Source organism: Thalassophryne amazonica, chromosome 6, assembly GCF_902500255.1.
Source record: "Thalassophryne amazonica chromosome 6, fThaAma1.1, whole genome shotgun sequence".
Classification (NCBI taxonomy): Eukaryota; Metazoa; Chordata; class Actinopteri; order Batrachoidiformes; family Batrachoididae; genus Thalassophryne; species Thalassophryne amazonica.
The window spans coordinates 65,967,719-66,039,807 of NC_047108.1; the positions used below are offsets into that span (position 1 = coordinate 65,967,719).

General features: G+C 42.9%; 1 protein-coding gene across 1 annotated transcript; it reads right to left on the reverse strand.

Annotated features, from left to right (window-relative positions):
- Nucleotides 1–22,145: 22,145 nt before the first annotated feature.
- idh3g (isocitrate dehydrogenase (NAD(+)) 3 non-catalytic subunit gamma) lies at nt 22,146–49,023 on the reverse strand. Its single transcript, XM_034172360.1, has 14 exons — nt 48,867–49,023; nt 48,613–48,660; nt 40,706–40,717; nt 33,891–33,988; nt 33,682–33,797; nt 33,542–33,602; nt 33,299–33,431; nt 30,400–30,533; nt 30,213–30,315; nt 29,974–30,120; nt 29,785–29,879; nt 23,312–23,372; nt 22,726–22,936; nt 22,146–22,654 (listed from the first exon to the last, which is right to left on the reverse strand). The coding sequence occupies exons 1-13, from the start codon at nt 48,945–48,947 to the stop codon at nt 22,835–22,837; spliced, it is 1,191 nt and encodes a 396-aa protein (XP_034028251.1). The 5' UTR covers nt 48,948–49,023; the 3' UTR covers nt 22,146–22,654; nt 22,726–22,834.
- Between the last annotated feature and the right edge of the window lie 23,066 nt (nt 49,024–72,089).

Below are 72,089 nucleotides of genomic sequence, written 5' to 3' on the forward strand. Positions count from 1 at the left end.
CACAGAATCTGACTGTTTTATTGACGGTGGGAGATCATTCCACAGAACAGGGGCACAATAAGAGAAAGCTCTGTGACCCGCAGAGTTCTTATTCAACTTAGGGACACAAAGTAGTCCTACACCCTGAGAACGTAAAGCCTGGGCCGGTACATTAGGTTTAATTAGGTCAGCTAGGTAGGAGGGTGCCAGTCCATGAATAATTTTATAGGTTAGTAGCAGAACCTTAAAATCTGATCTCACTGGGACAGGAAGCCAGTGAAGGGATGCCAAAATGGGTGTAATGTGGTCAAACTTTCTGCTTCATGTCAAAAGTCAAAGTCAAAATCTGGCCAATTTTCTTAAATCCTCCAAACCGTGACTATCCAGGGTTGGGACCAGGAAGCAGAGTTGTAGTCTTACACACCTCTCTGCAGCTTCTCTCTCGCGCCTCTCCCTGCCATCCCCTCATTACCCTATCCCCGTAGAGACGGTGCCTGCTCCCAGACTACCAATAACCAGCAAAAATCTATTTAAGCATAAAAATTCAAAAAGAAAAAATAATATAGCACCTTCAACTGCACCACAGACTAAAACAGTTAAATGTGGTCTATTAAACATTAGGTCTCTCTCTTCTAAGTCCCTGTTAGTAAATGATATAATAATTGATCAACATATTGATTTATTCTGCCTTACAGAAACCTGGTTACAGCAGGATGATTATGTTAGTTTAAATGAGTCAACACCCCCGAGTCACACTAACTGCCAGAACGCCCGTAGCACGGGCCGAGGCAGAGGATTAGCAGCAATCTTCCATTCCAGCTTATTAATTAATCAAAAACCCAGACAGAGCTTTAATTCATTTGAAAGCTTGACTCTTAGTCTTGTCCATCCAAATTGGAAGTCCCAAAAACCAGTTTTATTTGTTGTTATCTATCGACCTCCTGGTCGTTACTGTGGTTTCTCTGTGAATTTTCAGAACTTTTGTCTGACTTAGTGCTTAGCTCAGATAAGATAATTATAGTGGGCGATTTTAACATCCACACAGATGCTGAGAATGACAGCCTCAACACTGCATTTAATCTATTATTAGACTCAATTGGCTTTGCTCAAATTGTAAATGAGTCCACCCACCACTTTAATCATATCTTAGATCTTGTTCTGACTTATGGTATGGAAATTGAAGACTTAACAGTATTCCCTGAAAACTCCCTTCTGTCTGATCATTTCTTAATAACATTTACATTTACTCTGATGGACTACCCAGCAGTGGGGAATAAGTTTCATTACACTAGAAGTCTTTCAGAAAGCGCTGTAACTAGGTTTAAGGATATGTTTCCTTCTTTATGTTCCCTAATGCCATATACCAACACAGTGCAGAGTAGCTACCTAAACTCTGTAAGTGAGATAGAGTATCTCGTCAATAGTTTTACATCCTCATTGAAGACAACTTTGGATGCTGTAGCTCCTCTGAAAAAGAGAGCTTTAAAGTCAGAAGTGCCTGACTCCATGGTATAACTCACAACTCGCAGCTTAAAGCAGATAATCCGTAAGTTGGAGAGGAAATGGCGTCTCACTAATTAGAAGATCTTCACTTAGCCTGGAAAAAAGAGTCTGTTGCTCTATAAAAAAAGCCCTCCGTAAAGCTAGGACATCTTACTACTCATCACTAATTGAAGAAAATAAGAACAACCCCAGGTTTCTTTTCAGCACTGGTAGCCAGGCTGACAAAGAGTCAGAGCTCTATTGAGCCGAGTATTCCTTTAACTTTAACTAGTAATGACTTCATGACTTTCTTTGCTAATAAAATTTAACTATTAGAGAAAAAATTACTCATAACCATCCCAAAGACGTATCGTTATCTTTGACTGCTTTCAGTGATGCCGATATTTGGTTAGACTCTTTCTCTCAGATTGTTGTGTCTAGAGTTATTTTTCATTAGTGACTTCATCCAAACCATCAACATGTCTATTAGACCCATTCCTACCAGGCTGCTCAAGGATGCCCTACCATTATTTAATGCTTCGATCTTAAATATGATCAATCTATCTTTATTAGTTGGCTATGTACCACAGGCTTTTAAGATGGCAGTAATTAAACCATTACTTAAAAAGCCATCACTTGACCCAGCTATCTTAGCTAATTATAGGCCAATCTCCAACCTTCCTTTTCTCTCAAAAATTCTTGAAAGGGTAGTTGTTAAACAGCTAACTGATCATCTGCAGAGGAATGGTCTATTTGAAGAGTTTCAGTCAGGTTTTAGAATTCATCATAGTACAGAAACAGCATTAGTGAAGGTTACAAATGATCTTCTTATGGCCTCAGACAGTGGACTCATCTCTGTGCTTGTTCTGTTAGACCTCAGTGCTGCTTTTGATACTATTGACCATAAAATTTTATTACAGAGATTAGAGCATGCCATAGGTATTAAAGGCACTGCGCTGCGGTGGTTTGAATCATATTTATCTAATAGATTACAATTTGTTCATAAATGGGGAATCTTCTTCACAGACTAAGGTTAATTATGGAGTTCCACAAGGTTCTGTGCTAGGACCAATTTTTTCACTTTATACATGCTTCCCTTAGGCAGTATTATTAGACGGCATTGCTTAAATTTTCATTGTTACGCAGATGATACCCAGCTTTATCTATCCATGAAGCCAGAGGACACACACCAATTAGCTAAACTGCAGGATTGTCTTACAGACATAAGGACATGGATGACCTGTAATTTCCTGCTTTTAAACTCAGATAAAACTGAAGTTATTGTACTTGGCCCCACAAATCTTAGAAACATGGTGTCTAACCAGATCCTTACTCTGGATGGCATTACCCTGACCTCCAGTAATACTGTGAGAAATCTTGGAGTCATTTTTGATCAGGATATGTCATTCAAAGCGCATATTAAACAAATATGTAAGACTGCTTTTTTGCATTACGCAATATCTCTAAAATTAGAAAGGTCTTGTCTCAGAGTGATGCTGAAAAACTAATTCATGCATTTATTTCCTCTAGGCTGGATTATTGTAATTCATTATTATCAGGTTGTCCTAAAAGTTCCCTGAAAAGCCTTCAGTTAATTCAAAATGCTGCAGCTAGAGTACTGACGGAGACTAGGAGAGAGCATATCTCACCCATATTGGCCTCTCTTCATTGGCTTCCTGTTAATTCTAGAATAGAATTTAAAATTCTTCTTCTTACTTATAAGGTTTTGAATAGTCAGGTCCCTTCTTATCTTAGGGACCTCATAGTACCATATCACCCCAATAGAGTGCTTCGCTCTCAGACTGCAGGCTTACTTGTAGTTCCTAGGGTTTGTAAGAGTAGAATGGGAGGCAGAGCCTTCAGCTTTCAGGCTCCTCTCCTGTGGAACCAGCTCCCAATTCGGATCAGGGAGACAGACACCCTCTCTACTTTTAAGATTAGGCTTAAAACTTTCCTTTTTGCTAAAGCTTATAGTTAGGGCTGGATCGGGTGACCCTGAACCATCCCTTAGTTATGCTGCTATAGACTTAGACTGCTGGGGGGTTCCCATAATGCATTGAGTGTTTCTTTCTCTTTTTGCTCTGTATGCACCACTCTGCATTTAATCATTAGTGATTGATCTCTGCTCCCCTCCACAGCATGTCTTTTTCCCGGTTCTCTCCCTCAGCCCCAACCAGTCCCAGCAGAAGACTGCCCCTCCCTGAGCCTGGTTCTGCTGGAGGTTTCTTTCTGTTAAAAGGGAGTTTTTCCTTCCCACTGTTGCCAAGTGCTTGCTCACAGGGGGTCGTTTTGACCGTTGGGGTTTTTCCGTAATTATTGTATGGCTTTGCCTTACAATATAAAGCGCCTTGGGGCAACTGTTTGTTGTGATTTGGCGCTATATAAATAAAATTGATTTGATTTGATTTGAAAAGTCTGGCTGCAGCATTTTGAACCAATTGGAGACCCCTAATGCTAGACTGCGGTAAACCAGAAAATAGAACATTGCAGTAGTCCAATCCAGAAGAGATAAATGCATGGATCAGGGTCTGAGCATCAGCCATAGACAGGATGGGACGAATCTTCGCTATATTTCGCAGGTGGAAGAAAGCAGTCCTAGTAATATTTCTAATGTGGAGGCCAAAGGACAATGAAATTACCCCAAGGTTCCTCAATTTGTCAGTGTGATGTATGACACACGAGCCGAGGCTGAGCATTAACTGGTCAAATTGATGCCGATGTCTCACTGGACCAAGAACCATCATTTCAGTCTTATCAGAGTTTAAAAGTAGGAAGTTTCTAGACATCCAACTTCTCACTGTTGCAAGGCAATCTTCTAGGGATTCTATGTGAATGAGATTACCAGCAGTTATTGGCATGTATAACTGAGTATCATCTGCATAGCAGTGAAAGGTAATCCCAAAATGCCGCAATATGTGCCCAAGGGGTGCTATATAAAGGGAGAAAAGCAGGGGGCCTAAGACAGACCCCTGTGGAACCCCAAATTTCATGTCACTAAGGTTAGAGGTAGTGTTACTGTACAAAACACACTGAGAACGACTGGTCAAGTATGACGTCAGCCATGCAAGGGCACTCCCAGTAATCCCTAAATGATTTTCCAGCCTATCAAGTAGAATATGATGATCCACTGTATCAAATGTAGCACTGAGATCTAACAGCAACAGAACCGTAGTGGTGTCCGAATCCATTGTAAGCAGAAGATCATTCACCACTTTAGTGAGAGCCGTCTCTGCGGAATGATATTTTCTAAAAGCAGACTGAAGTGGCTCAAAGAGATTATTCTCAGTAAGATAGTCTACGAGCTGCCGTGACACCACTTTTTCCAGAATTTTAGAGAAAAATGATAGATTTGATATCGGCTGATAGTTTGTCAATACACGAGGGTCAAGATTAGGTTTCTTAAGTAATAGTTTAATCACTGCAGATTTGAAACATTTAGGAACAGATCCAGAAGTTAAGGAAAGATTAATAATTTCCAACATAGTCGGCCCAAGAGTGGGCCACAGGTCCTTAAACAGTTTTGTTGGTATAGGATCAAATAAACAGGTTGTGCTTTTTGTTGACATTACGAGCTTTGTCAGCATGTCTAGTGAGATACTGTCAAATTCTGTAAATCTAGGTAATATCTCAGTAGTGGCGCCCACATCATTAGCAGGGTGTAGTGGCTGGATTAAGGCATGTTTAACCTGATGTCTTCTATTTTCTTCCCAAAGTAATCCAGGAAATCTTGTGCTGTAAAAGGAGAGCGAACTACAGGTGGTTGTCCATGCAAAAGTGTTGCCACCATGTTGAACAAGAACTTTGAGTTATGCTTGTTTTTGTTGATCAAATCAGAGTAGTAAGTCCGCTTTGTAGCCAATAATGCATGCTTATAGTCTAAGATAGCATCATGCCACGCAAGGTGAAATACTTCTAATTTTGAACGACACCATTTCCGTTCTAGACCTCTTGCTTTATGCTTGAGGTCACGCAGATAATAACTGAACCAAGGTGACTGTGATTTGGGGGAGCGCGGTTTTAACACAGGTGGTGCAATCATGTCGAGTGTAGTTTTGAGCACTGAGTTTAAACTATCCACAAGTCTGTCTACTGACTGCGTATTTGTCAAATGTGAAGCTAAGACATCAGGCAGTCTGGCTTCGAGTTCAGTCTTAGTTGAGGAGTTGATGCATCGCCGTAAAGATATATAAGGTTGTTGTTCCACTAAACACGGCAGCGAAACTGTAAACTTAATAAGTGAGTGATCAGACACCACTGATGTAAGAGGCATGATGTCAATATTTGTGACAGCAATACCACGTGCGAGAACCAGATCCAGGGTATTTCCACTAATGTGCGTCAAATCCCGAATGCATTGCCGAAATCCTAATGCATCCACAATTTCCATAAATGATTTGCAGAGGGGATCAGAAGGCTTATTTATATGAATGTTAAAGTCACCAATGATCAGAATGTTATCTACACTAGTTGACAAGTTAGAGATGAATGCACCAAATTCATCTAAGAATTCAGAATATGGGCCAGGATGCCTATATACAGTGACAAAGTAATACGACTGATTTTTATTCTTCTGACATTGGCAATGTGTAATATCCTGAGCAGAGCGGAGAATCAGATGCTCAAATGAGTGATATTTGTAACCCCCAACAGCTAATAAGCTAAACCTAGATTTATAAATAAGAGCAACACCCCCGCCTTGCTTCACATCACGAGGGACATGACTAAATGTATATGCTGGTGGGCAGGCCTCGTTTAAGGGGAGGACAGCTGTAGGTTTAAGCCAGGTTTCACATAGCCCAATCATATCTAAGTGATGATCAATAATTAGATCACTGATCAACAATGATTTTGAGGACAGTGATCTTATGTTAATGAGGCCCAGTCTAAGGACCTCAGTGGGGTTGACAGCTGAACTGTTTGGGTTTAGGGGTGGTTCCAGAGTAGCATATATAAGATGCCTAGAAGTAGGTTTGGGTTTAAGACATTCCACGCGCGTTCCACGAAATCTTTGCTATTGCTGGAACAACCACTGGGCCATCCTCAATTTCAACATCATCCAATATAGTAATGGGTATTAAGTTTGGAAAGCATATCCCTCTATGATTTTTGGACACGACTACGGAAGCAGGCCACAGTCTCAACTTGTTGAAATTCCCTCCCTGGCAAATAAACTGCACTATCACCATAGTGGATTTTCTGCACTAATTTCCCGCTAAGCTAATGGACTCCACACCCACATTTGTCATAAGCCTTGCAGGGTCTCTAATCACCTGCTCCGTGGCCTGCTGTAGATTCCTAATGTTACCCTCCCTGTAGAGCTCTATCTATGTTCACAGACAAGATGGCGGCGCCTTCCCAGTAGGGTGGAGGCCGTCCGGCATCAGCAAGCCACGGTGGCCCCAGAACGAAGGCCAGTTATCAATAAAGCTAAAGCCTTGCTGTCTACAAAACTGCGCCAGCCACCTATTTAATGATGTCAGCCTGCTAAACGCCTCATCAGTACCCTGGGAGGGGAGGGGACCAGAGACAATTAATCGATGCCGACACATCTTTCTGGCAAGGTCACAAGTCCTCTCTATGTCTATTTTTGTGACCTCTGAGTGCTTCATCCTGATATCATTGGTGCCAACGTGAATAACTATGTGACTATATCTCATGTCATGTTCCTTCGTCTGTCTTCCCTTCTGCAGCGTCAGCACCCTAAGATGAGATGCAGTGTCGGGAGCTCTGGCCCCAGGAATACATTTAATGTCAGCCGGCGTCTGTAACCTGACGTTGCGGGTGATAGAATCCCCTATCACTAAAGTCCGGTGTTTCGGCCTGGAGACAGGAGTGGAAGTCATTCGTGGGCTCAGAGAATTCACATCTGGCAAATCCAAGGGGGAGAACCGATTCGCAGTTCGCACTGGCGAGTGTGATCGGGGTGCCACAACCAGGCACCAAGCCCTATGGGGCCTCCTCCGCCTAGCCACAGTCGGAAAGCCGTCCTCCACAGCTGGCGTTTCTAAGCTGATGCTAATGGGCTCACTAGCCGGCCCAACACTAACCTCATCTGGAGTGCCCGTAACATCTAACTCCACTGCGCTAAGAAGCTGCTCTAACTTACAGACATGGCTCTCTAAGAGAGCCACCGTATCTTCCAACATCACGCAGGATTTACGGAGGGTGTAAAGTATAATAAGTAGTGTACTTTGTGCACCAAGAAATTCAAAAATGTAGCCAAGCAAACAAGTTAACAATAATGGATAAGCTAACCACTCCTAAGGCTCACACAGATGCAGATAAATGAATTAAAATTCACAGCAGTTACACTGAAAAACTAACAGAAGTAAAACAGGTAAAAAAGCAGCAGCTATAAAATACACTAAACAGTTAATTAACTAACAGGAGTGTAAAAAATAAAATGAAAAAATGATGAGAAGGGTCAGAAATAGCTAACGCAAGCTAACCGCTAGCGAAAATGCTAGCCGCTCCTAAGATTTTACACAGGAGTAAAAATTACTTAAAATTCACAGCAGTTCAACTGAAAAACGAACAGAAGTATTAAACGGGTAGAAAAGAAACAGCTATAAAAAGTAACAACGGAGAGGGGAGGTGTCGACCTAGCTAAAGAAAGCTAACCGCTAGCGAAAGCTAACCACTAGTGAATTCTAACCGCTAGCGAATGCTAACTGCTAGCGACTCACAACAGGACTGTTGTTAAATAACGTTCAGAGTAGATACAATTAATAACCAGAAGAGTGCTAAACAGAAATAAAAGAAGCATATACAACCGTGTGAAGTTCAGAGTGGCGTAACAGCAACAAACAATCCATCAGAAGCAAGTTGCCAGATCTGAGGTAACCCATGTAACTTAAAGACCTGAGACAACATGACCTCCGCCGTCTCCTTAGCTGACCGGGAGGCATAGCAGAGGAATGAAATGAACCATTTTAGACAAACGATCGACTACCGTTAATATGACAGTGTTACCCTTAGAGGACGGAAGACAAGTAACGAAATCTACTGTAATGTGCAACCACAGACGTATTGGAACTGGGAGAGGAAATAAGGTACACGCAGGTGGATGATTAGATGATTTCTGTGTAGCGCAAATTTGACATGCATTAACATACTCTGCTATGTCCGTAGAAAGACCCATCCACCAGAACCACTGTTTAACTACTGAAATAGTTTTCTTGATTCCTGGATGGCAGAACAGGCGGCTATCATGGCACCATCATATCACCTCACCCCTGAGCATCTTGGGAACGTATAGGCGGTCCGGTGGACAATCGGCGGGGGCAGGTTCCTTACTCAAGGCCGATTTGACCTTCGACTCTATATCCCAAGTAATAGTGGACACCAAACAGGATGCAGGCAGAATAGTGCCAGGGTCGGAGGGCATGTCACCTGGGTCCCCCTGTCGGGACAAGGCATCGGGTTTACCGTTTTTCGAGCCCGGTTGATAGGACAATGCAAAATTTAACCGACTAAAGAAAATTGCCCACCTAGCTTGGCGGGAATTGAAGCGTTTAGCTGAACACAAATATTCCAGATTTTTGTGGTCGGTATAAACTACGAATGGTATCTGTGCCCCCTCCAACCAGTGCCGCCACTCCTCCAAGGCCACCTTTACCGCTAACAGTTTGTGGTCGTCAATGCTGTAGTTCCGTTCTGCAAAAGACAATTTCTTGGACAGGAAGGCGCATGGGTGCAGCCTACCATCAGACAGACTTCTCTGGGAAAGAACTGCTCCCACCCCAACATTGGAGGCATCGACTTCAACCACGAACTGCCGAGCTGGGTCAGGAAGGAGTCCAAATGAATGGCCGGAGGGATGAGGTGACCACGTGCAATAGCGCCGCCACAGCACTGAAGTTTCGGATAAACTTAAGGTAAAAGTTGGCAAATCCTAAGAACCGTTGGACTTCCTTACAAGATACAGGTGTGGGCCAATCCCGCACTGCCGCCACATTCACTGGATCCATTTTTATTTCCCCCTTAGAAATAACAAAGCCTAAAAAGGAAACGTGGATTTATGAAATTCACACTTTTCTGCTTTCACATAAAGTTCATTTTGCCGGAGGGTCTGTAAAACTGAATGGACATGACACTTGTGTGTAGCCAAATCTGGAGAAAATATGAGGATGTCATCCAAATACACGAAGACAAATTTGTTAAGGTATTCCCATAGCACATCGTTGACTAAATTTTAGAAGACAGCCGGCGCATTAGTGAGGCCAAAAGGCATAACCAAATATTCATAATGACCGGATGGAGTGTTGAAAGCTGTTTTCCACTCGTCTCCTTGTCTGATTCTAACCAGATGATATGCATTATGCAAGTCGAGTTTTGTAAAGACCATGGCTCCCTCCAATCATTCAAATGCAGATGATATCAGTGGCAGTGGATAACGGTTTTTCACAGTGACGTCATTAAGACCATGATAATCAATACAAGGACATAGCGTCTTATCTTTCTTTTCGACAAAGAAAAATCCTGCCCCAGCTGGTGAAGATGATGGACGAATTAACCCTGCTTCCAGGGACTCCCGTATGTATTCAGTCATCGTGAGGCGTTCACATGCTGACAGAGAAAAGAGTTTTCCTCAGGGGGGACTAGCCCCAGCTCAATGGCACAATCATAACTGCAGTGAGGAGGTAACGATTTAGCTTTTGTTTTACTAAATACGACAGCTAGGTCGTGATAGCAATCAGGAACTCCGGCGAGATCCAGATTCAAACCCGGCGGTGGAGGCTCGGGTCGTGATAAACATGAATAGTTACACGTTGGGTTCCATAACGTGATTTCACCTTTAACCCAGTCAAAATTCAGGCCATGTCATTGTAGCCAGGGATGCCCCAAGATTAGCGAGTGAGTCATATTATCCAAAACATGGAAACTGATTGATTCTGAGTGTGTGAGAGAAATTAATAATCTGACAGACTGTGTGCAATGTGTGATCTGTCCCAGGACGTGACCGTCCACCGCACGTACCACCAGAGGGCGCGAGATCTTAAACATTTTCAGGTGGAGGTACCTGGCAAGAGAGGACAGGATCAGGTTGGCATCTGAACCAGAATCAATAAAAGCTGAAACAGTAATGGCTGGGATAATTTTCTGTGTAGAAACAGGGACAATAGAATTTTGACTCACCCGCAAATCCGCTCTTGACCGCACGGTGGCACCCCTGGCCTGACAATCTGCTATCTGATGTCCAGCATGTCCACAATAGAAGCAGAGGCCGTCCACTCAACGGCGCTGTCGCTCGGCTGGGTTTAGGCGCATGCGCCCGAGCTGCATTGGTTCCTCGGTGCTCGGTTGGGATGGCTTGGGTCGGGCATGGGTGGAGGAGGCGGAGCGGCCAGGAGGCGTGTGGGACCGGTAGTCCGGATGACGGTTTCCACAGCGAGGTCGGTCTTGTAGATGCTGGTCCATGCGGATGGCGAGTGCGATGAGGCCGTCAAGTTCTTCGGGCAGATCTACGGCCACCAAATGGTCCTGAATCTCTGCTGACAGCCCCTGGAAAACACATCGAGGAGTGCCGCCGGGTTCCATTTGCTTTTTGCAGCCAGGATGCGGAAATCAATCGCGTAATCTGTGACCCGGCAGCTGCCTTGCTTCAATTTCAGTAGGGTCCGAGCTGCTTCACGTCCCGGGGCCGTGTGTTGGAGTACTTGTTCAAGTGCTTTTGTGAATGCCGGGAGTGAAGCGCAGGCGGGTGATTGTTGTCCCCACTCAGCAGTAGCCCAGGCAGCTGCTCGACCAGACAGGTGAGTGATGATATATGCAATCTTGGTTCTGTCTGACAGGAACATGGGTGCCATAAGCTCAAAGTGTAGTTTGCACTGGGTAATGAAAGGTCTGATGTCTCCGGAGTCTCCTGAAAAGTGTTCGGGACATGACATCTGGTTGCAGATGACTGGGGCTGGTGTGGAAGCCGGTGTGGGTGCTGGCAGCCCCGGTGGTATGCTTGGGAGTGCTGTAGCTGCGTCTGACTTAGCCAGAAAATTGAGCCTGGACATCAGTTGACTCATCTGATCGCTGATAGAAGTCATAAAAGTTTCTTGACAGGTGGCGAGTTCGTTGAAACCGGAGGTTAGCGTGTCGAGCTTATCCTCATGCTGCACCAGCTGCAGACTGTGGTGGCATACAGCCAGGTGGAACAGGTCTGAGCCTGCTGCCTCCATCTTTGGTCAGTTTGTTCTGACAGGAAGGTGAGGTTGGAGACAAGTGCAAGGCTCAAAGTCCGGGCTGAGGTTGCAAACAGGCTTTAATGTGAGGGCAAGCAATGGTCGGTACACAGAAAGGCAGTCCAGTAAACACAGCAGAGGTACCAGGATCATCAGGCTAGTCAGAGTCAGTAGAAACAGGCAGGAGGTCGAGTTCACACAGAAGCAGGCAAAACTGGAACATACGAGAACGAGAGCTGGGATGATGGCACAAGGCGCAACAAACTGGCAAACCTGCAACACAATCTGTGAGCTAATAAAGCCCCAGGTGGCAATCAGCAGATCACAGACAGGTGTGCAAAACAAGACCCAGAAGTGGGGCATGGCCAGAGAGAGAGAGAGCGAGAGAGACACAGACAGACCCCCGCACCAACATCCCACACGAGCAGAAAAAGAATACAAAAGCAATCAGAGAATAAAAACAAACCAAAAATCCCGCAACCGACTAGACAAACCGTCAGGCCCTGACAAAAAATTAATTTACTACATTTTGGAATAAGGCTGTAACATAAAATGTGGAAAAAGTGAAGCAGTGTGAATACTTTCCAGATGCACCGTACACACAATTACCTGGTCAGTGTCCCAGAGACCGCAGACCCGAACAAGCAGATATAATTCCCAGGTTAGGATGATGAATCAAAATTGACTGGTCAACAAATAGTCTTGACAAATTAATATGGTGAAAGCTAAGTAGTAAAACTACAAATTAACTTAAAAACAACTGCATCTTTTTTCAGTTCAAAACACTGCTGGTATTTGACTTCTCAGTGATTGCTTCCTTATTATTCACTGACAGGGTCATTTCTGAAAAGTGATGCCTGATTCCTCATACCTGTCCGACAACGTCTCATCCCGTTTCCTGGAAACTGAAATTTCCCATTATTCTCTGCGATGCATTCATTTGGTAGTGGAGTTTTCCTGTTTCTTGGACATAATGGTATTGTTCAAATCAGGGGGCACTGTAAATCAACCACAGTGAAAGTTTTTACACCGATCAGACATATTGTGTGATGTGTTAATTGAATAATACTGATTACTCCGTGGACAGCACAGTGGCTTAATGTTTAGCACTGTTGCCTCACAGCGAAAAGGTCATGGGTTCGATTCCCACCTATGGCCTTTCTGTGTGGCATTTACATGTTCTCCCCTGTTTGCGTGTGTTCCATCCGGGTTCTCTGGCTTCCTCCCACATCCAAAGACATGCAGGTTAGCTGAACTGGAAACTTTATCTGTAGGTGTGCGTGCGGGTGTGAATGTGTTTGTTTGTATATGTGTGACCCTGCGACAGACTGGTATCCTGTTCAGGGTGTAACCTGCCTCATGCTCTATGACTGCAACATTTTGGCTGCAACAACATTTTGGCTGATCTGTGTATAGATTAATTTGAAAAATACATGACTTCATCATTTACAGTAGTGTTCAGAATAATAGTAGTGCTATGTGACTAAAAACATTAATCCAGGTTTTGAGAATATTTCTTATTGTTACATGGGAAACAAGGTACCAGTAGATTCAGTAGATTCTCACAAATCCAACAAGACCAAGCATTCATGATATGCACACTCTTAAGGCTATGAAATTGAGCTATTAGTAAAAAAAAAGTAGAAAAGGGGGTGTTCACAATAATAGTAGCATCTGGTGTTGACACTACAAACTCAAAACTATTATGTTCAAACTGCTTTTTTAGGAATCCTGTGAATCACTAAACTAGTATTTAGTTGTGTAACCAGTTTTTCATGATTTCTTCACATCTGCGAGGCATTAATTTTGTTGGTTTGGAACCAAGATTTTGCTCATTTATTGATTTGCTTGGGGTCATTGTCTTGTTGAAACACCCATTTCAAGGGCATGTCCTCTTCAGCATAAGGCAACATGACCTCTTCGAGTATTTTGACCTATCCAAACTGATCCATGATACCTGGTATGCGATATATAGGTCCAACACCATAGTAGGAGAAACATGCCCATATCATGATGCTTGCACCACCATGCTTCACTGTCTTCACTGTGAACTGTGGCTTGAATTCAGAGTTTGAGGGTCGTCTCACAAACTGTCTGTGGCCCTTGGACCCAAACAGAACAATTTTACTCTCAATTCAATTCAATTCAATTCAAATTTATTTATATAGCACATTTAAAACACAGCTGCAGCTGACCAAAGTGCTTCACAATAATAGCAATACAAAAGTGTAAATATTAACAAAGGAAAGAAAAAAATAAAAAATCTAAAAATACAGAGCAAAGCATATACCACTTAGCCAGTGTTGAAAGCCAGGGAGAAGATGGGTTTTCAGTCTGGATTTAAACTGTCCCACAGACTCTGAGGGACAGTCAGCGGAAGATCATTCCACAGTCGTGGTGCTGCGACAGAAAAGGCTCTATCACCTCTAGATTTAAGCCTGGCTTTAGGAACAGCCAGGAGAAGCTGGTCAGCTGACCTCAGAGCCCTACGTGGAGTGTATGGCTGCAAGAGCTCACTCAGATACATTGGGCCTATATAGTGCAGACACTTAAAAACAATCAGCAAAACTTTATATTTAACACGAAAGCCGACAGGGAGCCAGTGTAAGGTGCAGAGCACAGGGTGATGTGCTCATGCTTCTTTGTTTTAGTCAAAAGGCGGGCTGCAGCATTCTGTACACTCTGCAGGCGCTGTAGGGAGCGCTGGTCCAGCCCAACGTAGAGAGCATTACAGTAATCCAGACGTGATGTTATAAATGCATGGATAGCTCTTTCAAAATCAACTCCAGCAAAATAAGATTTAATCTTGGAAAGAGTCATCAGCTGAAAGAAGCTGGCCCTGATGACAGAGCTGATGTGTTTATCAAATCTGAACAATGGGTCAACTATCACCCCTAGATTTTTTACAAAAGGGTGGCAAAAAGTGGACAGAGGACCAATCCTTGTAGAGGGTTACTTTGCCCGAACACTAAAATCTTTTTTCGTTTTATTTTTATTAAGATTCAGAAAATTAGCTCTCATCCAGACTTGTACATCATTCAGACAGTCCTGTAGTATTTTTACAGCAGCCTGGGTATCACAGGAAATTACAGGAAGGTAAATCTGAATGTCTGCAAAACAATGAAAGCAGACGTTGTGCTTTTTAAAAACAGACCCAAGAGGGATCATGTACAAAGCAAAGAGAAGTGATGCTAAAATTGAGCCCTGGGGCACGCCATATTTAAGAGGAGACACAGAGGAAGAGTACTGTCCTACATTAACCGAAAAACTTCTGTTGGAAAGACAGGACCGAAACCAATTTAGCGCTGAACCCTTAATACCTATGTGCATCTCGAGGCGAGTCACAAGGACACTGTGGTCCACTGTGTCAAAGGCTGCAGATAAATCTAAAAGCAGAAGAAAAGCAGAATTCCCTGTATCAACAGTTAAAAGAAGGTCATTAAAAACTTTTAAAAGGGCTGTTTCAGTGCTGTGTCTTAATTTAAAAACAGATTGAAACTTCTCCCCTATTTCATTAAGATCCAGCCTGCAATTGGTCATAGACAGCTTTCGCTAAGACTTTACACAAATGGCAATTTAGAGATCGGTCTATAGTTGGACAACACATTTGGGTCAAGATTGTTCTTTTTGATGAGCGGCTGGACTACAGCATGTTTAAGAGATGACGGAAAACAGCCACTTGATAGAGAAGCGTTCACAAGTTCAGCAATGTATGGACCAATACACTGAAAAACATCTTTAAACAAATGACCTGGAACAATGTCCAAAGTGCAGGAAGAAGACGTAAGATGATTAACAATTTTAGTCAGCTCACAAATAGATACAGGATTAAAACAATCAAAAACAGCATGACACACGGATGGATCTGCTGACTCCACCTCAGATACAGGAGATGATCTAAGATCAGAGATTTTATCTCTGAAATAAGAGAGAAAATCTTCACAAAGGCTGGCCGAGGGCACAGCGATATCGCTCGCACGAGGATTAATGAGCGAATTTAGAGTGTTAAAAAGCACCTGAGGTTTATGAGTTTGAGGACACAAGATCTGACATGAATCTAGTTTTAGCAGCTTTAGCTGCTCTCTGATACTCAGAAAGTCTGTCCCTCAGTATTTGCAAGGAAACGTGAAGATTATCTTTTTTCCATTGTCGCTCAGCACACCTACAAGAGTGCCTGAGTTCACGAGTGTGCTCATTTAACCAAGGCTGTGCCATGGGCTTTAAGTGCTTCAGTTGCAAAGGAGCCACAGAGTCCAAAGCCTTTGTGCACGCACCATTAAAATAAGACAGGAGTTCATTGGGAGTTGCGTTATCTGAGTCGTTTCTATACGTTTCATGAAAAGCATCAGAAAACAGGGCGGCTGACTCAGTATTGAATGTGCGCACCCGGCGCGCCATGGCGCACGGACTGACCACGCTCCGAGACAATGTTACAGAGAATAAAACAGCAAAGTGATCAGAGAAGTGGGTTTCACAAATCTCAATTACATTGGGATTAAGACTGAAAGAGAGCACAATGTCCAAAATATGCCCCTTCTCATGTGTACAACTTGACACAGACTGAGTCAAATTAAAAGAGTCAGTCAAATCCAAGAAGTCTTTAACCATCGGTTAAAGACTTTAAGCTTTAGCTTAGCCACTCTCATCAGTCCACAAAATACTCCTCCATTTCTCTTTAGGCCAGTTTGTGTTCTTTGGCAAATTGTAACCTCTTCTGCACGTCTTTATTTAACAGAGGGACTTTGCGGGGATTCTTGCAAATAAATTACACTCAACAAAAATAAACGCAACACTTTTGGTTTTGCTCCCATTTTGTATGAGATGATCTCAAAGATCTAAAACTTTTTCCACATACACAATATCACCATTTCCCTCAAATATTGTTCACAAACCAGTCTAAATCTGTGATAGTGAGCACTTCTCCTTTGCTGAGATAATCCATCCCACCTCACAGGTGTGCCATATCAAGATGCTGATTAGACACCATGATTAGTGCACAGGTGTGCCTTAGACTGCCCACAATAAAAGGCCACTCTGAAAGGTGCAGTTTTGTTTTTTGGGGGGGGATACCAGTCAGTATCTGGTGTGACCACCATTTGCCTCATGCAGTGCAACACATCTCTTTCGCATAGAGTTGATCAGGTTGTCAATTTGTGGCCTGTGGAATGTTGGTCCACTCCTCTTCAATGGCTGTGCAAAGTTGCTGGATATTGGCAGGAACTGGTACACGCTGTCGTATACGCCGGTCCAGAGCATCCCAAACATGCTCAGTGGGTGACATGTCCGGTGAGTATGCCGGCCATGCAAGAACTGGGACATTTTCAGCTTCCAAGAATTGTGTACAGATCCTTGCAACATGGGGCCGTGCATTATCCTGCTGCAACATGAGGTGATGTGCTTGGATGTATGGCACAACAATGGGCCTCAGGATCTCGTCACGGTATCTCTGTGCATTCAAATGGCATCAATAAAATGCACCTGTGTTCTTCGTCCATAACAGACGCCTACCCATACCATAACCCCACCGCCACCATGGGCCACTCGATCCACAACATTGACATCAGAAAACCGCTCACCCACACAACGCCACACATGCTGTCTGCCATCTGCCCTGAACAGTGTGAACCGGGATTCATCCGTGAAGAGAACACCTCTCCAACATGCCAAATGCCAGCGAATGTGAGCATTTGCCCACTCAAGTCGGTTACGATGACGAACTGGAGTCAGGTCGAGACCCCGATGAGGACAAGCATGCAGATGAGCTTCCCTGAGATGGTTTCTGACAGTTTGTGCAGAAATTCTTTGGTTATGCAAACCGATTGTTTCAGCAGCTGTCCGAGTGGCTGGTCTCAGACGATCTTGGAGGTGAACATGCTGGATGTGGAGGTCCTGGGCTGGTGTGGTTACACGTGGTCTGCGGTTGTGAGGCTGGTTGGATGTACTGCCAAATTCTCTGAAACGCCTTTGGAGACGGCTTACGGTAGAGAAATGAACATTCAATACACGAGCAACAGCTCTGGTTGACATTCCTGCTGTCAGCATGCCAATTGCACACTCCCTCAAATCTTGCAACATCTGTGGCATTGTGCTGTGTGATAAAACTGCACCTTTCAGAGTGGCCTTTTATTGTGGGCAGTCTAAGGCACACCTGTGCACTAATCATGGTGTCTAATCAGCATCTTGATATGGCACACCTGTGAGGTGGGATGGATTATCTCAGCAAAGGAGAAGTGCTCACTATCACAGATTTAGACTGGTTTGTGAACAATATTTGAGGGAAATGGTGATATTGTGTATGTGGAAAAAGTTTTAGATCTTTGAGTTCATCTCATACAAAATGGGAGCAAAACCAAAAGTGTTGCATTTATATTTTTGTTGAGTGTAGCTTCATACAGGCGTCTTCTGTCACAGCACTTACAGGTAACTTCAAGACTGTCTTTGATCATCCTGGAGCTGGATCAATGGGTAGCCTTTGCCATTCTGGTGATCTTCGATCCATTTGATGGTTGTTTGCTGTTTTCTTCCAACACGTCTTTTTTTTTTTGTCCATTTTAAAGCATTGGAGATCGTTGTAGATGAACAGCCTATAATTTTTTGCACACTGCGTATAAGTTTTTCAACTTTTTAATCAAACTACGCTGTTCTTCTGACAATGTCTTGAACGTCCCATTTTTCCTCAGGCTTTCAAGAGAAAAGCATGTTCACAGGTGCTGGCTTCATCCTTAAATAGGGGGACACCTGATTCCACCTGTTTGTTCCACAAAATTGACAAACTCACTGACTGAATGCCACACTACTATTATTGTGAACACCCCCTTTCTACTTTTTTTTTTACTAATAGCCCAATTTCATAGCCTTAAGAGTGTGCATATCATGAATGCTTGGTCTTGTTGGTTTTGTGAGAATCTATTAATCTACTGGTACCTTGTTTCCCATGTAACAATAAGAAATATACTCAAAACCTGGATTAATCTTTTTAGTCACATAACACTACTACTATTCTGAACACTACTGTATAGTACACTATTTTTGATCATGGTTTACCTTTAAAATGTAGGAAAACCATGCCACCTAAATTAACAGACAATGTGAGTACTATGAGGCCATTATTGCAGCAAAAGTATTGCTCCACAAATGTGTAAAAAAACGTGTGTGTACTGGCTGTGTTCTTACATGTGACTTTCTACACTCCTGCCGCGTTACATCTGTAAATGTGTGCAGCGATTTGTGTGTGTATAGACTTGTCTGTGCCGCCGTGGCTACACACCATCACACCACCAGGGGGCGCAAGCACCAATGATATCGGTCACCCCTTCCTTTGAACTTTTCCACCCCTTCAAATTGGATGTAATGTATTCTGGGTAAAATGTCCTGATAAATAAATGTGTCACTCTGCAGATTGCAGTGCTTTATGCTGTGGTGAACATGTTGAAGTTTCTCAGATTTTGTTAAAATTATGTCTGTAGTAGGGTGTCCCAAAAAATGCCAACTTTAAAAAATTTCAAGTCTCCCCACCAAAAAGTTTCCTTTTGGTGAGTCATTCTCACATGTAAATTGTTTGCCAATCAGAATTATTTAGAGGTGGCTCAAGGTCACCAAACATTGAAAATCTAACTGCGACAATCGATATCGGTGCAATAATTGGAATGTCATATCTTTGCCACTTTTAGAACTATTAGATCACTACTTTTCAGATGTGTACAGTTTATTTTGGTAATTTAGAAATTATAGCAGCAGATTGGGTGCTAGATGTTTACTGCAGTGACTATACAGGTCCAAACTTGGCTACAAACCCAATTTGTGCAGAAGCTGGACTTCATAGTCAGCCTATGATATTGGTCAGTTAGACAATTTATTTACATGTATATTTACAATACTGTGTTACTTACTTTTTATTTTGCCTTTATGGCTTTAATATTTTTTGGTACTTTGCTGATAACTGTCTGTATTCTGCAAGTGCTTACAGATTAATCATAAATGTTGAAAAAAAAAAACTCTGTTAGGGCCATTTTTATCATTTCTGTATAATTAGTGCAATGAAAATACTTATATGAACACTGAAAATCAGCTGCTGGTTAAAGGTATGTAATATGTTACTGTGATGCTTTCATATGGAATATATCAATGTTTCTAGTGTTTCGAGAGACCAAAACTGGTGAGTGTCCATACAGTGCTATAGTTTTCTTTCACTTCCCAGTTTTCCAGGTTTCAGATCTGCAAAAAACTGGCAAAACCAGCCAACTTTGGAACTGTATATTCACTGCAGTAAACATCAGGCACCAAATCTGCTTACCAAAGGAAATTGTACACAAATGAAAAGTAGTGATCTAATAGTTCTAACAGTGGCAGTGATATGACATTTCAAATATTGCACCAATGGCGATTGTCGCAGGTAGATTTTCAATGTTTGTTGACCTTGAGCCACCTCTAAATAATTTCTGATTGGCAAACAATTTTACATGTGAGAATGACTTACCAAAAGGAAACTTTTTGGTGGGTGAAACTCAAAATTTTTTTAAGTTGGCATTTTTTGGGACACCCTAGTCTGTAGGTGCTTTTAATGTCTAAATTATGAAACATGACACCATAAGTGAGTGGTTGGAACAATCCCAGAAATTTATTCTGCTTGTTCACAAAAAGCAGACAATTTAACACTTAAGACTTTTTTTCTGGAGTCTGACTTGTGTGTTTCAATCTTTAAACTTATGTATCACTCCATAAAAAAAAACAACTTTTTTAGGGAGTGATATGTTAATTTAAATAACTTTAAGATAATATATCAATCCATAAAAGAAATTAAAACTTTTTATGGAGTGATATGTTAGTTTGAAGATTGAAATGAACAAGTCAGACTCGAGAAAAAATTCAGTTCTTAAATGTCTGCTTTTTTGTTAACAAGCATGAGAAATTCCTGGGATTATTACAACATTCTGCATTTTAAAGCCCATAATACAACCCAACCACTCACTTATGGTGTCAGTTGTTTCATAATTTAGACATCAAAAATACCCACAAACTTGATTTAACAAGATCTAAGAACTTAAATGTTTCACCATAGCAGTAGCATAAAGCACTGCAATCTGCAGAATGACACATTTATTTATCAGCACATTTTACCCAGAATGGATTATGTCCAAGTTGAAGTAGTGGCCAGGCTTAAAATGGGAGGGGTTACCGATATCATTGGAGCTTGCACCCCTTGGTGCAGTAAAGGTGTGTAGCCACGGTGGCACAGACAAGTCTCCACACACACACAAATCGCTGCACGCATTTACAGATCTAACGCTGCAGGAGTGTAGCAAAAGTCAAGTTGCGTAAGAACACAGCCAATACACACACAGACTTTTTTTTTTACACATTTGTGGATCTGGTTACACATGCACAGGCTGAAATACACATTTGCAAATACATTTGCTACAATAATGACCCCATAAGTACTAGCTTGTCCTTATAAACTGTTACAAGCAGGACCACAGGTCACTGCTGAACAAAGCACTGGAACTTTTAACTGCTGCTGCTTAGGAGTTTCTTACCCAACTCATACAAATGTGGTCAGAATATAATGAACCAAATGCATTGGTTTAATGAAGAGAGCACATGTTCAGCAAATCTTCACCTTCCTCTTACAAACAGGCAGTCTGAGGCCAAGAGCCTGGAAAAAAAAAGTGGCGCCATCTGATAGTCAGATATATGAACATCCTCAGCAGATTTCCACGCTATGTTTCCTGCAGAGGTGTCAGTCACACAGAGAACACCATTGTTGATTGTTTTTCTCAAAGACAATACATGTAGGTGCAGGAATCCCAACAGGTGTACGGTTTAGTGCAGAAGCACAGAGCTCAGAGTTGGCTGTGGGTGGGCTGCTTTTTGAACTGTTGTTGCCACCTATTGAGGAAATGCAAAACAGCATCTCATTTTCTAAAGACTTCATATTCAAGAAGACACTGATTATATGTCATGTTTCTAATTCTAACAGAAGGATCAGACACTGAACATATTTAGAGGCTGTTGGGCCTCTGTGCAGGATAACAAAACCTTTAAATTCACACAAAAACAAACTGATCTCAAGTCAGTTTTACAAGCGTTTTCAAATTATCATCTTCTTTCCCTTCAGCTGTTACAATGTCTGCGTTATTGTAGTCAGGTCCATAAATATTTGGACACTGGCTTTTTTTTTTTTTTTTTTTTTTCTTTCTTTCTTCTTCTTCTTCTTTATGTTGTATAGCAACATAATGGAGTTGAAATTAAACAGTAAATATGTGATTATATTATAGACTCCCAGCTTTAATTCAAGCAATTTAAGAAAAATATCACCACATTGCTGCCTTTCTCCAAGTTTTTAACATTAATCCGTCCACGTACTTTTGATCCAAGTTCACACCTTACTCAAGTTCACACCCTGCTACTTTACCTCAATAAAAACTCACTGCCAAAGCTTGGATTTTTTTTATAAGCAGGGTAATACATAATGATGATAAGATTATAATATCAAATGCTGACAAAAGCCAATTTAAGGTACATTTCTTTATGATAATATTTATGTTTTACAGTATATATGCCCGCAGACAGGATGAAACCAGCCTTTTCATAAGGGTTTAAAGCTCTTCCCTTGCCACCTTTTTAATTAAGCCAAAAATAGACGAGTCATTTATCCACAGTACACCACAAAACCATTTTTAAAGGACAGTTGATCTTTGTGAAGACACAGGACAGTAGCATAAATAGCAAGTAGTTAGTCACAGTGTGGGCAAATAAGTAAAATAAAGCACAAAATTGGAGGCCATACCATAGCTCATTGTGATTCATTATACTGCCAGAGAACAACTGCAACTCCGAAGACTCAGAAATGGTAAAAAATACTACAACATCAAACAGTGTGTCTGACATTTTGATTTTACTGCAAAAGTGACCTTAAACACAGGAAAAACACATTGTTATTGTACTTGGAGCCATTACCCCCCCAAAAAATGTTTACAACAGTCCACTGCAGGTTATTATTACTGTCAGCATGAAACACATAAGTGTGGATAAAAGGTGCTTTGCACAATGTATGTGCTTCACACAAGAAAAGGAACCATTCTGGATGTCAGTGATACAAACCAGGGCTGTGGACTTGGTCCATCATACTGTAACATCTGCTCTAGATACAGAAAGCTGCATCGGATAGCAACAGGTCTGGTCAGTGTGAGTCCAGCAGTTTATAGACCAGTAGTGAGTTGCCCCTTACTCTGGATGATGCTCATAACAGACTGAACCACCTCTGATGTTGTGCCTTCCCCTCCAATATCAGGCGTGTGCAACTGTAAAGACGAGGGCAATTCGTTTATAAATTCCATTTAATGTTACACACAGACTAACTTCCATAAATTCCATGTAATGTTAGATTTAGAGACATCTGCCAAGCTATGGTCTGATTAAACCTACTGTCCCTCTGCATAAATAAAATCCTGTCAAATCAGTAACTCGCCTGCAGCTGATAAGCTAAACGGATCAGATTTATAAATTAATGTCATGCAACAATGTAAAATCTGATACAGTTCAGTGTATCACAGCGCTGCACACTCTGAGTGCATTGTGAAGCCCACAAGGAAACATGCCAGACCTGCCAACAGAACATCTCAGCTCCTGTCACACAACAATAACCTGGGGCAGGAGAGGGGTGAAAGAAGACTCACCCTGGTTTCATTCATGGTGGTTAAGACTGCATTCCGGATCAAACTTGCATAATCATAAAGCCTGCAGACAGATAAAAGAAACAAATAAGTAGCATACATCTACGTATGCTACTTCATTCATTCATTCTTGGCCAGACCTTCTATGCTGGTAACGAGGACAACAGCATGAAGCACACCTCTACTTCATAAAATGCCATTAAAAAGAAGTCAGCAGGGCACAGAGCTTTTTCTCATCATACACCTCTGTGGAACAGTCTCCCTGCTGATATATATAATGCATCAAATTTTTTAAAGCTAACTTGATCACACCTTGATTTGACATCAGTGACTTAGTTGATAAATAAAGACCATTTTTAACATATTTTGGATTTGCACACCTGTGGACTTTTTTGCACGGTTTAAACAACAGCACCAAATGAGAATTTTTTTTTTTTTAATAGTGCCAAAGAAAAATAACAGCATCAGCACATCCACAACACACTGAGTTTAAGTTAAGTACTTTTCTTTTTTTCCTTTTCACCCTGTCTGCATATATAGTGATGGTAAATGCCAAACTGGCAAAACCAGTATATACATATATACATACTATGCAATTTGTTGTTGCAAGACAGATAGCATGTAGTGGGAGTGAACGTGGTGTGCATGTGTGACTGTCACCTGCCCTTCCTGATCAGCCTATAACAACTTTTTTAAAGCTAACAAATAACTTCTATCAGGAAGGGCCGACCACCAAAACAACATGAAGACAGACAAGAACGAAAGACAAGTGAGAACAGTAATAACTGTGAGGTGATGAAAAATGTGCTTTTCTTACAAAAGCAACTTGCTTTAATAATGTCGATATGAAGATTTTCTTTTGTGTGTGTGTGTATGTAAATTAGCTGAAACACTGGTTAAACCTGGGTCCCACCGAATAATGAAGGATGAATAATGAGCCACGCAGCATGTTTTCTTTGCTACAAGAGGGTTTCTTCAACTATCGTGGGAGAATGGTAGCTCTGAGTGGCTCTTAGAGGCATTATCTTCAGTTAACAAGGCTCCTCTCTGAGCGTGGCGTTAATTTCAAGACGTTCAAAATTTAGCAACACCGTGGAGCAGTTTGTGTACGAGTTACTATGACAACTTAGAGGCATGTGCGTGGTGCTTACGAGGCTGCTAAAAGCCCATTATCCGTGCGCCTGGCAGCTACGCAGGACCTGAGAGTCTATTTTTGGAGCGACTGCCCTCTTGCGCACAGAATCCCACCTGCTCTGTGCGCTGGACACTGTATATAAAATAATTATTTTGTAGCGGATTAATCATTTTCTGCCAAACCTTGGATGCTGAAACACCTCTAATTGCTTCTGGAATCACAGAGGACTGTTTCATCTGGATGCTTTTTTCCTCTATTTCCTGCTCCATGTGGAATGTATTTTGAACAGCTTAAGGTAACTATTTTTAATGGTTTTATAGCTTTATAAAACAGTTGCTAGCTGTAAAAGTATGTCTATAATTGATTTAATATCTTCTTAATGGATCATGAGTTCTGCTGTGTGTGCACACTGAAGCAGTGACTCATTTAAGTCACTGCTTTTAAGCATTTAAGCAGAAGCCAGGTCACAAAAGAGTGATTTTTTTAGTCAATAATGGACGAACACAAAGTTAAAATTCGGATGAGTGTGTGAAGTGTCTGTGTGTTAAAGCCACGGAAGAAATAGCTCCTGTGAAGCTGCTAAAAGCAGAGCAGAAGCTGTGCAGCAACCAGAAGGAGAGCATACAAAGACTTTGAAGACATAACACAAAGTTAAAAGTTGTATCAAGATGACTTGTAAGGTGCGGAATATATATATATATATATATATTATATATATAAATTTTTTTTTTTTTTCAAGTGATCCACGGCCACCTCATTGTGTATGCAGAATGGCACCGTGCGCAAAAGAGCGATTTTGCAGAAATAAATGGATGAACACAAAGTTAAAAGTGGGATCACGGTGTGAAAATGACTGTTTAATGCCAGAAAAAAATAAAGCCAGCAAGCCACGGATGGAAAGGAAGCCAGTGAGAAGGAGCACAGAGGCAGCTCTCCATGAATGGAGAACAGCAGTGCATGCAAAAGAGCAATTTGCAGAAATAAAGGACGAACATAAGTTAAAAGTGGGATCACGGTGTGTGTGTTTAAAGCAGAAGAAATTAAGCCAGCGAGCCGCGGAGCCAGCGAGCCGCGGAGCCAGCGAGCCGCGGAGCCAGCGAGGAGCACAGAGGCGGCTGTCCAGGAACCCTTGGTTTGGTTCTAGCTGGTCTGGTGCATTACAAGTGGACAGCAGCCTGGCGCACAGCGCACAACCGCTGGTCTGTACTGGAGCGTCTATTTTTGGACTGCATTTACAAAATGTGACATCTTTAAACGCTGCTGTGAATCTGTGAATTGAAAACACACACTTTAAAGGGACCAGGTGTGGGAGGGCTAGAGGTTTGGACCAAACTCATGCTAAACATGCACCAACATTGCGTTATCTTGGCGCTATCATGGCGTTATGTGGCTTAGCATGGCTGATGCGAGCCATTCGAGGCTCTAATGACAGGTCGGCCATGGCTCACTAGAGGCTGCTACGTGGCACATTCAGGGTACAGAGAAGCACATAGTGGCACCTTCATAGCGCATACGTGATAGATGAAAACATGGGTCATTCTTTGAATAATCGCTGACACACCCATGCACGGCTCTTTATTCATGGCTTATTACTCAGTGGGACCCAGGCTTTAGGCGATGTTCTAATTTTACCTAATTTCAGGAAAAGTACCCCCTCCCCCCCCACCAACACACAAACACTTTCTCAGTGGTCCAGGATTAATGCTAAAATCAGGAAAAAACTTGTGCAAAGTGAAAATTGCTACATCACACCCACACTCACACACACAAAATAAAACATCATTTGTGTCAGGAGTGATATTTTGTGTGACAGAGCAGGCGTTATCAATTTGATCCCTCCTCACCATTAATCTATAAGCAGTGGCTTCATCTTCCGGCAGTTCCCGTTAAGGGTCGCCACAGCAGATCAATTGCTTCCATCTCACCCTGTCCTCTGTATCTTCCTCTGTCACACACTGCTTCATCTTCCGGCAGTTCCCGTTAAGGGTCACCACAGCAGATCAATTGCTTCCATCTCACCCTGTCCTCTGTATCTTCCTCTGTCACACCAGCCGCTTGCATGTCCTCCCTCAGCACATCCAAAAACCTCCTCTTTGGCCTCCCTCTTCTTCTCCTGCCTGGTGGCTCCATCCTCAGCATCCTTCTCTCTATATACCCTGGATCCCTCCTGCACGTCAAAATCATCTCAATCTCACCTCTCTGACTTTGTCTCCAAACTGTCCCACCTGAGTTGTCCCTCTGACCACCTGTATTCTTTATTACCATAACCTGCTGTACATCCTTTCCAGCTCGGTCCCTTTGTCTGGCCAATCGGTAGAAGTCCTTTTCTCCTTTTTTACTGTTCAACCTCTTGTACAGCTCGTAATATACCTTTTCCTCAGCTTTTGCCACTTCTCTTTCATCTTACACTGCATCTCCTTGTAGTCCTAACTACTTTCTTCATCTCTCCAACTATTCATACTATACCAATTTTTTTTGCCAACTTCTTTCTGCTTATATTTTCCCGAACATCCTTGTTCCACCACCAAGTATCCTTGTCTTCCTTCCAGATGTCACACTTAGGACCCTTCTGGTTGTCTCCCTTACTACAGCTGCAGTACTTTCCCAGTCATCCAAAATTGCTTCCCCTCCATCCAGTGCCTCTCTCACCTGCTCACTGAATTTCACACAACAGTCTTCTTCCTTCAGTTTCCACCATCTGGTGTTTTGTTTTAGCCCTGACTCTCTTCCTCTTCTTCACCTCTAAAGTCATCCTACAAACCACCATCCAGTGTTGTTTAGCTACACTCACCCCTATCACCACCTTACAGTCTCCCATTTCTTTTAGCTTGCATCTCCTACAAGAATGTAGTCCACCTGTGTGCACCTTCCTCCACTCTTATTTGTCACCCTGTACTCCTCCCTTTTCTTAAAGTAGGTATTTACCACAGCCATTTCCACCCTTTTTGCAAACTGAACTACCATCTGCCCTTCCACTTGCCTGTCCTTGATACCATGTCTACCCATTACTTCTGTTCCCTTCACCAACATGCCCATTGAAGTCCGCTCCAATCACCACTCTTTCATGCTTGGGCACATTCTCCACCACCTCATCTAACTCACTCCAGAAATCTTCTTTCCCCTTCGGCTCACAACCTACCTGTGTGGCATATGCACTGCTGATATTTATCATCACCCTTTCAATTTCCAACTTCACACTCAACATCCTGCTGAACACTCACTTAACCTCCAACACACTCTTAACATACTCTTCCTTTAAAATGACCCTAAGACCATTTCTCTTCCTGTCCGCATCATGATACAATAACTTGAACCCACCGCCTATGCTCCTAGCCTTACTTCCCTTCCACTTGGTCTCTTGCACACACAATATGTCTACCTTTCTCCTCTCCATCATGTCAGCCAGCTCTCTCCATTTACCAGTCATACTGCCAGCATTTAAAGTCCCGGCTGTACTACCAACATTCAAATTTCCGACTCTCCCTTCCACCCATGTAGTTTTCCTCTTCTTCTGCTGTCTCTGGACACGCTTCCCTCCTCTTCTTCTTCTTCACTCAGCATTAGCACAATTTCCACCGGTACCCTGTTGGGCAACAGCATCAGTGGCGGCCTTTGTTATCCCAGGCCTCAACCGATCTGGTATGAAAACTCAATTTGTACGCTGTACGGTTATGTTGGATTATTTTATGACGGATACCCTTCCCGACGCAAACCCTACTCATTTATCGGGCTTTGGACTGACACTCAGAGTGTACTGGCTGTACACCTCATGTGGCTGAGATTTGACCAACTTTAAGGTTACACCCTGCCTCCTTCTGCCCTCCTCATTTATCCGGGCCTGGGACCATCACTCAGAATTACTGACTGCACATCCAACCATTATAATGTAGGTATATATTTGAAATGCATTTCAAAATTCAAACTCATTTTAATAATGAAGAGAACATATTTCCCTGGGGGGAATTCGATAATGAATATTTTTATTTTCCTTTCTACGCTGTCTGCAGGAGTTAGTGCGTGTGTGCATCCATGAGCTTTTGAAATGACCAGAAGTTACCTTTGACCTCGGCTGATGCATGAGCATGTAGTGTGCATGCTGACATCACTTCAGAGGTATTAACTGGCTTCAAAAAGAGCATTTTCCGATTTAGAAGCATTTATTTCTCACTAACATTTACGTAATATATTGAAACATATTAGATTTATACTGAAATTTGAAGTGTTTTCCACCATCTTGGATTTTTTGTTCAAGCAAACAACCAAATGACATTGCCTTGACTTTCTGATTGGCTGTCTATGTGTATTTCCCAGCATCCCTTGTGCAAGTCGGGGGAAGCCACCACGTGATCTATGACGTCGCTATAATAGACGGTATGGATCACTACCATAGTTCAAGGTTGTATGTTCTTTTGTAATTTTCCCCTTCAGAGTAACTATTTATTAATTTTTCTAGAGAATGCGAATTTTGATCACATCTAATAAATACAATTATTGCAGTGCAAAAGAAAACAATTTTATGACTTAAATCTTAAAAAGCTCAGTGGTAGTGTGCTTTAGGTGATAAAATTTTTTTTGAAAATACATTTGCAGTGCAGCAATAAATCATGATCAGTATGTTCATGCACCATTTTTGCAAAGTTCATAGACTGGACTGTTTATTTTAAACATTCAAATTTTCAGTAATTGTTTTGAATAAAAGTGAATTTTTTTGCTCACTGTTTTGCATTTCTGAGAGCCTAAATTTTACACTGTATATGCCTTGCAATTTTAAGGGCAATGTTTCCATGAAAAAAAATATATATGTGATTTAGATTAATTCATCACAAAGATTGTAAATTAGATTAAAAAAATTATTGCTTGACAGCACTAATATTATGGATATTATAGACACACACATGTATACCCTATTTATACATAGAATTAAAGTGTCTCAAGAGTTATGGCGATGACAAGGTTTTGACTGTGACCTTAGGGTCACAGAACACTCACGTGTGAAACTGACGAAAACACGTGTATCCATGGTGTCAAATTAATTTTTGACCGTGACCTACCCTTAGCTTGTCATAGAGGTGACAAGAGTCACAAAGCTATGCTATTTTGTCCAAGATTGTGGTCCAGAGAACATGTGTATCTGATATGATAGCAATATCTGAAAGCATTGATGAGTTATTGTGATGACAAGCGACGTGACAGACGTGCCCAGACACAACCCATTTTAATGTCGCCACTTCCAGAGGTCAGCGGAAAAGAAATACTTACATAATTGGTACGATAATCACAATGACATTGGAAAAAGAATTGTAGTGGGCTATGAGCTAGCATTTTGGCTGGGAGAACTTACTCAAGGTGATCCAGCATCATACAGCTGGCAAGCAACATGGCAGTGGGATTAGCAATGTTCCGGCCTGCTATGCTCTTTCCTGTGTTCCTTGTGGCCTGAGAAATCCAAAAAAACAAGTTAGATATAAATTAAAATGACACAAACAAGATTCAACAGTAGTAAACTAATCATAAGTCACCAAATGCCCACCGTTTCAAAAACAGCATAGTCACGGCCATAATTGGCCCCAGGTACAAGGCCAGGCCCTCCTACCAGGCCAGCACACACGTTGCTCACCACGTTCCCATACAGATTGGGCATCACCATCACGTCAAACTGCTGAGGCTTAGACACCAACTAAAATACCCAAACAAACAGTGTTGTTAATTTAAAACATTTTTGAGCATTTCCTGCCCACCTATAAGACACTGTGATCTAACCAGAATCACCTGCATAGTGGTGTTGTCCACTATCATGTTGTCATAAGTGATATCTGGATAACCGGAAGCCACTTCTTTGCAGCACTGCAGGAACAAGCCATCCCCAAGCTTCCTGTTGCAAGGGAGTTACAATGTCATAAATGATTCAAGATACCAAATGACTCCATCAGCATTTATCCGATACAATGTGTCTCACATGATATTAGCCTTGTGCACAGCAGTAACCCTACGGCGACCTTTCTCCCGAGCCAATTTAAAAGCATATTCAGCAATCCTTAAGGAGTTGTTCCGGGTGATGATCTTGAGACTCTCTACTACCCCAGATGCACTCTAAACAGGAGGAAAAACAAACAAACAGAAATATAAATGAAAGACAATGAAAGTGTAAAATAATGAGCACAAGAGATGAAACTACAGTAGAGATGCACAAGGAACCAGAGCGTCAATGACGCAGAGCTCATCCAGATTTATTGTCCAAATTATTTCCCCACAATATGCAGTAGAAGAAAACGATGACATTCTGTATATACAATCTTTACCAATACCAATAAACTTTCTAAGAGTCATTTTAGCATTTACACTATTGTGTAAATACACTTGTGAAAGAACCTTGAAGTACCAGGTGAAATGTTTCTGCAGTCTGTAAGGTGCCTTGGAGGACAGAAATTTACACACTGCCATTAATATATTTGCTGTTATGTATCTTCCAATATCTTTATGATGATGTGTACATTTTCTTGAATGGTTTCTTATTTTGGTGATTCTGCAAGAAACAACTGTGAATAATGTTTATATAAGCAAACAAAACCACTGGAATCAAAATCCATCAAGAACTGAGGGAGAAGAAGCACTTTCTATGAATTCTGGACGGACTACAGACATTTCGCCATGACATTACCTTGTCAGACCATTAGTGTGACCTCCAAATATTTGATACATCTAGAAATATTTTGTACTCTACTCTGTTACCAGCAACTTGTTGCATGCCTTTAAGATGTTCTAAAACATATAGTAATTACAAGTCATTTCTGACTACAGACTGCCTGGACATATAGATGGATTTGATACATTGGAAAAAGTCAGAATACATTATTTCCAGAAGTTATTGTACTATTGTACATGTCCTCTCACTGGCGAGCTGTTCATAAGGAGTGGACATGGATGTAGACATGTCCTCTCACTGGCGATCTGTCCATGAGGAGTTAGTGAACGTGGAACCTTGGCTGGCCTGCCTCTTTTTTTTCTGTGGTTTTGAAACTTTACTACCAGCAAAGTCCAGGGGGATGAATAAAATCTAGCAATGCAGGTTTGTACTGATAAAAAAACCAAAAAGGATTTTTCTCCCTGGCGTAGGGTTGTGTACAATTGCGCAGGCATGGTATACAGTAGCACAGTGTGGTGTAGATTTACATACAGTAGCGGAGTGTTGTGTAGGCATGCATGGAACACTGCGTCTGTGCACTACACTGAAAGTCTGCGAAAAAATTTAAAATATTTGATTTTTGGCGTCCATTTCACGGACCCCACGTAGTCAGTACACCGCATTATGCAACTCTACGTTGGCCCAGTGTGAGAGGTGCTGAAGGCCTACAACTTTTATAGGGTGTCTCAAAAAAATGTACCCAAAAGTACTCTGAAATATGAACACCAGGAAATGGTTTTACTGGGAAATAATGGTGTTTTTCTCATTTTAGGTTTGTTCTGCAAGACATTAAAGTCCAGGAAAAATGGCGCACTTGACCCTAATTCAGAGACCAAAAACTGGCGAGTTCTGTGCAATGCATCCTAACGGCTGACTTGCATCTCTTTCCATACAAAATTCAGTCTCAGAGCGAACTAACTCCCCAGCAAATGGCAAGGAGACTTGAATTTTCTAGGTGGTTTTCCGGAAAACTGGAGACGGATGATTTGTTTCTTAGGAAACTTCAGACGCAGAGGTTACATTGATCATGTGGTGTAAAAGATAAAGGGTTAAAACATCAAAACAGAAAGACTGAACTAAAAACTGTGCACTGGGGAGAAAAATTATATGCTTTGGCCCCATGGTCATGCAGAAAATGTCTGATAATATTGACTGGTTTTTCTGTGCTGTCAAAATGTTTTTGGGGACATCATTCACCCTATAAATGGTAAATGGACTGCATTTATATAGCGCTTTTCCATCTGCATCAGATGCTCAAAGCGCTTTACAAATAATGCCTCACATTCACCCCGATGTGAAGGTTCTGCCATACAAGGCACTCACTACACACTGGGAGCAATAGCGGATTAAAGACCTTGCCCAAGGGCCCTTAGTGATTTTCCAGTCAGGCTGGGATTTGAACCGAGGATCTTCTGGTCTCAAGCCCAATGCCTTAACCACTAGACCATCACCTCCCCTATAAATGCTATATAAATTAACAGCTTAATATACACATTAATATCAGTAGTCCACCTGTCTGAAGTGTCACATAAAAGCTATGGGAACATTTCCTATTTCAAGTATTAGACATGCAAAAGGAATGACTGCATCCAACCAATGGTTACTGAAAAATCCATTAATTTGTGAACTCAATACATGTACAACACATACTGTGATGATGTGGCAACAATACTCTCAGTATGTCATGTGACTACTATAAGTTTCTACAATAGTCCAAACACATGATGTTATCCACAAATGAAACACCAGCTCACAATTTTTACTCAACTGAGAACATTCCCACCACTAGGGCCCATGGAATTTCCATGGGCAGCACACCTACTCATCATAGGGGTGTCAAAAAGTTTAAATTGCAAAATGCATTTAAAACAAAACTGCTGTTATCTTAACACTCATTCACACCAGATGAATTTGGTAACCTCTGGCTCAACCTGACCTGTTTAATAGCCATGGTCAGCACAATAAAATCCAGTATATCTGATCAGAGCATCACAAATTCTACACCATTTCCCCCACTTGTACAATAAAATGCTGTGTTTTAAATCATATGGAGAATTATCACTATCCCATATCAAAGCAGGTTTATGGTTGAGAAGAAATAACCATGCCTTTTAAGGATGAGTAGCGTGTTTGAGCAAACCAGCAAATTGATTTCATTTGTCTTTTGTCTGACCTCATGCTCCAGACTGCTATATTCGCCCTCTGTGTTCTCCCTGATGATCATGATGTCAATGTTCTTGTGGCGAGTCTTGACTCCAGGGAGGGACTGGCAGTGCATCACGTTGGCATATAGGTCTAAGCTAGTTCTGTTCACATACACACATTGGGAAACAAGGCACCAAATTACTGAAGAAATAGCCCATCTGACAAAAAGTGTCCTATTAAGGGAAGTGAACATCGTAGCGTTAAGTCTTACCGAAGAAGACTATTTCTGGATTTGACAGACGGTGGCAAACTGTGTTTGGTTTCTATGTTACCTATCAGGAGAGATAAGCAACACCCCAGTTAATCTAGTGTCGACAGTGGTTTTTACTTAAATAAATAGTGTTTGCATACCTTTGAGGGCTATTCCATTACGGCGGATGGCAGTGATCACATTTATCATGTCATCCTCATTCTCCAATGACGAGTTCACATGTACCACCTCAAAGTCCACTGGCACGCAACTGAACCTATGACACCATTATGAAACACAAGATCAGGAATTTTCACCTCTATCCTATCTGTAAATCTACTGGACCAAATTTCACTGAAATATGACCAACCTGAAAACTTCTCTGACGTGAGTGAGGAGTTCTGGACCAATTCCATCTCCAGGTATGAGGGTCACAGTGTGTCTTCCTCCATACTTTGCGGGAGGGGGCTAAAACATTGTAATTTTATGTGCTGTTAGTTCCAATGAATTTACCAAGATATACTGTAAATGTTATTTTAATTATTTTCATTGTTTATGTCAATAGTGTAAGAAACGTCCTTTCCATGGACCACAGATATTCTTAAGATCATTTCAATCAAACTGACATTTTTGTTGTTGTAGTTCTTCAATCACAAAATCACATCAAAGAAATGCTTTGGAGCTTTTGAATCAGAAGTAGGTTTAATCCCACTTAAGTTTTGCCAAACAAGGAATTTCCTTTGGTCTGATGACATGTAACAACTACAAACACAGTGCAAGATAATTTAGATAACACAAACAGTACAGAGAAAAACACTGTGCAAGGAAACAATAAATACAAATACAGTAACATAATAAGACATGATAATTAGGGGGGTTAAGGATAGGAAAAGTGTTACAATACAGAAGCGTATGACTGATGTCAGTGGGGATTCCCAATGTTATTGATAAGCCAACTGCAGTAGGGAAGATGCTGTTTTATGACGTGAGCTCATGGTTCTGATAGACCACAGCTTCCTGCCACAGGGGAACAGTTCAAAACACATTGTGACCCCGGTGGGAGAGGTCAGCCACGATATTGCAGTTGCCCTTTCTCACACGCCTGTAACACATGAGATTGTGGCAGGGATGTTCTCCCACTCCAGAAATACTCTGTGTGGTTTTTACACGGGGTGGCACCAGGATTGAGTATGTAGGCCGCAGGACATGATGCAAAAAGACGTTGTGGAGCTCTCGCTTTCACTTTGTTGAATTTGCCTGATAATTTTTTCATCATTCTTCACTAAAGCCTCCTTTACACAGTACGGTAGCAGTTGTGAGTCTGTTGTACGGCTGAGAAAGTGCACGTAGAGGTGACATGAAAACACCTTTCTATGTAACTGATTCAGCCGTCCTTGTGTGAGTTTGTGAGCTACAGATGACATCACATTTACACAGAGATCCGCCACTTTTTTGACATATGAGCTGGATTTTGAGCGGTTTGCTGTCATATTTCCTTACTGTGTGTGCTCACCGAGAGAGAGAGAGAGAAAGAGAGAGAAAGAGAGATAGAGCAGACAAAAAGAGCTAAATATTAAATGGTTAATTTTTCACACTTGTCAGTTTGGATTTATTTTGTGTGGGTGCGCGCGTGTATTTCCCAGGTCATTCATGGGCAGCGTCAGCTGAATCTGCAGACAAATTACATCACTGGACTTTCTATGGCTGGAAGTAAAGCTGACGGTCATGAAAAATAAAACTTTTTTTTTAAACTGACTTTTAACTGAAAAAAAGTAACAAGAGTTGTCCTGTTCAGAAAACTCACTTTTTTGTCTTCTTTTGATGGGAGCTCCACACAGAGCTCTATGAGTCAAACTCTGGATTATACAATTAATGGAAAAAAGGACAAACTGTGGTGATTCCACAATGAACTTAATGTATCTTCTTATATATTATAACGTTCCACGTGAGGTGATTCAGGCAGGTGCTGTCAGGGGCACAGCAGTGGGGGGATAAAACAAACAGGGATGCATAATCCAAACAATGTGCACGTATGTAAATGTGGAAAAAAGATTAATTTAATATTTAACTAATGTTCCATAGTGACAGTTTTTTTAGTTGGTTAGTGCTACAAGTTGTCATTGTGACAGAAATCAGGGTACAGATTATTTGTCTGCCACGTCTGACATAAAGTGCACTTTCGATGAGAGCCGAGCTGCATGTCTGCTTGTGTTAAATTGACACCAGAGCTTTCAGAAGCCCAGAATGAACCATCGGCTACAGGAAAAGCAGAAGACAAAGCCCTCTGTCTGATCTCGGCTCAGATTTGAACACACACAAAAGTTTCTGAACTCCGCAGACATCAACTGACAAGGAACTCATTTTGCGCTTTATAAAATGAACTTTTGTCATAAAAATCACAGCACACAGCCCTGATCATTGTGCACCCGCTGGCTTTGATGTTGAAATGATATTGGTCTTTTTTTCTGGGTTCATGTCTAAACACATCACTCTGGTCATGTGTCAGTGGATGATCTACTGTCGCTGCAGTGAAAGCGCCCCGGCCATTGCGCGCACATTGGACGGTCATGGGGTGCTTCATGAGGTGTTTTTGCATGGCCTGTGTGATATTTATGCATCTTCCGGGATTGGCGACTCTCCTGCGGAAATCAGGTGCAGATTCATACTTCACAGCGACCATTGCAATCATGGTGGTTTGTGAGAGGATACAGATTGGACCTTGTGAGGTCCTGGCAGCAGCTGAGCATGTCGTTGGTGTCATGAGGTGTTCCATCTGATTTCATGACCAGACAAGGACTGCTGAACAGACCCCATCCCTGTGTAAAGGGGGTTTAATTAAAGCTCCTGAATTTGATGGTCTCTCCAGCGAGACATTTTCATTGAGGTCTTCTTGTATACTGCCCTCCTTCTTTACCTTTAAATGTTTACATTGTACTAGTTTGAACCAGTTAATTGATAGAAACATCAACATGGCCACTTGCTTACTGTGAATCTTCCAGACAATGACCTGCACTGCTTACACATGGGCACAATCATATGTTACACAAATGTATTACTCATGAACTGTGCAAATTGAAGTCCACTTAATATTAGGTCCAACTGTCTGGAGCATTTGCTTTCTCACAGAGGGTTCCTTTAGATAATGTCTACATACACTGAACAAAAATACAAACGCAACACATTTGTTTTTGCTCCCATTTTTCATGAGCTGAACTCAAAGATCTAAAACGCTTTCTATGTACACAAAGGACATATTTCTCTCAAATACTGTTCACAAATCTGTCTAAATCTGTGTTAGTGAGTACTTCTCCTTTGCTGAGATAATCCATCCCACCTCACAGGTGTGGCATATCAGGAAGCTGATTCGACTGTTATATGGCTGGGGGGGCCTGGCTGCCGGTTTGTTTGTCTTTTTGTTTTCCTCCCAGGTGGCGTGCATTTGGGACTGAGTGGCTGTGTTGCTGAGGCTGTCAGGACCTCACCCTGATCACCTGCGACTCGTCAGGACTCACAGCTGAGGTGCATCTGGATGGATTGGAGCATGTTGGCATTTAAGACTGGAGTGCACAGTGTGTATTTGCCAGAGACTCGACCTTGTGACCAGACGGGTGAGATCGTCGTCTCGGGAGCCATCTCATCAGCAGCGGATGCTGAGAAACGTCCAGGTTTGATGCACAGTCTGTGAAAGAGGAGGGGGTGAGGTCTCACGCTCGTCAGCACACTTCCTGAGGTACGTTAGATTTTGTGACTAACAGTTATACAGTCAGTAAATGTGGTGTCCCTCACACCTTATTGTATTGAGCTGTTTGTTAGTCATGTATCAGCTTCCACTGCGGTGGAGTTTTGTGAACTGGATGTTCCATGCCTGCAGGTTGGAAGCTGATCAGCAATCAAGCCAGGAAGTGTTTGCTGTTTGTACACCTTTAAGTGTTCTGTGTGTAGAGTGTGGACTCACATAATGGTTCCTTCTTTCACAGACTCGGTTGTTGCGGCCACCTGGGGGGTGTCGGCGGGGTCCTTGGGTCCGAAACAGCTTCTGGCTCCGGACCATTAGCGCTGCTGGGAGCGCACCACGCCAGACCGCACCTTTCTGTTATTACATTTTCACTGTTATGTATTAAATTCAGTTAGCCTTTGTACCGTGCTCTGCTTATTTCATACTGGGTCCTTCAAACGCTGGTCGGTTCTCCGAGCTGCGTCCGACACATAACATCGACAGCATGATTATTGTACAGGTGTGCCTTAGGCTAGCCACAATAAAAGGCCACACTGAAATGTGCAGTTTTATTACACAGCACAATGCCACAGATGTCACAAGTTTTGAGGGAGTGTGCAGTTGACATGCTGACTGCAGGAATGCCGTGTCTAATGTCTTTAGACAGACTGAACAATATTTGAGATAAATAGGTCTTTTGTGTATGTAGAAAATGATATAGATCTTTGAGTTCAGCTCATGAAAAATGGGAGCAAAAAATAAAATAAAGTGTTGCATTTACATTTTTGTTCCGTCTAAGTTCAGGGACCCAGAGCATGCGTGAAAGAGGCTTTAGTTTGTCATGCATTTGGGGATGCTCTAACATCTTGAATATGACATGAAAGAACAAAAATGCTGTGTCAAAATTTATCCTACGGCATCAGGAAATGAAACCTGCAAGAAAAGCAAATAAGAGCATCCTGAAAAGGATATTGTGAATTTGCTATTGATTAAGATTAAAGGAAAGCTCTGCACACACCAGTTCCATTTTCCAAAAGCAGAGAAATCTGGCACCTGGAATATCAAATTCCATCTGTGCACACACTGTGCTTTGGGACTCTGACATTCAGCTCACTGGTCCGCATTAATGCGTTATCTTTCAATTGCACTGAATGCACTGTGTTCGTTTCGGCTAACAACTTTTGTTGTATGTTCCCGCCTGCTTCAATCTTGTTTTGTGGATTTTTCTACTCTGTCTCAATAGAACGGTCACAGCAGACGCCCACCTCACTGAGTCTGGTCAGCTTGATGCTTTTCCTTGGTAAAAGGGAATTTGAAAGGAAATTTGTCCTCAACATCATCACCGATGTGTTTCCCTGTGGGGTGGGTAAAGTCGACATCTATTTGTGTATAATGGTTTGAGGTTACTTCTGTTGTGATCTGGCACTACATGAATCAAATTAATGTTCCTGGTGCTGTTGTTTATTACTGTATATAGTCTCCATTGCATTCATCCTCTGACGGGGAAATAAAAACAATAAAGTGGTGCTGCAGGTGAAGGTGTTTGCGAGAGATATAAATAAAATGAACCACATGAAACTGTGGATGTGACATATGCCACAGTGTTCAAAGGAGGCTTTTGTCTATGATCTTAGCAATGTTTACGAGAGAGAACTCCTTTGACAGGCTGCACAACAACAATATGGGGGGGGGGGTCCTGCCTCACTAGATTTCCAGAGTAATGTGGATGTATCATTTCTGTTTATAAATGCATGTGGTAATGGGACACTTAGGGATCATTCCTTCACCGAGCAGTATTGCATTGTTTAGGTGCATATGTAAAAGTATGTTATTAGAGTAGATGGATATTTTCTTCAAAATAAATAAATGAATAAAGAGCTGTGAGCAAGCTCATACAAAGATGCTCCCTTCTCTTCCCAAAAAATTGATTGCATGCGTTATATTTAGACGGCAGTAAATCTTTTGTGATAAAATACCGAAATGATCAACCTCTGTACTTGTAACTTATGAAAAATTATGTGTTTAAAAGATGTGTTCAACAAGAGTCGAGTAATGTTGAAATCATCAGACCAGAATTATTTTCTTTCATGCACATCAGAGTATCCACTGATTGTGGATACAGTGCATCTGCATGTGTTGAAAGTGTTAATCTTGTAGAGACATTCACGCATCTTTGCAGTAACATACATGTCTCTGGGTCCTCGGTTTTTGACACTGAGCGGCACCTGGAAAGACCTTATGGACTCATGAGGTCGCTGGACAGAGGTGTTTGGCAACGCCAATATTTTTGCAGGAGAACTAAGGTCCAACTCTTTAGGGTCCTGTGCTGCCAGTCTTGCTGTATGGTTATGAGACTTGGGTGATAACCAGTGACCGAAGGCAATGACTAGATGTCTTTGGTACTACGTATCTTCAGAGGATCCTTGGGTACCACCAGAATGATGTGTCAAACAAGCGGTTACTATGAGAGACAAAGTTGAGGACTATCACTTGCATTGTGAGGGCATCTCAGCTTCAATATTTTAGCCATGTGTCCCATTTCTTTGTCATGATCCAACAAGCAGGCAGATATTTAGTTATTTTAGAGATGTGGGAATGGACTGGTAGTTAACCTGGGAGGTTGCCATCCAGGATGCAAAGCGGATCCGTGGTGTTGTGGATGCTGCAAAGTGCAGTACCACTGCATGCTCCCAGACTTGACTTGACACACATCTGCACATGGTGTGCTACCACTGTGTGAGGTTTAACTGAAATCCAGGAAGCAGTTTAAAAATTTCACTTACAAAATCTTGAAGACATTAGACCAGAATTCGCCTTGGGGCAACTGTTTGTTGTGATTTGGCGCTATATAAATAAAATTGATTGATTGATTGATTGATTTTCATTCATACACATCTTCAATATACTGTACTATAACTCTGTGAGCTTTCACTGAAATCCACTGAATGGTTTAGGAGGAGTTGCACTTTACAAATGACTGACAGACAGACAAAAATGATTCCTACATAGCGTGGCCTCATAATTTTTTTTTTTTTTGGGGGGGGGGGGGTGATAAAAGTTCCTTTGAACTTCAACTTGAACTTGGTGCATGACAAAGTGAATACAGAAACTGCAGCACATCCTCTGAACCTGATCAAGCCAGTCATAGCTGCAGGGATCAGGAATCAGTTCCACTGGTCCTGTGTTTTTTAATGAGGGAGCTGGAGAAGATGTATATTTACTGCAGCCTGGTGAACAAATTTTGTGCGAACATACTACAAAAATAAAGTATGATTATTTTTCTATGACCTTATTACAAATTATATTTATTATATCATTATTATCTTAGAATATAAATAAACAGAGATTGCTCTTAGTTTGACTTTATATAGTTTGATTAGTTGTGTACTTTGATTTCAGGTGATAATTATGATTTCATATTCATAGAAGGTAATAACTTCCAGTGAATGACCTGGGAATCAAATACTTACAATATTTCCTCTCTGTTGGGGATGATGGAAAGAGCAAGAGACAGACAAAGAAGAGTCAGTTTGAGAAAGAACATGTGAATTCAACAATTAGCAAAGATATACAAGGGTAGGCTGAAAAATTCTAAGGCTCCCCATGAAAGAGTAATGCATTAACTGCATTATAGTGAGCTTTAGAACTTTTCAGCCTACCCTCGTGTATATATATATATATATATATATATATATATATATATATATATATATATATATATATATATATATATATATATATATCAAACATCTCCTGCAAACATGAAATACGTAAACAGACAAGTATGAAATAAGCAGTGATTATATATAACTTCCAACTTACTCACGGCCATGAGGTCAAAAGACAATTTCCAGAAACATTGCAAAAGCAACTGTGACCTCTAGTGGCCAAAGGAACCACGGGATTAGAGTTCCAGGCTCACCATTACATGCCAATATTTAATGACCACCATGCAGTCAGTACAGGCCTGTCTGTCTGGTCTTTATTTTATATACGGTCACTGTGTATATAAAAGATGTCAACATGGCCCAAAATAGAAGCCTCAGCTTTATCCACTGCAACTAAATAGTTGAGCTAAATAGTCATCTGGCATATGTACAGTACGCTTGATATTAATCACAGGAAATAACAGCATTATGGTATAATTGTGTTATTATAGCATTTGTAGGCAGCAACGCCATCCCAGTATTGGCTCCACCAATGAGGTTATGCTCACAGACATGAAAACAAGTTAGTAGCTCAGGATGCCATGTACTGTGCATCCGGAAAGTATTCAGAGCACTTCACTGTTTCCAAATTTTGTTACATTGCAGCCTTATTCCAAAATGGATTAATTTTTCCCCCTCAAAATTCTACACACAATATCCCATAATCACAATGTGAAAATTATTTTTGCAAATTTTTAAAATTTATTTAAAATTTCTAAAAAAAAAAAAAAAAAAAAAAAAAAAAAAAAAAAAAAAGCAAAACAAAACAAGCAAACAAACAAAAAACTAAAAAAAAAAAAAAAAAAAAAAAAAAAAAACTCAAACGTACCAAAGTATTCACAGCTTTTGCCATGAGGCTCAAAATTGAGCTCAGGTACATCCTGTTTCCACTGATCATCCTTGAGAGGTTTCTACAGCTTAAGTGGAGTCCACCTGGGGTAAATTCAGTTGACAGGACATGATTTGGAAAGGCACACACCTGTCTACAAGGTCCCACAGTAGAGTGCATGTCAGAGCACAAACCAAGCATGAAGTCAAAGGAATTGTCTGTAGACATCAGAGACAGGATTGTCTCGAGGCACAAATATGGGGAAAGATACAGAAAAAATTCTGCTGCTTTGAAGGTCCCAATGAGCACAGTGTCCTCCATCATCTGTAAATGAAAGAAGTTCAGATCCACAAGGACTCTTCCTAGAGCTGGCCGCCCCTCTAAACTGAGCGATCGGGGAAGAAGGGCCTTAGTCAGGGATGTGACCAAGAACCTGATGGTCACTCCGTCAGAGCTCCAGCATTCTTCTGTGAAGAGAGAAGAATCTTCAAGAAGGACAACCATCTCTCTGCAGCAATCCACCAATCATACCTGTATGGTAGAGTGGCCAGACGGAAGCCACTCCTTAGTAAAACGCACATGGCAGCGTGCCTGGAAGTTGCCAAAAGGCACCTGAAGGACTCTCAGACCATGAGAAACAAAATTCTCTGGTCTGATGAGACAAAGACTGAACGTGCTGGCGTGAATGCCAGGCGTCATGTTTGGAGGAAACCAGGCACAATCCCTACAGTGAAGCATGGTGGTGGCAGCATCATGTTGTGGGGATGTTTTTCAGTGGCAGGAACTGGGAGACTAGTCAGGTTTGAGGGAAAGATGAATGCAGCAATATACAAACACATCCTGGATGAAAACCTGCTCCAGAGCGGTTTTGACCTCAGACTGGGGTGATCTTTCATCTTTCAGCAGGACAATGACCCTCAGCACACAGCCAAGATATCAAAGGAGTGGCCTCAGGACAACTCTGTGAATGTCCTTGAGTGGCGCAGCCAGAGTCCAGACCTGAATCTGATTGAACATCTCTGGACAGATCTGAAAATGACTGCACCAACGCTCCCCATCCAACCTGACGGAGTATGAGAGGTGCTGCAAAGAGGAATGGGCAAAACTGCCCAAAGATAGGAGCACCAAGCTTGTGGCATCATATTCAAGAAGACTTGAGGCTATAATTACTGCCAAAGGTCCATCAACAAAGTATTGAATAAAGGGTGTGAATACGTATGTACATGTGATTTCTTGTTTTTTTATTTTTAATAAATTAGCAAAAATTTCCAAAAATAAAAAAAATTAAAATTTCTTGTTGTCATTATGGGGTGTTGGGAGTCCATTTTGGAATAAGGCTGTAACATAAAAAAATGTTGAAAATTGAAGCGCCGTCAATACTTTCCAGATGCACTGTAAACCAAACAATGTGCTTGGTGTTTACACAACAAAAGCAGCAGAAATGCTTCAGGAGGGGCTCTGTCTACGAATTGTGGTTACTATTTATTAAGTAGCTCACAGAATTTTACCTTTATAAAAGCTTTTATTGGAGATCACCAGTAATTAGCACAAAGTTAATCTGGTGTCAGTTCTGTCAGTTATATTGTGTTCGTGAGAGGAGAGAATTCTTTTATTATGAACAAGGGTTACTGCTGATATGTTACTAGAGGAGAGGCTGACAAAATTAGAATTAAATCATGCAATGTATATACAACCCCAAATCAGAAAAAGATAAGATGATATGGAAAATGCCAAAGCCAAAGTTAAGATTCTTGCATTTATTTGACTTCAATTCCATTGCAGACCGTATGTTGTGTGGGCTGCCCGAAGAGGAGGTACTGCTGGCTCACCACCAGAGGGCGCCCTGCCTGTTGTCGGGTTTCAGGCACCAGAGGGCGCAGTTGCCACAGGAGTCCACCAGGAGCCAGGAGCTGACAGCTGTCACTTATCAGATCAACACCACCACCCATAAAAGCCTGGGAGAGACATCAGAACTCTGCCGAGTTATCAGCTTACCCTGAAGGTAAACTTACTCAGCCGTTCTGTGCCGTACGCACGTTTTTTTTTGCACCTGAGCTTTTTGCAGTCGTTAACCTTTTGTACACTTGCAGCTTGTAGCCGAGTCTGTGGAAGTTGGAGGAGTTGGCGTCTCCACTCCTCACTTCAGACTTGATTAAGTGTTACATAAGGCACTGCACGTACTCTGTGTTCCTGTGTTTGGAGGTGGAGGTTTTCCCCCAGAAAGGAACAGTATTTTCAGCTGACTTGTTTCCTGGGTGTTCACACACCACCCCCGTAACCTGTCTCTTTTCCTGCCAGCAGTACCGGATCTGACAGCTGGAAGCGGTGGCCACCTGGGGACTCAGGACTTGGCGGCTCTAGTGTGTTGCAGGTCTCCGTTGGTGGTGGAACATCGTGGGTCCCGGCTCTTCTCTGGTTAGGCGTCTCCTACCCTCGGGTCTGCCCACGCGTCATCTTTGGTTCTATTGATATTGACAGACTAAAAGCATTATTTGACCTGTTGTGCACATTTGCAGCAATAAATTGTATTTATTGGATTCTCTATTGGCCGTTCATTTACGCCCCCTGGTGTGGATCCATGCATTTCACTTTCCCCAACACCGTATGAACCACAGGTATTTCACATGTCACATGGTCAACTTCATTTCAATTGTTAATATACATCAATTCCTGTGTTTAAGGCCTGTAACACATTCCATAATAAGTTGGGACAGGGGCAATTCATTCTCACTATAAAGATTAAATTATCACCTTTACAGACAGTTTTTTTTAGACAGGTCAAGGGATGGATATATGAACATTTCCAAATCACTGAATATGTCTTGGATTTCAGTGACATCAACCATTAAGTCGTACAAACAGCATGGTATGTATGATAAATCTGTGTCAAATAGACAGTTCTCAAAAAAACTGAGTGACTCTGCTGGAAGGAGATGAGTGAAGGAAGCCACCAAGACACCCAAACATATCTGCAGCAAGGAACCTTGAGGTAATTTTTGATCCTACGTTGTTCTTTGACCTCCACATTAGAGATATTACGAGGACTGCTTTCTTCCACCTATGAAATATAACAAAGATTTGTCCTATCCTGTCTATGGCTGATGCTGAGACCCTGATTCATGCGTTTATCTCTTCTAGATTGGACTACTGCAATGTTCTATTTTCTGGTTTACCGCAGTCCAGCATTAGGGCTCTCCAATTGCTTCACAATGCTGCTGCCACACTTTTGACAGGAAGCAGAAAGTTTGACCACATTACACCCATTTTGGCATCTCTTCACTGGCTTCCTGTCCCTGTGAGATCAGATTTTAAGGTTCTGCTACGAACCTATAAAACTGTTCACGGACTGGCACCTCCCTACTTAGCTGACCTAATTAAGCCCTATGTACCAGCCGGGCTCTGCGTTCTCAGGGTGCAGGACTACTTTCTGTCCCTAGGGTGAATAAAAAGTCTGCAGGTCACAGAGCTTTCTGTTATCGTACCCCTGTTCTGTGGAATGATCTCCCTGCGTCAATAAAACAGTCAGACTCTGTAGAGACTTTCAAGTCCAGACTTAAGATGCACTTATTTTCCCTTTCATATGGCTAGCATACTGGCATAGTATGTTACTATGCTTTTTACTCTTTTAAATTAATTTTATTAGGAAATGAAGCGTGCCCCAGCCTCAACTTTATCTAAAGTCGGGGTCTTTTAGTGAAGCTTAGGTCTAGTGGCCGATGATGACCTTAGCATTTCGTTTTTCTTGTTGCTTAATGTTGACAAATTATACTGTATTTGTTGTCTTTCTGATGTTTGATTCAGTTTTTATCTCAGTTTGAGGTGCGGCTCCATCCAGAGATGGGAGTGTTGCCTATTTCTGTGACCCTCCCGTCCTGTGCACTGGCAAAATTTCCTGTATATTCCTTTTTGTAAATTGTTTTGTAAATTGTGTTGGTAGCATGGCCTAAGCAGAGGGTCACTGCTTTGACTCTGGCCTGCTTGAGGTTTCTTCCTCAAATCATCAGAGGGAGTTTTTCTTTATCACTGTTGCCTGTGTGCTTGCTCTAGGGGTGCTTGCTCTGAGGCAACTTTGTTGTGATTTGGCGTTATATAAATGAAATAAATTCAAATAAATTGAAGGACTTCCTGTGATTGTGGTTGGAGAAGCTGTGCATATGTAACTTTTGTCTGTTGTATCACCAGTTCTAAAGCTTCATGACCAGTGGTATAGAGAAGGATTTTCTTTAAAAGAACATGTGACATTCAGCTTCAATTTGCCAGAAGGCGCACAGCAAACCAGAGCCCACACTGAATGATTTTCCTGTTTTACAGTCCCTCTCTGCTTCACGCTATACTATTTGTATTTCTTAATGATTGAAGTAAATGAAGTCCAACACACACTCAGTGACTTGGAAATGTTCATGTAACCATACCCTGTATTGACGCTATAAAAACGCCTGTAAACGTGATGATTTAATCCTTATATTTAGAATAAATTGCCCCTACCCCAGCTTTGTTTTTTTGGAATATGTTGCAGTCTTTTAATGCAAGAATGGATGAATCAATCAAGCAATCAACATTCACTGATATCACCCTTTCCAGCAGCCAGATGGTGCCCAAAGTGCTTTATAGTAAATAAGTCCTGAGTATTGATTTAAAAAGTGGTAGGTCAGAAATAGTCCATAAATCAGGTGATAACTTGTTCCACAGTCTGGGGCCACCTACCGCAAAAGCACAATCACCCCAAAGTTTACATTTTGACCTCAGAGCATCTAAGTAAAGTTGACCAGCTGACCATAAGTGCAAAGAGTTAAAATTTCAGACAAGCAGGATGGTGCAAGGCCATGGATGGCTTTAAAAATCAAACATTAAAATCTTAACATCCATTCTAAAATGAACTGGAAGCCAGTGGAGTGAGTAAAGTACAGGTGTAATATGCTCACGTCTTGAAGTGTTTGTTAAAAGACAAGCAGCAATTTTCCCTGGGTTATGCAATTTCCCCTGGGATTAATAAAGTATTGTGATTGTGATGAGCAGTATTTTGCACAAGTATATTATATGAAATTACTCTCCCCACATGAAACATGAAATATCTTGAAATATCATAGTCTGCAATGAAACTGAAGTGAAGGAAAATATAAAGATCGCTGCTTTGTTGTTTTTGGCCCTATATCATCCCAACTTTTCTGTGTCAGAGTTTGAGTTTTGTTAGTTTTGTATTATCAGGGTTTTGGGTTGTTTATTCTCTTGTTGGGATTTTTCTGCTTGGGTCTGTCTGTCTTTGTTTCTCTTGTCTCTCTCTCTTGGTTCTTGGTGATGGGTGTTTCTCTCTCTGGCCACGCCCTGCTTTTGGTGCTTTCCATGCGCACCTGTTCTTGATTTACTGATTACCACCTGGGGTTTTATAAGCTCAGTGGGTGGTTTTGTTCCTCTCCAGTTTGTTGTGCCTTGTGCCTTCATTCCAGCTCTGTACCTGCGTTCTTGTTCCTGCCTGCCTCATCGTGTGTAACTGACCTCCAGCCTGTTGCCTTGACCACGCCATATTGCCTGATGATTTCTGCACTGCTGTTTTTGTTGGACTGCCTACTTGTGTACCGATCACTGCTATCCACTTCAGTAAAGCCTTCTAAAAATCAGAGCTGTTTGTTTGAGCCGTGCATTTGTGTCCTACCATTCCTGACCATCCCGCATGACATTCTGATAGATTACAGATACTCATAAAGCATGGTGGAGTGGTAAGCCAATGAAAAAAAAACATTCATTTTAGAGCAGATCAAGGGTTTGATAAAGGAATTACTTGTTTTAGGGTTGCTTGACATACAAATCATCAAGTCATACATGTGACTGAAGGTATGTGTTCAATGACCGCCCATCTGTTTCAATTTAATTCATTTCTATAGAGGGTTTTCAATCATGTGACCAATTTGCTGCAGGACAGGTATGAAAGGTCAAAGTGATCAAAATTAATTGAAATATTGAATGTGGTTTTACTGCTTTCATTTTTACCACATATTTACCACATTCAATATTTCAATTAATTTTGATCACTTTGACCCTTCATATAGAGGGTTTTCAATCACGTGACCGATTTGCTGCAGGACAGGTGCCGTCTCCATTCTGGATTACAAGGAGGCTGGCGCGTGATAGAAAAATGGAGAGAATGTCCGGTTATTACGATGCTTTAAATCCTTGGGATAAAGCTATTTATCGTGATAGATGTGTAGCAGTTGGTTCAGTGGATCCGTATCTTGTACCAGATAGTGAATTTAGTGGTGATGTAACGAACTGGCCGACAGTGTCACACTGCGATACTGTGAACTAGGAAACTGCCGACCAGGTCAGCCTCGCCGGCCTCCTGCAGAGCATCACAGCAGAGCTCTGAAAGCTGAGGTCGGTCTTCAAGTCCTGAGCGATTTCTCTCACCAGGCGCTAGAAGGGCAGCTTGCGGATCAGCAGCTCGGTGCTCGAGGACCACAATGCAAATAAGCATCCGTATTGGAAGCATTCTTGTGTTATCCTCTGCGGTATTTTTATTTATTGTTATATAATTTTATTGACGAATAAAATAAGATAAAATTCTGGTAACAGTGGATATCTGGTAGCGGCGGATCTCTCTCAGCGCCACGGTGCCGTCAGGCTTCTTCACACCGACGTTGAAGCGTCTGCAATTGTTCGCCAAATGCACGAAGTGTATCACAGCGGCCACCGCGTCGTAATCCAGAATGGACGCGGGACACAAAATGACGTGACCGATACTTCACATGAAAACCCTCTATACAGTAAAAGCACAGAGTATAAAATGTTTAAATTTGCTTTACCTTAAAGCATTGAAAATACGACAACATTTGTGATATTTACTCACAATAAGTAAGGAGTTATTCCTATGACTTTCCAAAGTTGTTCCAAATACCTGAAAAGTAAAAAAGAAAAAAAAAAAGAGGCAGATATTAGACGTTTAGTGGCTGGAATCTGTTAATTAAATGTAATTAATAACTTTACTCGGTGCGCTCCCTTCGCTATCCTTCAAATAAAACATGACCTTGCATTCAGGTAGCTGACTGTGACTTTCAATTAAAAGCACATACTCCTTTGCAGAAACAGCGTGTCTTTTCTGACCTTAACAGTATTTTGCAGCCGTCCAGCCCAAAAAGGTTTCATCACTTTGGACATAAACAGCGCAGCTCTCGGAGACGCCATGTTGGGTCAGTAGCAGCGGCTACTGCGCATGCGCGCAACAGCGACCACGTTTCGAAACAGAAGCTCTGACACATGTATCAATAAAACGAAGCAGGGATCAGAGTAGAGTCGACTGCAAAAGTGAACGTGTGCTCACAGGTAGAAGGGTGATTCTTAGACTACGGGCACTTATTATGTCCTTTGATCATATTGTATGAAAAACAGAAAAAAGGGGAAATTTCACACTTTTATAGTTATCTTTACAATGAAAGTGTGTTAAGAAATTTGTTCTAGTAGTCTATGATGACTTTTTCACCTTTTTTCAGCATCATTATATGCAAATATTGCCGTTTTGTGCTTGTCCCACACCCAGACTTTTGATCTTCAATGATAAAAATGAATGGTAAAGAAACGTTTTTTCTAATGTTTTAAAATATCTCTAAATAAAATATCAGTAAAATAATCAAAACATAATTGGGGTATTCAATGTCATACAACTGTTGTGATTTTTTTTAAACTAAATGTAGTTGTCCCACACTATTGCCGTAATTTCCACCACAACACTGTAATGTCCCTTTAAACAGTTTGTATGAAAGATTGTTTGGGTAGTTTCTATGGAGATAAACAGTGACATCAGAGCACATGTATATAGTGCCAAATCACAACAAACAGTTGCCCCAAGGCGCTTTATATTGTAAGGCAATGGTGTGGTGGAAATTACATTTACAAGGCCAATAGTGCCCGTAGTTAAAGAATCACCCAGAAAGCCTGTTTCATTTTCTCTCCGAGCGTCGGAGCATCAAGGACGAAGTGGAGAGGACAGAGAAAAGGTAAAAAAATAATACATTTTAAAAACTCTCACATCCTGGTCTATGGAAATGTTCAAGCTGAAGTTCAGTTTGGCCAAGCTATCCAGATGTTACTGCGGAAATATAACCAGATTCAGTGGATTAATTGGCAATATATATATATATAAGAAATGTTAACACGTACATTTCCTACTTAATATTTTTTTCTTTAGTTTTTATTTCATTCTTGTAAATAACACACTAGTAGTTTTGCTTATGACTGAAAATGTGGCAGCACAGTGGTTCAGTGGTTAGCACTGTTGCCTTACAGCAAAAAGGTCATGGGATCGATTCCCACCTGTGGCCTTTCTGTGTGGAGTTTGCATGTTCTCCTAGTGTAATTGTCTGTAGGTGTGAATGTGTTTGTTTGTCTATATGTGGTCCTGTGACAGACTGGTGTCCTATCCAGGGTGTATCCTGCTTCACATTCCATGACTGCTGGGATAGGCTCCAGCCCCCCGCGACCCTTAATTGGAGTAGGGGTTGAAGATGTGTGTGTGTGTGTGTGTGTGTGTGTGTGTGTGTGTGTGTGTGTGTGTGTGTGTGTGTGTGTGTGTGTGTGTGTGTGTGTGTGTGTGTGTGAAAATGTGCTGTTAATAATGAAAAAGTTACAAAATTTAGTTGTCATTAAATTTGATGGATTTTACATTGTGGTTTTTCCACAATTTAAAACAAAACAAAACACAGATTTTAGAACCTATAACAATGTCAAAAGTAAGGGTTGACCAATATGACTTCTTCAGGAGGTGATACAGACTATTACGTATGTAGAAGGTCAATATTTTGAACTGTATTTGCCTGCAGTAAAAGTGTCAAAAGGTGTCAAAATTTAGAATAACACAAACTTAACACAAAACCTTCTTGAAATGCCTTCCAACATATAGTGCAGCAGCTAAGAGAACATTTAGAGCAAAATCCTACAAAAGGTGATAAGACATTGTTCGAATTCAGTCACAACTTTGTGATAAATGTGTTTTGGCACTGAGAAATTTCTAAATATGACCTAAGTGCTCGTTTTTCTGTGTGTGTGTGTGTGTGTGTGTGTGTGTGTGTGTGTGTGTGTGTGTGTGTGTGTGTGTGTGTGTGTGTGTGTGTGTGTGTGTGTGTGTGTGTGTGTGTGTGTGTGTGTGTTTTTCAATAAAAAAATACCCCTAAAATAGGCATTTTTCTGTGACAATATTTTTTGTTTTTTTTAAGCAATAGACTAGTGAAAGTATGTTTTAAGATGTAACATAGGCTTTAGTCCTAGTTCATGTGTTTTGATGTTTTGTTACAAGTTGAATTTTAAACTTTTCAGGCAGCAGATAGATCATCCTTCAGGATTATTTGTCTTATGGCTGAGTTGCAATTTTTTTGGGGGGGGGCAAAATCTTAAGCTTTAGGCAGGATATGATACTTATTTTACTATGGTGGTGGTGTTTTTAAAGCTATATTTACAAACTGTATACCAAATTCATCAGTGGGTCCTGTGCAATTCATTGATACCTTACAATAAGCAATATCTAACTGTAGTTAAGAAAAAGTCATATCTTTCTCAACCCATACCCCTTAAATTTAAGTCGTGTGAAAAAATATGCGATGTTGCAAAAAAAAAAAAAAAAAAAAAATCTGATCCCTTCAATTTTGAAACTAGACTCCTAAAACCTTAATTGGTTATACCTATATACATATATAGGTTACATGGAGGTATCATTAATATGAACACATCTTTGACCACAAACAAATGAGAGGTTTTTTTGCAACAAATTCTTGTGTTTTTACAGGCGGAACTGGTTATATTACTCAACCTTATTTCCAGTTAAGATGGGATATGTGTCCTGTTGGCACTATTTAGAAATAAGAGCCCTAATTAACCATCCACAGTTATGAATTCTTCATAAACTTAATTTTTTTTCTTTATTTTAGGTGACTAAAATGTGAATCATTATTATCTCTGTGATGGTCAAGTTGTACGGTGAAGAAGGGTACAGTAAGCTGAAAACTGCAAATGTTGATAATTTATCAGAAAACAAAGTAGATGCAGCAAGGGCGTCCAGATCACATAAAATGCAGATCTCGTATCACCAAGCCCTGGCTAATCTTAGACTTGACTGACCTTCTGTGTGCTGAATATAAACTCTGTTAGGTTATGTTTGAAGATTACTTAATCTGCAAATAATGAAAGCATTTTAAATGTCATTTCTTGTGTGCTATTTTTGTTATTTTCACATATGAAATTACTAAAGCTTCATAAAAGTATCTGTAAGTTAAGGGTTGTAGCACTTAACTGATTACAGATTTTGTATTTAGCATTGCAATATTGAATTCCTGATCAAATTTCACATAAGAATGATCTCTTTGCAAGTTATTTTCATGGAGTTATTAATTTTGTGATTTTGTCAAGATATTGTGACTCACAACTCTAATCTTGTCATACAAGCATCAAATTTGGCACAAATACTCCTTGGACATTTCTCTTTTGAAAAAAAAAAAAAACGACGAGCCACTTGAATTACACAGGGGTCAAAATTAAAAATGCTCCAATCAAATTGAAAACTACACTACATTATTTGTCTGATCATAACAATTCCAAAAAGATATAGTTTGGACTATCTGTGACTGAATGTTATGGAGTTATGGGTAAAAACTGCAAAAATGGTGACAACGGTCAGTTTCAGTTTGTACAGGGGTCAAAAGTTAAAGTTGCTCCAATTTTGGTCAGAAATGATGGAAATTATTAGTTGAGTTAACAGGGTTTTAAAAAAGAATAGTTTGGACCATGTTAGTTATCTTGTTACAGGGTAACATATGTCACATGTCATAGAATCCAATGCACGTTGACCTTGTTTGATCTTCACTTTGGAGAGAGAGCATTCAACACAGTCAAAACTATTCCATTTATTAATCCTATTAGCTCCTATTAGCTCAACCAGATAACATATCCCGGAAGGACTCCTTCTTAAGTCGGATGGCTTCCCCCGACCACCGGTGTCCACCATGGTGTTCGACGGTTGCTGCCCCTTTAGGCACCTAAGACCTTCAGGCCACAGCTCCCCACTGCAGCTTCAGCAATGGAAGCTTTGAACATTGCCCATTCTGGTTCAATGCCCCACCCTCCACAGGGATGCTACAAAAGCTCTACCAGAGGTGTGAGTTGAAGATCTGTCAGACAATGGGCTCCTCAAGATGTTCCCAGTTTACCCGCACTATCCGTTTTGGCTTACCAGGTCTGTCCAAAGTCCTCCCCCATCCTCTGATCCAACTCACCACCAGATGGTGATCAGTTGACAGCTCTGCCCCTCTCTTCAGCTGAGTGCCCAGAACATGCGGCCTCAGATAAGCACCATGTACACTTATGAGCATCCTTATGTTCAAACATGGTGTTCGTTATGGACAGTCCATGATTAGCACAAAAGTCCAATAACAAACAACTGTTCGGGTTTATATCAGGGAGGCCGTTCCTCCCAATCACTCCTCTCCAGGTGTCTCTGTCATTGCCCAAGTGTGCATTGAAGTCCCCTGACAGAACAATGGAGTCCCCCACTGGAGCCCCATACAGGACTCCGTTCAGGGACTCCAAGAAGGCCGAATATTCCAAACAGTTAGAGATCCCCCCACCACCACCACCCAAAGGTGCAGGGAGGCGACCCACTCGCCTACCGAGGTAGCAGCGCTCAGCCAGGGACTCGTGAGTATCCCCACACCCACCCAGTACCTCACACCCTGGGCAACTCCAGAGAAGAATAAGGTCTAAGCCCTATCAAGTAGAGTGGTTCTGGAGCTGAGGGTGTGCATGGAAGCGAGGCCCACCACATCTAACTGGTGTCACACCACCTCCAAAACAAGCTCCGGCTCCTTCCCACACTGTGAGGTGACATTCCACACACACACACACCCCCCCCCCCCGAGCTAGTCCCTGCCGTCCAGGTCTTGTCAACCGAGGCCCTTGACTTTCACTGCCACCCATGGGACAGCGGACTTGACACCAGTGGTTCTCCCTGTGGGTGGTGAGCCCACAGGGTGGAGATGGAAGGCCCACGTTACCTTTTCGGGCTGTGCCCAACCGGGCTTTGTGGCAAGCCCAACCACCAGGCACTTGCTGACGGGCCCACCATCCAGGGCTGGCTCCAGACGAGGGCCCCTGGCTTCCTCCAGACTGGGTCACATTTCCCGTTTCCCATTTTCCATTTCTTTGTTCCAGGGTCATTTTAAAGAAGAGCATCCGGCATAAATCCTGTGCCAATTCAACATGCAGATCCAAGTTGGATTTGCTGTGGTGACCCCAAAATCACTGTACATAAGTATGTATTTCATTATTCACAAAGTTTAAAGGACATGTCACAGTTTTTTAATGTCCCAGTTAGCAACACAACATCAAAATAGTCATGATTGTAAGTCTCTCCACACTCATGCGTTCATAGTTAGTGGTCTCTGATGGTTTGATGAATTGAGCTCAGATGCATCCTGTTTCCAGTGATCATCCTTGACAGCTTAATTGGAGTCCATCTGAGGTAAATTCAGTTGACTGAACATGATTTGTAAAGACATATACATATAAGGTCCCACAGTTAACAGTGCATGTCAGAGCACAAACCAAGCATTCAAAGGAATTGTGTGTAGACCTCAGAGACAGGATTTTCTCGAGACACAAATCTGGGGAAGGGTACAGAAACATTTCTGCTGCTTTGAAGGTCTCAATGAGCACAGTGTCCTCCATCATCTGTAAATAGAAGAAGATAGGATACACCAGGGCTCTTCCTAGAGCTGACTGCCTGTCTGAACTGAGCGATCAGGGGAGAAGGGCCTTAATCAGAGAGGTGACCAATGGTCACTCTGTCAGAGCTCCAGCATTTTTCTGTGATTTCTTTGTTTTTTATTTTTAATAAATTTGCAAAAATCTAAAAACAAACAAAACAAAACCTTTTGTTGTGAAAGTGTTGGAACACGGACCCACAACAGGGGGCGCAAATGAACGGACAATGGAGGAGTCAAATAACACTGTTTTTACTGTTGTGAAACAGGCACAACAAACACAGCCGATTACAATATTGAAATTGAGTCCAATTACAACGGTGTCGTGTGGGCAGGCTCGACGATAGGAGACGTCTGTCCAAGTCGAACCTGAACCAACCCGATTTCCTCTGCCACCGAACCCCGGGAATACTGGAGCCGCCAAGTCCCGAACTCCCAGGTGGCCACTGCCTCCGCTCGTCGGATCCGGTACTGCTGGCAAGGAACAGAAACAGTCAGGTGTGGGTGCGGCTGCACCCAACAACACGGAGGGTGGAGATTCCACCTCCACCTCTCGTCAACAACAATAAAGGAATGTAGGAAGGTGAGTACTTATCCAAGAGCTGTCCAGTAGTCAGCTATCCTACAAACAATCAACAAGAATTACAACTGTAGTTAATAGCACGTTTGGGCGGAGATTGTTACCTCTTTGATAGGGCGATATCTCGGCAATGAGGTGGAGATGCCGTCCTGCTGATATACCTCCCTGTTGATTGGAATCAGCTGTCTCAGGTGATGGGTGACAGCTGTCACCCTGGCTGCTTCTGTGAGGCGGCAGCGCCCTCCGGAGCCCGCACTCCAGGCAGGGCGCCCTCTGGTTGTGGTGGGCCAGCAGTACCTCCTCTTCAGCGGCCCACACAACAGGACCCCCCCCTCAACGGGCGCCTCCTGGCGCACGACCAGGCTTGTCCGGGTGGCGACGGTAGAAGTCGGCCAGGAGGGCCGGGTCCAGGATGAAGCTCCTCTTCACCCAAGAGCGTTCTTCGTGGCCGTACCCCTCCCAGTCCACCAGATACTGAAAACCCCGGCCCATCCGTCGGACGTCGAGGAGCCGGCGCACAGTCCAAGCCGGCTCGCCATCGATGATCCGGGCAGGAGGTGGTGCCGGACCCGGAGTGCAGAGGGGTGAGGTGTGATGAGGTTTGATCCTGGAGACGTGGAACACTGGATGAATCCGCAGTGAGGCTTCAGCTTCCGGCCTCACTGCGGGATTGATGACCTTGAGAATCTTGTACGGACCAATGTATCGTTCTTGTAGTTTTGGGGAGTCCACTTGTAGGGGAATGTCCTTGGTGGACAACCACACTTCCTGCCCAGGACGATACGTGGGAGCCGGGGTCCGCCGCCGGTCTGCATGGTTCTTCGCCCTCGTCCGGGCCTTCAACAAAGCAGAACGGGCGGCACGCCACACCCGACGGCACTTCCGTAGGTGGGCCTGGACCGAGGGCACACCGACCTCTCCCTCAACCACCGGAAACAACGGGGGCTGATACCCCAAGCACACCTCAAAAGGGGAGAGGCCGGTGGCTGATGATACTTGACTGTTGTGGGCGTACTCGATCCAGGCCAGGTGGGTACTCCAGGCCGTCGGGTGCGCGGCTGTCACACAACGTAGGGTCTGCTCCATCTCTTGGTTGGCCCGTTCTGCTTGCCCGTTGGTCTGGGGGTGATACCCGGACGAGAGACTGACCGTGGCCCCCAGTTCCCGGCAGAAGCTCCTCCAAACGTGCGAGGAGAACTGGGGGCCGCAATCGGAGACGATGTCTGATGGTATCCCATGCAGACGGACGACGTGGTGGACTAGGAGGTCCGCGGTCTCCTGGGCCGTTGGTAGCTTCGGGAGGGCCACGAAGTGGGCCGCCTTGGAGAATCGGTCCACTATCGTGAGAATGACGGTGTTTCCCTGGGACGGCGGAAGACCCGTGACAAAATCCAGGCCGATGTGAGACCAGGGGCGATGAGGCACGGGCAGCGGCTGTAGCAAACCCGAGGTCTTGCGGTGGTCAGCCTTGCCCCTGGCGCAGGTGGTACAGGCCTGGATGTAACCCCGGACGTCGGCCTCCAGGGACGCCCACCAGAAGCGCTGCCGGACGACTGCCACGGTTCTTCGCACCCCAGGATGACAGGAGAGCTTAGAACCGTGACAGAAGTCCAGGACTGCAGCCCTAGCTTCTGGTGGGACGTAGAGTTTGTTCTTCGGTCCGGTTCCGGGGTCCGGGTCTCGTGTCAGGGCCTCCCGGACGGTCTTCTCCACGTCCCAGGTGAGGGCGGCCACGATAGTGGACTCCTGGATGATGGGATCCGGGGGATCCGACGACTCCGTTCTGACTTCATCTTCATGTACCCGGGACAAAGCATCCGATCTTTGATTTTTGGTCCCGGGACGGTAGGTGATCCGGAAGTCAAAACGGCCGAAGAACAGTGACCAGCGGGCTTGCCTGGGATTCAGCCGCTTGGCGGTCCTGATATACTCCAGGTTCCGGTGGTCAGTGAAAACCGTGAATGGCACGGACGTTCCCTCCAACAGATGTCTCCACTCCTCAAGAGCCTCTTTCACCGCAAGGAGCTCTCGATTGCCGACGTCATAGTTCCGTTCGGCTGGGGTCAACCTGCGGGAAAAATAGGCACACGGGTGAAGGACCTTATCGGCCTTCCCGCTCTGGGACAGCACGGCTCCTATCCCTGAGTCTGAGGCGTCCACTTCAACCACTAACTGGCGACTAGGATCGGGCTGCACCAGAACGGGTGCAGACGAGAAGTGCCGTTTCAACTCCTTGAACGCGGCATCGCAACGATCCGACCAGGTGAAGGGAACTTTTGGTGAGGTCAGGGCTGTCAGGGGGCTAACTACCTGACTATAGCCCTTAATGAACCTCCTGTAGAAATTAGCAAAGCCTAGGAACTGTTGCAACTTCCTACGGCTTGTGGGTTGGGGCCAGTCTCTCACCGCCGCAACCTTGGCCGGATCAGGAGCGACGGAGTTGGAGGAGATGATGAACCCCAGGAAGGACAAAGACGTGCGGTGGAACTCACACTTCTCGCCCTTCACAAACAGCCGGTTCTCCAACAACCGCTGCAGGACCTGACGTACATGCTTGACATGGGTCTCAGGGTCCGGAGAAAAGATGAGTATATCGTCTAGGTATACGAAGATGAACCGGTGCAGGAAATCCCGCAAGACATCGTTGACCAACGCTTGGAAAGTCGCGGGAGCGTTTGTGAGACCGAACGGCATGACCAGGTACTCAAAGTGACCTAAGGGGGTGTTGAATGCCGTCTTCCACTCGTCTCCCTTCCGGATCCGAACCAGGTGATACGCATTTCTAAGATCGAGCTTGGTGAAAATTCGGGCTCCATGCAGGGGTGTGAACACCGAATCCAACAGGGGCAACAGGTATCGATTGCGAACCGTGATTTCGTTCAGTCCCCTATAATCAATGCATGGACGAAGTCCGCCGTCTTTTTTACCCACAAAAAAGAAACCTGCACCCATCGGGGAGGTGGAATTCCGGATCAACCCGGCAGCTAACGAGTCCCGGATGTAGGTCTCCATTGATTCGCGCTCAGGCCGTGAGAGGTTGTACAGCCTACTGGACGGGAACTCACTGCCCGGAACCAAATCAATGGCACAATCATACGGGCGGTGGGGGGGAAGAGTGAGAGCCAGATCCTTGCTGAACACGTCGACAAGGTCGTGGTACTCCACCGGCACCGTCCCCAGATTGGGCGGGACTCTGACCTCCTCCCTAACCTGGGAGCCGGGAGGAACCGAGGAACCTAGACACACCCGATGGCAGGTTTCGCTCCACTGAACCACTACCCCGGACGGCCAATCAATCCGGGGATTGTGCTTCAACATCCAGGGAAATCCTTAAATCACACGGGAGGTGGCCGGAGTCACAAAAAACTCGATCACCTCCCGGTGATTTCCTGACACCACCAGAGTTACAGGTGGTGTCTTATGTGTGATTGGAGGGAGTAGGGAGCCATCTAGTGCTCGAACCTGCACAGGCGAGGTAAGCGCCACCAGAGGGAGCCCTATCTCCCTGGCCCATCTGCTGTCCAACAGATTCCCCTCAGAGCCCGTGTCCACCAGTGCTGGGGCCTTCAGGGTTGATTCCTCATAAAGGATCATAACTGGGAGTCGTGTAGCAATGTGGGTGTGTCCCACGTGAATGTCTCGGCCCACCCCTAGCCCAGTCTCTAGGGGCGGGCGTTGGTGTTTAACCGCTCGGGGCAGTCTCTTACGTGGTGCTCTATCGAGCCACAAACAAAACAAGCTCCGTGGGCCCGCCTCCTCTGTGCATCTGGTGCCCTAAATGTTGCCCTACTCATGTCCATAGCTTCGTCAGCAGGGGGAGCTGTGGCCCCACGGAGCGCAGGGGCCGTGGAGCGTGGGGAAGGCGGAGCGCGGTCGGAACCGGAAGGGAGAGGGACGGCGCGTGCCCGGCCACGCCCTTCGTCTCGTTCCCGCCGACATTCTTCTAACCGGTTGTCTAACCGTATGACAAGATCGATGAGCCCATCTAAATCCCGCGGTTCGTCCTTAGCCACCAGGTGCTCCTTAAGAACCAATGACAGTCCGTTTACAAAGGCGGCGCGGAGGGCAGTGCTATTCCAGCCGGACCTCGCAGCCGCGATGCGGAAGTCGACTGCATAGGCAGCTGCGCTCCGACGCCCCTGTCTCATCGACAGTAGCACAGTTGAAGCGGTTTCTCCTCTATTAGGGTGATCGAACACGGTTCTGAACTTCCTCACAAACCCATCATATGTCAGAAGGAGCCGTGAATTCTGCTCCCAGAGCGCTGTAGCCCAAGCGCGTGCCTCGCCGCGAAGCAGGTTTATTACATAAGCTACCTTGCTAGCATCGGTCGCGTACATGACTGGACACTGTGCGAAGACGAGTGAACACTGCATAAGAAAATCTGCGCACGTCTCCACACAGCCTCCGTACGACTCTGGGGGGCTTATGTAAGCTTCAGGGGAAGGTGGGAGGGGTCGTTGAACGACCAGTGGAACGTCGCTGTTACGCACAGGGTCGACGGGAGGGAGAGCCGCAGCAGCGCCCGGGGGGTGCGCATCCACTTGTGCGGCGAGAGCCTCCACCCTGCGGTTCAGGAGGACGTTCTGCTCGGTCATTAAATCCAACCGAGTCGTGAAAACGGTGAGGATCCGCTGCAACTCACCGATCACCCCTCCCGAGGACGCCTGCGCGCCCTGTTCTTCCATTGGCCGTTCAACAGCCGGTTGACGCCCCTCGGGATCCATGACGCTGGCCGAGATATCCTGTTGTGAAAGTGTTGGAACACGGTGTTAAGGATTTTATATATATATATATATGTTATCACTGTTAAACATTTGTACCTTCGTCTTCTTTCTTATGAAAACGGTGTTGTGCTGTTTGCACCTAACCCGAGAATGTATGTGTTATTCAACCTTGTTTTAGCATGCTGGGGTCAATCTGAACTGGGAATGAGGAGCGGGATGTACTTATTATTATTATTACACAACTTGTTTTCGTAGCCGCTAACGACTGGGAGTAAAAGAACTGAAGGTTGAATTTTGACTGATTATGATGTGATGCTTAGTGTTCCAGGCAGATGCAGAACAGCTGATAACTGCGAACGAGATGTGCTGACCTCCGACGATAAGAGTAAAAGAAAGAAACTGTTTGTCCTTACAGCTGCGCTTATTGACGCATGTGTTTGTTACGGGAAGAAACTTGTCTCGCGTTGTCCCCCCCCCCCTTAGGACAAGTTTTATGATGTAATGAGGGCATCTCTAATAAAAAGAGCGGGAGCACAGGCCAGACTTTAGTGTAGCCTTGGTGTACAGCCTGGCCGCACTCCGCGCGTGATTAATTTGACTTTCAGTCTCACTGGTGTTTCTGACTCTGTTGTCTTATCAAAGGTTTTAAGAATGTTTGGAGGAGAAAATACCCAACACACGGACCCACAACAGGGGGCGCAAATGAACGGACAATGGAGGAGTCAAATAACACTGTTTTTACTGTTGTGAAACAGGCACAACAAACACAGCCGATTACAATATTGAAATTGAGTCCAATTACAACGGTGTCGTGTGGGCAGGCTTGACGATAGGAGACGTCTGTCCAAGTCGAACCGGAACCAACCCGATTTCCTCTGCCACCGAACCCCGGGAATACTGGAGCCGCCAAGTCCCGAACTCCCAGGTGGCCACTGCCTCCGCTCGTCGGATCCGGTACTGCTGGCAAGGAACAGAAACAGTCAGGTGTGGGTGCGGCTGCACCCAGCAACACGGAGGGTGGAGATTCCACCTCCACCTCTTGTCAACAACAATAAAGGAATGTAGGAAGGTGAGTACTTATCCAAGAGCTGTCCAGTAGTCAGCTATCCTACAAACAATCAACAAGAATTACAACTGTAGTTAATAGCACGTTTGGGCGGAGATTGTTACCTCTTTGATAGGGCGATATCTCGGCAATGAGGTGGAGATGCCGTCCTGCTGATATACCTCCCTGTTGATTGGAATCAGCTGTCTCAGGTGATGGGTGACAGCTGTCACCCTGGCTGCTTCTGTGAGGCGGCAGAAAATAGAAAAAATACCCATCATTGACTGGGGGCTACGTCCGGGAGCTCAACAATACCAGAGGTGTCCAGCGGAGGTCGTCAAGTCCAGACGTAAATCCTTGGCCAAGGTCCGATCGATTGATCGTGTCTGCAATTGTCGACCACCGTTGGCATCGTCTGGTTGACGAGATTTTCCCGAAGAAGACAGACAGGAAGTCGAGTCAGTGAGTAAAATTTCTTTGTAAATAGTACTGAGTGAGTGGTGATCAGATCACATAAACAGTTAAATTCCGCAAGCGATGATACAGAATCGTCTGTTAATGCAAAGCAGTTAAACTCTGTAAGGAGGGTGCGGACTCCTCTGTTTATATACGCGTACCGGTAGGGGATAAAAGTGATCACATAAAACAGTTAAACTCCGTAAGCGATGATACAGAATCGTCTGTTAATGAAACACAGTTAAACTCTGTAAGGAGGGCGGACTCCTCTACGGTTGCGAGGGACGCACGTAGTTAAATTCCGGAAGGAGGATACGGACTCCTCTGTTTTAATACGTAAAGGAAATCCCGGGTAGAAATACGTGCACGGTAAAAAAGCAGTTAAATTTGGCAGGGACGGCGGAGTCCCCTAATGCAGGACATTAGTTAAATTTCACGGGAGGGCGAGCTCCCCTGGCATAAGAATACGCGTACGATTATTAAAAGTGTTTCTATGTGTAAATAGTGTTTTGTGTAAGTGTAAATAACTGTGAAAGTGTAATACTTTGGACAACGTTAGTGACAACCGTGCGTGTGGAAGCAGCAGGCAAGTGATTCCGCTTCCTACGGGGAGGTGAAAGGAATCAACCACACGACGGCAAATTAATTGTCACGTCCAAAGAAAGTGTGAAAACTTCAGATTTAGAACACCCTAGGTGTGCCCCCGTCTGAAGTCCAATTATAACAAGGGATAAAAAATATAATAAAATGGGGGTAAGACGTCTAAAAATAAGGAAAATTTATCAACTGACGACTGGAAATTTATGGAAGCAAAAAAAATCCAAAAGCAACAAAGAAATTGGAGACCTGGATAAATAAACATGACTTTGACGGACGACTGAACCTGATCAGTATACAGAAGCTAAAGAAGGAGTTAGAACAGCAACATAAAGGTGATGAGAAAAAGATGCAGAAAGTAGGGGCAGATTTAGTGGCATTTTGGGAGGAGGAAGCAGAGAACAGACAGAAGGGAGCAGAGAAGCGACGATTAGAGAAAGCAAGGAAAAAGAAAGCTGTAGGTAAGGCAGAAGAAGATGTGATAATTCAGCACAGAGAACCAGAACAGCCTCAGCAACCACCGCCGGCTGGATCGTCGGTGACAACACCCTTATCTCCTCTACCAGAGGATGACGATGTACCGCCACCACAATATGATTTGGCAGTAAAACCTAAGGTAAAAAGTGAAAAACCAGAAAAACCACAAACACGCAGTCAAGCGAAAGTGCCTACAGCCCCTCCCATGGTGGAACACAGTGACCAGGGAGGTGCCTATCCTATGATAGAAGTACCAAATCCTCGTGCAGGAACAGCAGGACATCGAACAACCATGCTCGTATATCGAACATGGAATGCTGATGATATCAAAGCAGCAGTCGACATGATACCATCGCCACATGTCGATATTGAGGGATTTATGCAGGATATAGAAAACATTAGAAGTTCTTACCACCTTAGTGGACCTGAAGTCCAACACGTGTGGATGAAAGCATGTGGCCCTAAATGGAGTCAGATACGCGGAGACTGGAATCCTGCAGACCAGGATGGCGTACCACTGACACATGATGATCTAGTCTTGAAAACAAGAGTGGAAGCTATGATTACACGTGCAAAAGGTGTGTTAGGACCAAAGATAAATTATACTGAAATTACCAGGACAACACAGAAAGAAGGAGAACCATGGACAGAGTTTAGATGCAGATTTGAGAGTGTATTTAGGGTCCATAGTGGCATATTGCCAGGAACACCAGTGTATGAAAACAAATTGAAAAATATTTCACCTGTGAAGCTGACAATGACCGATTTGATTCATGATGGCAACTCAACAGCTGTCATAACAGTAACAGGTGCCACTGAAGATGTTTTAAAATTGAGATTCACAGGTATGCCATTACATGTGTCACTTTGTAAACCATATTTGACAGAATGGCAAGAATTGGGACTGACAGTCATAACAGCTTTGTCAGCCACTGATTGGAGCAGAGTTGGACCACGAACGGAGTTCAGTCCATCAACTAAATTGTATAAAGTGCCAGTTAATGTCTCATTGGTGCTGACAGCTGGAACACACATTGATGTGTCCACTTCACAATCCTGAGTGTTTCAGTTGAGTCCTGAAGAAGATGCTCTTCTCTCTTCTGTACCATCAGGATTGTGGACAACAGGTCCTTCAGACGTAGGACTGATAAAAAATGCACAACCTGTAGTTATAAGGCCAAAAACAGAATACAGACCATGTGTAAGACAGTATCCATTGAAACCTGATGCAATTGAAGGAATCAGGCCAGTAATAGAGAATTTATTAACAGCAGGAGTAATAGTGCCATGTCCAGATTCACCATGTAACACCCATATTTCCTGTAAAAAAGGCTCCGCCCTCAGTGGGGTGGAGAATGATTCAAGATCTGCAGGCAGTAAATGCTGCTGTGATTAAAAGAGCACCATGTGTACCAGATACACACACCTTGTTAAATTCGCTGAGACCAAATTCTAATAGTTTCTCAGTAATTGACATAAGTAATGCATTTTTCTCTGTGCCAGTACATCCAGATAGTCAATTCTGGTTTGGTTTTACCTTTAAAGGACAACGATATACATTCACCAGATTACCGCAGGGTTACGCAGAGAGTCCAACTATTTATTCTCAAGTCATGTCAGCATGTTTAGCTAATTTCGTTCCACCGGCAGATAGCCAACTATTAGTGTATGTCGATGACATTTTGATTGCCTCTGACACACGAGAAAACTGCATAACTGACACAGTAGCATTATTATGTTTCTTATTTGATAATGGCCACAGAGTGAGTAGAAACAAAGTTCAGTTGTGTAGGGATAAAGTAAAATATTTAGGACATGAATTATCAGCCACAGGGCGTACTATCCTGTCTGACAGGAAGGAAGCAATTTTGCACGCTCCAAAACCCCAAACCAAAAAGCAGATGATGTCATTTCTTGGACTGACTAATTACTGCAGGGCATGGATTCCCTGCTATGCAGAATTGACTAGTCCACTTTCTGATTTGATGTACAAGGATGATATTTCAATGTCAACCGTGTTGGAATGGAACAAAGATGCTGAGGAAGCTTTTGTAAAAGTAAAACAAACATTAGTGTCATCCACAGTTTTGGCACTACCAGATTATAGTAAACCATTAAGAATAAGTTCATGACTAGTGTTTTGGTTCAAGTGTATGGCTCAAAATTGAGGCCAGTTGCCTACTACTCATCTAAATTGGATGCAGTGGCAAGTGCTCTACCACCATGTGTACAGGCTGTTGTTGCAGCTTCTATGGCTGTTCAAAGTAGCAGTAATGTTGTTCTATTCCATCAGTTGACACTGAAAGTTCCACATGCAGTCTCTGCACTTCTGTTGCAGACAAACATGAGCCTTTTGTCCCCAGCAAGACATCTTTCGTGTATGTCCTTGCTATTATCACAACCACATCTTACGGTAGAGCGCTGTACAACATTGAATCCATCCACATTGATACCTTTACCTGAGGATGGTGAGCCGCACAATTGTCTTGATGTAGCTACGGTCTGTACGAAAGCACGCCCAGACCTCCGGGACACACCCATCCCAAACAGTACAATTGTGTATGTGGATGGTTCTTCCACTAAAAACGCTTATGGACAAACACAATCTGGATATGCTGTTGTCACAAATTCAGAAGTATTGGATTCTGCTTCATTGCCATCCTCATTTTCAGCACAAGCAGCTGAATTAGTTGCTTTAACTGCAGCTTGCTATCTGTTTAAAGGTACGGCTGTAACAATTTATACAGGCACAGTGCATGTGTTTGCAAAACTGTGGGAAGAGCGTGGAATGGTGACATCATCTGGAAAGCCAGTGACTCATGCCACACTCCTAACTGCACTACTGAAGGCTGTGAAATTGCCTAAACAAATTGCTATATGCAAATGTGCGGCTCACACCAAAGGCTCTGACAGTATTTCAAAAGGAAATGATTTTGCTGAAAGAGCAGCAAAAGAGGCAGCAGCAGCTTCTTCTATTTTTGTTGTACAGGACACTACTCCAGATTTGCATTTAGGTCATACACTGCGTGCTGACATGCAACAGCAGGCAAATGACAGAGAAAAACAAATGTGGATAGCTAAAGGAGCTACGTATGCAAATGATTTGTACGTATGACCACAAAAGAAACCCATATTGCCAAAAAATATGTTTAAATGGGCAGCTATTATGAGCCATGGCGTGACGCATGTCTCATCAGGGGGTATGATATCGCAATTGCAATCTATTTTTTGTCTTTATGGGTTCTATGCATATGCAAAACAGCATTGTAGAGCATGCATGACATGTGCAAAACACAATTCACAAGGCAATTTGAGACCCCAAAGAGGCAAATTACCAAGACCACAATATCCCTTTCAAGTGATTCACATGGATTATATACAGCTGAGTAAACATGAAGGGAAGGAATTTTGTTTAGTCGTAATTGATGCCTTCTCAAAATGGGTAGAATTGTTCCCTACAAAACATGCAGATTCACTTACAGTGGCTAAAGCATTATGCAAAGACATCATCCCACGATTTGGAATACCAGAAACAGTCTATTCAGATAATGGAGTGCATTTTGTTAATACAATAGTGCAATACATAGGAGAAGCGCTACAGGTTAATGTCAAAAAATCATTGTGCTTATCATCCACAAAGTGCCGGATTAGTGGAAAGGACAAAGGGCACAATAAAAATAAGATTAAGGAAATGTATAGAAGAGACTAAACGAACCTGGATTGAATGTTGGACCTAGTAAAATTGTATATGAGAATAACACCAACACCATCAGGGTTAACACCATTTGAGATACTTTATGGACGACCATATCGTCTACCAATTTTGACATGGATACTAAAACAGCAGATGAGGAACAAACATTAGCAAATTTTATGAAAAAGACATTAACACAGAAAGAGATAACTTAAACACATTTACTGCCGAATAATTTTGATCTGCCACAGGACGGCCTTCCAGTAGTCTAGCCAGGAGACTGGGTGTTCATCAGAGTCCAGTCCTCGTTGGGAAGGTCTATACCAAGTGCTGTTAACAACACCAACTGCAGTAAAGATAGAGAGATCAACGTGGATACATCACTGTAAGATACAGCGTGTGTTGGCGGCCTCCACAGTGTAAGGGGAAGTCTGGCTACAAAGGGAGTCTATTTAATTAGCAATAGATTGTCTCAATGCCAGTGAAGCAGGGAGATCCTTGCACTATTAGGTGAGGTGGCTAACAACACTGTATCCTAGCAATCATGACTGAACTACAGCAGACCCCGGAGCGGCGTGCTCAGCGCCGCCGCTGCCGGACTGTTGGTAGGGCAGCCGGTTGCGTTGTGATCTTAGTGTGTTTCGTGCTCCTCGGATTCCTGGCCTGGTGGTTGACCCAAGAATTGCAGCTCACTGTGGACCGAGCCAGAGAACAACGCAAGCAACGTCAGAAGAGGTTTATTCATAATGTGAACGAGACAGATGGACACCCTCATATATACCATACTAATATGTGGTACAGATATGTTCATTTATTGGCTATGGAATTACGTTACTAATTGTTATGTTTGTTCGCAAATACCTATATCCTCAACACACCCAGCTCTGACGGCTAAACCGTACCCTGCTAGGGTGACAGAATGTCTTATCATACGGATGCATAATCAAACTGTATTTCGGGGGCAGTTCTAACACCACTTGCCTCAGTGCAGCCACTTATATGATAGGGATTTCAACAGAGGACGTACAAGCGTGCCCAAGTGCTGCTCCATTGACTAGACTGAAGGGAAACGCAAAAATATCATCACGTTAAATTGTCATCACAACGGCCATTCCCAAATTGCTTTTACGGGACAGGGAATAAAACTGTAGGTAAAATTAAGAAACGTCTGTGTACCCAAACGTATGTTTTATCAAATAATTTAAGCCTAGCCAAAACATAATATGTGGATGGTACTTATCTTCATCACATTGGACGGGGATGTAATTATACAGGCTCCTGTCCATGGGGAACGGATGAATCATGTGCTTATGTTAGTAAGTTTTTGCTACCACCTGTAAATGGTACTCCGGTGTATGATGACATCTATTGGCTTTGTGGTTCCAGACTGTACATGAGTCTCCCACCAAATTGGGGTGGTGTGTGTGCACCTACCCAGGTGACTGACCATACATATGTGGTAGGACCTCCACAGAGAAGAATGGTAGCACCAGACGGAGGAGATTGATATACCCAGATGTGTTACCACATGATCACATGTGGGGCTCGGATGTACTAAAGGACCAAAACATTGTGGTCTGTAGGAGATAAAATAGCACATTCATTGTTCCCCTGGATAGGAGTGGGAAAAAATTCATTAATGATTGAAACTCTGAATTATCGATTGGGTCTGTTCATGAATGTAACTAAAAAAATAGTAGCAGCTCAAAACACTGAAATAGATGCTTTACGTACCATGGTGATGCAAAATCGCATGGTTTTAGACTTGCTTACTGGTTCACAGGGAGGAGTTTGTGTTCTGCTGAACACAACATGCTGTACTTTCATCCCAGACTCCATTCATTCAGTGGATATTCAGGACGCATTGGAAGAGCTGAATAAACTTTGTGATGCAATGCATAAAGACACCCTAGCCGTGAACCGGTGGAATCCCTGGTCCTGGTTGACTTCAGGACCATGTTGGCAGTTACTATTGAAAATGGTGACACCAGTTATTATAGTCCTAATTCTGATTGGACTTTGCATGTGTTGTGTGATCCCTTATATCAAAACAATGGTTGGCAAAATGGTGTCAAATACATTTGTACAGTGTAATCTGGCCTTCCAACAAACTATGCCAAAATATCAAGCATTGAAACAGTCAGACCTTAGTGGAGAAAACTATAATGACTGTACTGAGAATTATGATGATTTTGAAAAGCTCACAGCTCCAGTTCAAGCTTGAACTGTTGACGTGATGAGTTAACACACTCTTAGCCTATGAAGCTTTAGCTGAAAAAGTAATAAGACAAGTGGTGTAGTCGAATAATACAGAAAAACGGTTCATTTATACCAGTCAGCCGAAGTGATGTATGGTGGTGGTGTGGTGATAACAGAATCTTTGACAGACTGCCACGAAATGTGTCAGGTTATTGTGCATTAATATCATTATTGTTACCAGTTGAAGCCATACCCATGACCCCTGAAGACGTTACGACATATGCAGCCTCTCTTATTCCTGAGGATTGGCAGAAAGGCATAGCCAGACATAGAGTAAAAAGAGATTGGAAAGGAGTAGGAAATCCAACATATATTGACGCAATAGGAGTCCCCAGAGGAGTGCCTGACGAGTATAAACTGGTTGATCAAATAGCAGCTGGATTCGAATCTTCCATCTGTTGGTGGTGTTCAATTAATAAAAACGTGGACAGAATAGATTAAGTTAATAAACTAACTAACTAAGCTGGGTGATGCCTACTGTATGTTTAACAGGTGATAAACAGGTGGGAAATGTTAAGGATTTTATATATATATATATATATGTTATCACTGTTAAACATTTGTACCTTCGTCTTCTTTCTTATGAAAACGGTGTTGTGCTGTTTGCACCTAACCCCGAGAATGTATGTGTTATTCAACCTTGTTTTAGCATGCTGGGGTCAATCTGAACTGGGAATGAGGAGCGGGATGTACTTATTATTATTATTACACAACTTGTTTTCGTAGCCGCTAACGACTGGGAGTAAAAGAACTGAAGGTTGAATTTTGACTGATTATGATGTGATGCTTAGTGTTCCAGGCAGATGCAGAACAGCTGATAACTGCGAACGAGATGTGCTGACCTCCGACGATAAGAGTAAAAGAAAGAAACTGTTTGTCCTTACAGCTGCGCTTATTGACGCATGTGTTTGTTACGGGAAGAAACTTATCTCGCGTTGTCCCCCCCCCCCCCCTTAGGACAAGTTTTATGATGTAATGAGGGCATCTCTAATAAAAAGAGCGGGAGCACAGGCCAGACTTTAGTGTAGCCTTGGTGTACAGCCTGGCTGCACTCCGCGCGTGATTAATTTGACTTTCAGTCTCACTGGTGTTTCTTGACTCTGTTTGTCTTATCAAAGGTTTTAAGAATGTTTGGAGGAGAAAATACCCAACACACGGACCCACAACAGGGGGCGCAAATGAACGGACAATGGAGGAGTCAAATAACACTGTTTTTACTGTTGTGAAACAGGCACAACAAACACAGCCGATTACAATATTGAAATTGAGTCCAATTACAACGGTGTCGTGTGGGCAGGCTTGACGATAGGAGACGTCTGTCCAAGTCGAACAGGAACCAACCCGATTTCCTCTGCCACCGAACCCCGGGAATACTGGAGCCGCCAAGTCCCGAACTCCCAGGTGGCCACTGCCTCCGCTCGTCGGATCCGGTACTGCTGGCAAGGAACAGAAACAGTCAGGTGTGGGTGCGGCTGCACCCAGCAACATGGAGGGTGGAGATTCCACCTCCACCTCTCGTCAACAACAATAAAGGAATGTAGGAAGGTGTGTACTTATCCAAGAGCTGTCCAGTAGTCAGCTATCCTACAAACAATCAACAAGAATTACAACTGTAGTTAATAGCACGTTTGGGCGGAGATTGTTACCTCTTTGATAGGGCGATATCTCGGCAATGAGGTGGAGATGCCGTCCTGCTGATATACCTCCCTGTTGATTGGAATCAGCTGTCTCAGGTGATGGGTGACAGCTGTCACCCTGGCTGCTTCTGTGAGGCGGCAGCGCCCTCCGGTGCCTGGAGCCCGCACTCCAGGCAGGGCGCCCTCTGGTGGTGGTGGGCCAGCAGTACCTCCTCTTCAGCGGCCCACACAACACCTTTTTCACATTATCATGGGATATTGTGGTAGAATTTTGAGGAAAAAAAAAATAAATTTCATCCATTTTAGAATAAGGCCATAACATAGCAAAATGTGGAAAAACTGAAGCTCTTTGAATACTTTCCAGATGCACTGTTATACAAATAATGAATGTTTATGATTGCAATGGTATGAATATTTCATGAGGTAAAAGATGAAGAATGTTCCATTCGATGAGGCGAAATATTGGTACCATTGAAGAATGAAAAAAAAACATTATTTGTTTTATATAACACCTAAAAATTTTATATTTTATTAATTTAGAAACTAGAGAAAAGAGCCTTACATTTTGGTGTGCGTCACTGGTCCTTTGACGTCAAGAGGTTCCAAACACTCCAACACAAATTTAGCAGTCCGATCCAATCCAAAATTGTTCTCAGCCAACTTGCAAAAACAGTCAGATCATTCAAAAACAATCCTGATGATGTAAATCATAGCTGATGCTGTGCATTGACTTCTTTGTGTACTTCTTCTCCTTTTCTCAGTCAAGCAAAAAAATAGCTTGTGACAACAACTTGTTGAGATTTTCATCTGACAATGGTTCTGCTTTAGCTATATATGTCTTAGCAAATATTGTAAATGCCTCCAGATGGTTTGCAGCGTACTGGATTTGTTTTTTTCTTTTGTGTTAGAAGAATGAGCAGCGTCAATAAACTGCTAAGTGCCATCGTTGCTCATGTGCGCATGGTGGTTGCAACAAGCAATGGTACAAATCATATGGAACCAAATTTGTATGCTTAATGGAACCAAAATTGGATGCTATATGGAGAACAATGGCAAATGAGACGAACAATCCATGTCACGTGACATGCAAACCACCAATCAAATGACAAGGATCTATTTTCAGTTTCAAGTTTCAATTTATTTTCCTTTATATAGCGCCAAATCACAACAGAGCTGCCTCAAGGCGCTTCACACAGGTAAGGTCTAAACTTACCAACCCCCAGAGCAACAGTGGTAAGGAAAAACTCCCTCTGAGGAAGAAACCTCAAGCAGACCAGACTCAAAGGGGTGACCCTCGGCTTGGGCCATGCTACAAACATAAATTACAGAAATAATTCATAGAACAATTCACAGACGAATATACAAGAATTGCTGTTGGTGCACAGGACAGGAGGGTTGTCAACACAAACACAACTCCAATCTCTGGATGGAGCTGCACCTTAAACAGAGAAAAAACAGAATCAGGCATCAGAAAGACAAAAAAAAAAGTATAATTTGCCAGCATTAATCAACAAGAAAAACAGAAGAAATACTCAGTGAAATATCTCAGTCACATTAGTGAACCTTGCAATGAGGGCAGTCAGGTTCATGTCAACACTATGGAACCATTGGCATTTAAATCTATATGTAAATATCTGAACTTTTTGCTATTGTGGATTTCTGATTATTTTTGTTTTGTTGAATCACTTCTTGAATCACTCTCAGACACTCATGTGGTTCTGCTTTCTGTAGTATTTTTCCAGAGCCACTAGATGGCGGGTTTTATGCTCTAAATTTACCTGACAGGCGTTGACCATACGAGTATTTGCCTCGAGGTGTGGGCGCTGCCACGATGGCGGAAACGAACACGTCTGTTTTTGTTTGTTTGTTTGTTTTGTTTTTGTTGTTTTTTTGGTTTGGTTCCCCCCCATCTCTGTGCTGTGAACTGTGATTACTTGGTTTAAAACGTCATTCATTACACAAAGTAAGATTAAGTCATGTAGAAAAAAATAAACAAAACATGAAAATAAACATTTACACTTCCTGAATTAGCGTTTATGAAGATAAAAAGTAACTAAATTTGGGTTTAATATTGGGGCGAAGTGTAATTAAATAAAAGCTTCCATTTCATTT

What these genes read in the sequence shown, in the direction of transcription:
- idh3g (XM_034172360.1), bottom strand. Translation starts at nt 48,947, where the DNA reads ATGGCGTCTCCGAGAGCTGCGCTGTTTATGTCCAAAGTGATGAAACCT. An exon ending in CACGTCAGAGAAGTTTTCAG is followed by an intron (nt 33,798 to 33,890) that starts GTTGGTCATATT and finishes ATGGTGTCATAG; the next exon opens with GTTCAGTTGCGTGCCAGTGG. An exon ending in ATAGCAGTCTGGAGCATGAG is followed by an intron (nt 30,534 to 33,298) that starts GTCAGACAAAAG and finishes CCTCCTGTTTAG; the next exon opens with AGTGCATCTGGGGTAGTAGA.